The sequence below is a fragment of the Molossus molossus genome, unplaced genomic scaffold (genome assembly GCF_014108415.1).
Source record: "Molossus molossus isolate mMolMol1 unplaced genomic scaffold, mMolMol1.p scaffold_m16_p_8, whole genome shotgun sequence".
Lineage (NCBI taxonomy): Eukaryota > Metazoa > Chordata > Mammalia > Chiroptera > Molossidae > Molossus > Molossus molossus.
This window is the reverse complement of record NW_023425402.1, coordinates 44802086-44874174: the sequence shown is the minus strand read 5'-3', so window position 1 is coordinate 44874174 and position 72089 is coordinate 44802086. Positions and strand designations below refer to the sequence as shown.

Below are 72089 nucleotides of genomic sequence, written 5' to 3'. Positions count from 1 at the left end.
GATACCTCATTGTTGTTTTAATTTGCAACTCTCTGATGATTAGTGATGTTGAGCATTTCTTCATATGTCTCTTAGCCATTCGTATGTCCTGTTTGGAGAGGTGTCTATTTAGTTCCTCTGCCCATTTTTTAATTGGGTTCTTTGTCTTCCTTTTGTTGAGTTGTATGAGTACTCTACATTTTTTGGAAATTAACCCCTTTTCTGATGTATCATTGGCAATTATGCTCTCCCATTGAGTGGATTGACTTTCCATTTTGGTGGTTGTTTTTTTTTTTTTTTTTTTTTGCTGTGCAGAAGCTTTTGAGTTTGATGTAGTCCCATGTTTTCATTTTCTCCTTTGTTTCTGTTGTGTTAGGTGATGTATCAGTGAAAATTCTGCTGCATATGATGTCTGGAATTTTGTTGCCTACATTTTCTTCTAGGATTTTTATGGATTCATGAGTCCCATTTAAGTCTATTATCCATTGTGAGTTTATTCTTGTGTATTTTGTAAGTTGATGGTCTAGTCAACTTTTTGCATGTAGCTGTTCAATTTTTCCAAAACCAGGTATTAAAGAGGCTGTCTTTACTCCACTGTGTACTCTTGCCAGTTTTGTTAAATATTAATTGCGCATATTGTCTTGGGTCCATTTCTGGGTTCTCTATTCTGTTCCATTGATCTATCTGCCTGTTCTTGTGCCAGTACCAGGCTGTTTTGATTACAGTGGCTTTGTAGTATAACCTTAAATCTGGCAATGTGATCCCTCCTACTTTGTTATTCTTTTTCAACATTGCTGTGGCTATATGTACCCCCAAGTTCGTAGCAGCACTATTTACAATAGCTAAGATCTGGAAACAGCCCAAATGTCCATCAGTAGACGAATGGATAAAAAAATCAGTGGTACATATACACAATGGAGTACTGTGCAGCTGTAAGAAAGAAAGATCTCTTATCCTTTGAGATGACATGGAGGGACCTGGAAAGTATTATCCTTAGTGAAACAAGCCAAACAGAGAAAGACAAGTATCATATGATCTCACTTATTTGTGAAATATAATGAACATAACAGTCTGAGGAATGGGGTAGTCCCAGAGATGTGGAAGTGGAGTACAGACTGACAATCCCCAGAAAGGGGGGGAGATAAACCACAGAACTTATATGCATGTATGCATGAACAATGGACATGGACAACAAAGCTGGGGACAGGGCAGGGGAGAGGGGGAAACAGTGGGGGGGAGGAAGGAGAAACATCTGTAACAAAAATAAATTTATTAATTAAAAAAATAAAATAAACAAATAAGTATGTAAATATAGTTGATTTAAATGAAAAAAATAAATAAATAAACTAAAGGTCAGGATTCTTATTCCATTATTCTTAGAGAGAAGATTCTGATTTCTTCTGTTTCCTCAGCCCCTCACCCCACAACCTACAGTAAATATGAATGAAGAAGAATGAAAGACATTGGTGTTAGGAGCCATGTTAATACCATGGAAGAAACCAGTCTAAAGTTGACACCCACATGGGGCAGGACAAATCTGAGCAAACTGTAAAATATGAGCTCAGAGTCCTGGCTGGATTATGCCTGAAGTCTACCCTACCTCTGGACTTTTCTGTTTCTTCATCAATAAATTGCTCTAATCATTTCAGTTCTATTATTGGGTTAAAATTTTTTTGCAACCAACATAATCCTTAGCAAAACAATCTGTTCAGAATATGTAGTTAAAAATGAAGAATGCCAGAGCTGAATATCATTTATAAATTTTAACTCATCTGAGATAAGATAAATGTTCCTGTGCATTTTAAAAAACAAATTGAATGGATATGGAAATTATCTATGGACCTTCAAAAGTGAAAATTTCAAGAAGATTTTAAGTAGGTTCAGCTTTTTTAAAACCAAAAAGAAGTTCATCTCTAAGATAACAAGATTCTACCCAGTAGGAGACTTTATTGCTCAGCATTAGCTCATCAATCCCACTGAAAAATGAACACTTAGGTCCATCTCAGTAGTCTAATCACTGTACAAATTGGTGTTCTTATGAAGTGATTGATTTTCTGCCACCTTTGGGATAATATTCTGCAATAGCTATTCACAAACTAATGCCCTTGCATACAGTGCTTAGCTTTCTTATGAAGAGAATCACTCATTAGGTCAAGTAAGAATTACTAATTTCCTAAAAACTATGATTATATAAAAAATTTGGTCATGGATAGGCCCTTGATTGAAAATTCAAGAAAGATACAAATCACACAAGCAGATGATATTCTAGCTGACTATACCAGTAACATAGAAATGATTCTAATGAACTAAGGAAATCTAAGTTTAATCCAAATTCATCTTTTAGTTCATAACAGAACTGCAAACAATGGCTCTATGGGTGAATGTATTTCACATTTTGCTTTGGTGACCTGGCAAGTCATATGATATATTGGTGGGAGTTTTTAGGTCATTGTCTATCCAGAATATATCTACAGACTGTAAATAGTGCAACTATAATAAAAATGTAATTCACAACATCATACCCTCTTCCCTCTTATCCAGCAGTGAACTTGCTCTATGCACTACTGTTACCTCTGTATCTTGAAGCATAGAGACAGAGTAGAGACATCCTCTGAAGAAAAGTTGTTTAGCTATAATTCTTTATGCTATCTGAAAAATGGATTTTAAACTGCAAACCTAGGCAAGAACTTGTGTATTCTGATAATTCCCATAAGAATATATAAACCAGTTGATAACAAACATTTTTTTGTTGTTGTTGTTTTGTTTTTTATCCTCACCTGAGGATATTTTTCCATTTTTTGTACAGATAGAGTGGAGGGAGAGAGAGAGAGAAACATCGACGTGAAGGGACACATCGAGTGGCTGCCACCCGCACAACCAACCAGGGCCGGGGACAAACTGCAACCGAAGTACGTGCCCTTAGCGGGAACCGAACCCGGGTCTCTCCAGACCGCAGGCCGACGCTCTAACCGCTGAGCCAAACTGGCCAGGGCAGTTGATAACAAACATTTTAACCATGGTCTAAATGAATGCATCCAGTTTTAGGTACTGAAAATCATACATATTCAAAGACAATAGTCCCAAATACAATTGTTTTATCTGTTTGTAGGAAGTCAGCATTTCCATCTTATAAGATTTTTGTTTGTTTCCATTATTATATAGATTTGAAATTGACTAAGTCTAAAACCCTTTGGGCCTCAGTTTTTATATCTGTAAAATGGACTGTTTAGAATGATGATCACTAAGATTACTTTCAGTTTAAAATAACAAAGGTAGTAACAATAATCAACAATGAAGTCGCCATCTTAATGATTCCACTAAACACAGTGGTAGAATGTATAATGAATGGTCTTCAGTCTTGCCATAACAATATTCAGCAGCTCTGTGATTGATAGGTTTAAATAGATTGGTCATCCAAACTTTTACATCTTTGGGATAGTTTAGGTGTTAACTCAGGACCAGCAAAATCCTCCATCCTTCTTTATAGAAAGGAACAGCAAAAGGATACTAATTACTCCTGGGACAGAAGGGAGTGACCAGGACAATCCAATAAGTAAATTAAACAGGCAGGTTACATTCTTAATAGATCAATTTTGCTAATGCTATAATTCTTTAGTTGGTGATAGCAGCTCTATCCAAGTGGTGGGGTTAAGGAAAAAGCAGAATAATAGAAACACATGTGTTGGGTCTAATTATAGTATTGGTCATTGCCACCAAATTGAAACCATCCAATGACTACTTTTTTTTTTTTTTTTTTACCAAGAATTAGATTTCAAAGCAATTAAGTAGAAGCTTGATTTTGAAGCAGTAATAAAATCAAAACCAATACAAATTTCTGAATGAATTGTTGCATTTCTTTAGCCACAAAAGCTTCAGTGCTCCACATTGTGGGGAAGGGAGGAAGGAAAGAATGCAGATTGTTTTCATTGCATTTGATTGTCATATAGGGTCCTGATTTGTTATCCAATAATCGTGTTCCTCTAAGATTGTACATATTTGCTATTTAATGATTGTCACCCTAAGAAAAGTCATCTTTCATTCTTACAGAAGAAACTTCAAGCATATAATGCATTTTACATTTTAAAAAAAATCTTTTAATATATCCAGTTTTCTAAAAGTAGAATGTAATTATTCACTCAACAAGTATTTATTGAGCACCAGCCTGTGCCAAGTATAGTGCTAGGCATTGGTATACAGGACAACAATGCAGGCCAGGTTCCAATACTCATGGTGTTTACAGTCTAATAGGAAAGACAAACAAACCAGCAATTCCACTACAATGTGACAAGTGTCATTATAGGTAATGTGTGAGAACATAAAGAAGGCACCTCCATCCCAAGCTTAAGTTAGAGAGGCTTCCCTAAAAAAGTGACGTTTTAGCTGAGTACTCTGACTATTTGGGATTTGAGTTCAAGTAATTTATTCAGAGTAGCGGACAACTCATACAAACACATAACAAAGACAGTGAGTTCCTACTATGTGCCAGGCATTGTTCTATGTGCTTTATATGCCTTATTTTATTAATTCTCACAGGAGGTCTTCAAGTTAAATACCATTATTATTATAAGGCTAAAGCTTAAAGTGATTAAGTAGGTTTTCTAATGTTATGTGACTAATAAGTAGCAACACCAGGATTCCAATACTGGTTGGTTTGAATTTAAAGCCTATGATATTTCCAATGCCTAGCCATATAAAAGAAAACTTTTAGCTAAAATATGGGGAAAAAAATAAAGAGTAATCATTTAAAGTAGTATAATTGTTACCATTGGAAAACATTACACTAACTTACCATTAAAGATGGTGGGCTGACCACACACAATTGTGTCCTCTCTCTTCAGAGACTATATTAAAATGTCACTTATAGTGATGAAAAGAATGGTGGAGTTGCCATCATTCATGAACCAGGAATTCCAAAGAATTTTTTGGAGAACAAAAGAAGAAAGAGTAACAGTTGCTAATGAAATTGGGCAGAGGAAGCAGAAACCTTATTGAATGTAGAAGAAAATAAGTAGGGAGGAGCAGATTTGCCTCCCAGAAACTTGGGAGAGGCTCAAGAGTAGAGTGGGAGTGAGACCCAGAACTGGAAATAATGGGGTTGACTGAAAGTATGTATTTGAAACAATTGGACAAATCTTTCTGCAATGGAGATCCCAGGCAATCAGGAATTAAATTCCCAAGCAGAGGGCTGAATGTCTGTTCTTTGGAGGAGCTGAATGACTCCTGAGACAAAACATTCTATCATCCTCTAATGAAGAGTGCGGCTGTCTGCTCTACTTAAAGCAGCGCCTGCTGTTAACAAGCCAGATCAGGTTTTAGTGACTCACTTTTAAATATGAGGAATCAACCAAAACTCAGACATCTGAGAAAAACCTCCAACATAAACAGTGGGAAAAATAAGCAAACAAGAGGGAAAAAGACAGAAATAAAAAGACCTAGAAAAAAATAGAGGAATAAATAGAAGAGAAAAGAAGTTTAAAGAAAGAAAAAGAAAACAATCCAATTAGCATCCTTTGAAATATAAAAGAATGTTATTTCATCCATAAAACAAAATTAGGACACATAAAAAAGGAACAATTGGAAACAAGAAAGAGTTCTTGGGAATTAAAAATGAGATTAGCAAAGTATTAAGTTCAATAGGCAACTTGAAAGATAATGTCAAGGAGATGTCCCATAATACAGAACAAAATGGCAAAGAGATAGAATAAGAAAGAAAAGCTAAAAGATTAAAGATCAATCTGTGAGGTCCAAAGAGGAAGAAATAAACCAAGAGTAAACATACAAAAATTTCCCATAGTCAAGGACAACATGAGTGTCCAGATTTAAAGGGCCCACTGATTTTTCAGCTCTTCGAATGGGCAAATGCCTACACCAAAGAACATAATTGTCAATTTCAGAAATTCTTGAAGGAAGAGATGATTCAAATGTCCCTAGAGAGAAAGCACAAAACATTTTCAAAGAAGTAAAAATCCAAATAGCAGTGGATTTCCCAACAGCATTACTAGGTGCTCAAGTTTTTGAGAGAAAATCAGTTTTTACCTTAAAATTCTATACTCAACCACTGATGTAGAATTTTTATTTTAAATGCAGTCATGCAAGGACTCAAAACCTAATTTCCCACATACCCTTTCTTAGGAACTTATTAGAGGATGTGTCCAACAAAATAAGGCCATAAACTAAGAAAAAGAAAAGAATAGAGGAAAAAACAAATCCAAAAAGTGAACCCCTAAGAAGACAGTTTTGCAACAGGCCAAGAACACAGCCAGTCCAATTTAAAGCAGGAGGAAAGGGGACTCTGGTAACAAAAAATGAGGGGCTTGCTATAATGCCTCACTTGAAAGTTCCATATGAAAATGGACAAATATACAGGAGAAGTAAACAATACTCAAGAAACAAAGCTGTATTAGAAAATAAATGTAATCAAAGTGTACTTCTTAGCCTTCCAATAAATAATGCATATATACATTATCAATTTAATTTAAAAGCTATGATATGATTGTTTTGGGAGAATGGTAGTAGGAGAGGTGCGCATGCCTGTGTAAGAGATGCACCCTTATCTGACATAACTAAGTTAATAGATGATGTCTAAGATTGATTGATCAAGAAGCAGCCAAATAGCATATTACTTGGAGATTTGGGAATAACTCCCAGAAGAGACAAATAAACGAGTTATAAGTAGTTGCCCGTAGGAAGCTGAGCTGGGAGGTAAGGAAGGTGTGAAACCTAAGAATAATATTTTGTCATTATAAGGATTTAAAGGCTATTTGATTTTTTTAGCTATATGTATGTTGCACAAATTGAAAGTTTATAAAAGGAAAAAAATATATGTCGAATCATCTGTCAAGAAATCAACATGTTTCTGTTTAAATGCATTAAGTGTCCTTGGTCCTAACACTCAGAATAAGAATCAAAGACAAATACACATTATCAATAAACAATTTAAATTCCTTGACAGCTATTCCATTCTTGTGAGTTCAAGTATCTATTGTTTACTTTCTGACTCAGATATTGATAAATAGGAATTACATTGAGTAATTCAATTTATAACATGTCACATAATAAAAAATAAAATATACCTAGTTGTATGCAAATATGTTGAGGACTATTTACCAAACTAGTAATCCTGTGCAGCTTGTTCAAACTTAATATTATATAAATTTTATAAGAAGTAAGTCTCATGAAAATTGGAAGTCCCTTGCCTTTTTATTCTGTGTTGACTCTTGGAGATTTTTAAATATGTTTTATATGACATTTTCTCCTCAGACTCGTCTTTTGTTTAAACAAAGAAAAAATAAATAAAACAGAATAATTTTTTCTAGATAGGAAACAAGCTAGAGGTATATTCCTATCATCTACTTTTGTGGGAAATACTGCATTCTGGTTTTGATGAAAATAGAATAAAGCACACAATTATTATTTGATATGAATTAAAATAATACTCTGCCATCTGTGTTTGTTCCACCATCATTCACCTTACCTTAAAATACAAAGAATGCCTTTGGCAAACAGCCTCTGCCTATCGGTTCTGTTCTTTCCTTGAAGAGTATGTTCATTAACGATAAAAATGATATACTCTTCTTACTAGACCTGTGGCCATTTCTCTCCATCTTCCTGGAGCTGCTTGCCTTGTCAGGGCATAATCGTAGCTGAGAGCTCAGGCACTAGGGTCTAACTTGGGTTTGAATGTTAGCCCAGGTACTTACCAGGTATGTGAGTTTGAAAAGTTACTTACTCCCTCTAAGTTTCATTTTTCTCCCTTCAAAATAAGGTTAATTATAGCACTAAACCAATAGTTGTGGAAAAGATTAAAGAGATATTTCAAATAAAGTCCTTAATAAGGTGCCTTGGGCATGGTAAGTTGCTCAATAAATGACAGTTATTATTGTTGTCACAAATTTTCAAACATGGTTGAAAAATGGGACTAGAGATCAGAAATACTCAATTATTCCCAAGGTTCCTTCCAGCTGTGGCATTCTATAGGGTATGATTAGATCCTCAATATCTATGATTTGCAAGACAATTTGATACCTTTTAGTAATACAGAATATAAAACAGTTACTAAGAAGTTATCATGAATATTTATGTGTGAAGAAACACACTAGATAAAGGAAAAAAATCTGACTAGGAAGATGACTTTAGGAAGCCACATTATTGCTTATTCTTGAAGGAGCAAGCAATGCGATATAGGACTTAAAGCAAAGAAGATAGAACAAGTCAATGAATCATTATTATTGACATCACATTTGCCTAAGAAAATTCAAGGTTTCACAGAGATGCCTCCTTTGTATTTTAGAAACAGATTAAAATGTTGCAAATTTAATTCAGTTCAACAATATTGATTATGTTTGACCATTTAGTTTCGAGGTAAGTGTGCTGCTGTTATTAATTTTTCTGTTGTAGTTTGGTTAGGATCCAAAGACATCCTTCATTAGCTTCTTTATTAGTGCATTTAAATACCCCCTTGGCTTCATTAAGCCTCAAATGGCTTTATTTTCCATTCAGCTGTATTTGTGTTCAACAGATTTGCCAAGGTTCCCTATAAATCTTCCTCCAGCAGATGCTGAAATACATTTGGCATGGGGTGATTCAGGTTTTGCATAATGGTCCATGCTTCTGGAGTTTGGAAAAACTATGATGTTTGTAGCGACCAGATCTCTGTAGCCCTATGTATAACCACGTTGACTCGGCCAATAAGGGGCAGGAGAATAGTTCCAGGTAGACTCTGTCAAATGTTCTCCTGTGCTGCCCACCACTGCACATTTACGACTGTGTTTTGAAGGTAATATTGGTAGTGAAATATCATGAGTTAAGGAGACTCTAGGATTTTCTTAACCCCTTCCTTCTATTGGCACTGTAAATCCCCCAAACACTGCCCTAGAATTGTCTTGGCACTAACCTTGTCTGATACCATCAAATTGACCTTAATATATGCGATTTAAGTAGATAATTTCAATTTCTTTCTCTAAAACCAGGCAAATTAGAGGGAGAACAGCACTGTCAAATAGATCTTCCTGCAGTGATGCAAATGTTTTGCATCTATGGTAGCCACTAGCTACATGTGAATACTGAGCATTGAAAATGTAGAAAATGTAACTCAGGAAGTGAATTTTAAAATTTTATTCCACTTAAGTTAATTTAAAAGCCCTAAAAAGTCATTGTTCACATGCATGCTTATATAATGAATATTATTATACAAAGATATTTGGTCCCTAGGGAGAGAGATTTAGACTTTCTGCCTGGTCCTAGGGACTATTCACTGATATTGTGGGTAGAATTAGGGAAAGAGCCTCCAGTTTTCTTTCTTTCTTTTGTTTTGGGTTGATTTACCTAATGAGTTTGAGACAGTTCAACAGGTGTTCCGGGAAAGGCTTGGGGAAATCTCCAGGTGGTTGTATGCCATGGCTTTGCACCATATTCATCTATTCTTGTGTGTTTAGAACTCAGCTCAATTTTCTTCTGAGTACAATAATAATAATAACATAGTCTGACACATGTGAGATTTCTTTAATTTTACTTAAAACTTGGGAGAAAAGTTCTATTTTAACTCAACCATAAAACATTTCATACAGTACAAGAGAGCTATTGGGGGGAGGGTGTCTCTTGCTCATTGATGTATCCCTGGTGCCTAGAACAGTATCTGGCAAATGGTAGACATCCCATAAGTATTTGTTGAGTAAATGAGCAAATTAAAGGCAGTGTCTTCTTTTAAAGCAGTGCTGGTTTCTGGTATCTTGGTGATGCTTTGATGTTTCTGTTTGGCAAGGAAGAAGAAAACAACTAGACAGTCGTGAGCTTGGCTACACTACTGAAATCGGGCTGCTTCTCTGTGTCTCAGTTCAGCCCAAGCTCTTTCTCAGGCATCTGAAGTCTGCTTGTAGTTTGCTCAAAAATGTGTGTCCTTCTTATATGCAGAGGAGTTTTTATCTCAACTGGCATCTTTTCTTTTTGTTTTCTGACTAGGAGCCAAACCATGTTAAAGACTGGAAGAAATTAGCAACTGTTTAACATCTGGAGACAAAAGAGTTCATAACTGGGGGAAATATAAAAGTTAGTTCTGGGGTCACTCTTTCTTCTTTACCTTCCCTGTTCATTGCCAGGGGTGCTATGGTTAGTTAATAAGTGGAATTTGTCTAGGTGGAACTGACACGTTACATGATTTCCCCTGTGTACAGCTCCGCAACAGGGGGGTAAGGCTGATCATTTTCCATTTAGCTTAGGAGAATGTTCCATTTGTCATTTGCAGTACTTTCGGTGGCTTTCCCCTGGAAGTTCATTCTGCAGATGAGCAAAAAGAAGCGTGACAGACTTGAGACGACTGTCAGCCAGAATTACCCAAACTGTATCCTCTGGGGACTGAACATAGCTCATGTCTGCAAGGAATAAAACCCTGGGATGATGGGACCTGTTGAGAGTTCCATGAACCACATGAGAGGATTGAGTCAAGTAACAGTTGGAGGGGAAGAGCCTTCGTTCTGAGGTTAAGTCTGAACCAATAGATTCTTTCAGTCAGAATGTGAATAAAGAGCTGTTTCTGTTTTGCAACAGGACTTAGGAAGGTAAGTGGACAACAGAGAGAAAATAATCTTAAACGGCTAGTTTTCAAGCACAGTAACTATGCAGTTCTAAGAATTGCAACCAATTATTGTTCCATTAGCTATAGAAAGATAAAACCTTCAAGATTTGACTAATTTGAATGCCTTTAGGAGATTATAGTTGCCGAAATACTGCAGAAAGCACCAGCTGAGATTTTGCTTGCTATAGAAATAGGTATGGGGTAGGGGCATTCAAAATGATGAGAAGCAGTTTAAAGTCTCTATTTTTCTCTGTGATTCATGTCTGATGTTTGGTTGACAAGTTCATTCCAGCCCACAGTGGGCTTGGCCTTATTACAATCCAGTGCTTAGGCTTTATTTTTTTTTATAGAAACCCAAAATCTTAATTTTTTTTTTATCCTCACCTGAGGACACTTTTTTTTTTTTTTTGCATTTATCTTCAGATAGAGCGAGAAGGAGAGAAGGGAAAGAGAGAGTGAGAAACATCGATGTGAGAGAGACACAACTGGCTGCCACCCACATGACCCCAACCGGGGCCGGGGACAAACTACAACAAAGGTACGTGCCCTTAGCAGGAACCGAACCTGGGACTCTGCTCTACAGGCGACGCTCTAACTCCTCAGTCAAACTGGCCAGAGCAAAAATCTTCATTTTAACATTTTTATTATATTTGTTTCTAAAAATAATAACTGCATAACAACACACATTTAATAAAGCATACAATTCCTAAGTGTATTGGTCAGTACATTTTACACATGAATTATATTTTACATATTCCAGAAAATTTCTTCATCCCCCTCCCAGTCATTACCCCACAAAGAAAAACCACTATTTTTACTTCCTTTGTGAAAGATTAATTTTGCTTCTTTCTGAATCTGTATTTTAACGTTTTTTTTTAAACCAAGAGATTCTTATATACACTGAAGTTTGAGAAACTGACTTGAGGTTTTGAACATAAAACAAAATAGAAATCTCTGATCCAGGTCCTTCAAATAAAACAAAGCACAAAACCCATGTGTTTAGATTAATCTATAGTGTGGTGATCACAAATCAATATTTTCAATTTCATCATGAAAAAGCACTGCAAGGAAATAAAATACAACTTTGTGCCTGGACTAATATTGATGCCAAATATTAGAGTTTCACCTGAAGCCAGACACCTACAAATTCCTGTTATCATAAATAGACTATGACGCTTCCTAGACTTGGAGTGCACCTTCATTTGCATGGGCAGGAAATTTAGATTCAGGTAATATTTTTCCCCTGTCAGCTGTGGTATATTTTCCTTACCCGTTCTAAATCTGTCATTCTTAGTCTCATGGATAAACTTCATGGTTTACGGAACTATGATTTTTAATGTTGATGCAGTTTTACTAGGTCGTAGGAGCTGGTATGCCTTTCAATGGCTCCAAATAAAGCTGTGACTATTAAGATAGGAACTCTTCATATTCACATTATATGGTTTGTAAAATTTTATTCAAGGTTAAATTGAAAAAATAGTATTTTGTTACTCTTTGGCCATTTTTCCCCAACTTTTTAGCAAGATCTTATGATTCTCCCAGAACATTATCAATAGTCCCTTTTGACTTTCTGGACCAACTTTTGATGACCTGCTTGCCTCATCATCTGCTCGTCTCTTGTCAGTTAGTAGTGACTACTCAATGCATTTAAATCTTCCCTGGAACTTCTGGAAGCATCACTCAAAATGTATTTTTTCTAATTAATGGACATTTGAACAAGGCTATGTGAAGTTTCTTTCATCTCCCATTGGGGGTGGCAATGGACCCAGTCACTCCTGGGAAAGTCTGAGGGGTCATGATGTTTGATAATGTTTGTCAATGTCTGTTAGTGATGATCCAGATATTTTCATTATGGATAGTCCCCATTACCATATTCTACAAAGAAGGTACAGCTTCCATCGCCATCAATGGCTAGAGTTAGGAAGATTCATCAAATCACAGGAAAGTTCACTCTCACACTGACTGAGTCCCACACAGTCCTTGTGATACATGCAAATGTAAGTCAGGCCATGGAATCTGTGCTGTCATAATGACAGATATCAAACTTTTTGTACCAACAATTTCCATTTTATTCTTACCGATTAAATCCTGTATATGAATTATGACTTATAAGAAAGAAAATTAGTAATATTAAACCCGTTATTCCTTTTTTAAATTTATTTATTTATTTATTTTAGAGAGAGAGGAAGGGAGAGAGAGATAGAAACATTAATGTGAGAGAAAAACATTGATCAGTTGCCTCCTGCACACCCCCCCACCTTAAGGATCAAACCCACAACCCCAGCATGTGCCTTTACCAGGAATCAAACCGGAACCTCTCAGTCCATGGGACAATGCTCAATCCACTGAGCCACACCAGCTGGGCTGTACAGATATTTCTATTCACTTGTGAAAACCATTATTTACATTATGATGCACAAAGTAAACCTGTTTTGCTGTTAATTACACCAGCTTTTTGTACAATAGCGCTGGGCTAAAATGAGTCAAGTTAGCATCAACAACTTTTCTAAAAACTAAAATTGATTTTATATTTTTAAGTTTAAAAAAATACAGGTGCATTATAAAAATATAGATGATACAGACAAGTAGAAAGAAGGGAAAGGCACTAGTATTCGCCTGCCCTTGGACAACAACCATTGCCATTGTCATGCATTTCCTTCCAGACTTTTCCTGCCTGCAATTTTGACATGGTTTTGATCACTTGGTAGTCTACTTATTTCATTTGCCATTATATCATACTATTTCATGTTACTGAAACATTCATAAACACAATTTTTAACAATTACATATTTTATTGTGAATATAACATATTTTAACATCGATTGTCTAATGTTGAGCAATTAGCCTGTTTCAAATTTGTATTTTTATAATTAAAACTATTATGAATATCTTTGTTCATAAGACCTTTTTATTTCTGATTATTTACTTAGAGTGGATACTTTGAAGAATTAATACAGGTCAAAGGGAATTATCATTTGTAAGGATACATCCCCCCCACCACCACCACCCAGAATTACACCAAATAACATCTGTGAGCAGTGCATCCTTTCTGTTTGTTTTATTTACTCAACCCTTAAAACCTAACCTTAGCAAGCTCCTGTTGAGAATCCTTATACATGAAATTAGTTATACCCTCCTTAATATTCAGGCTCATCTAACAGAGAAACTACATGGGAATAAAAGGGAAGAAAAATGGAACAAAGAAAAAGAAAAGAAAAAAACTAGATGGAAAGGAAGAATGGAAGGGAGGGAGGAAGGGAGGGAGGGAGGGAGGGAGGGAGGGAGGGAGGAAAAGGGAAGGGAAGGGAAAGGAAGGGAAGGAAAGAAAGGAGAGGAAGGAGGAAATGCAGACAGAAAGACAGGCATGCAGGAAGGCAGGACTGTTATGATGGTAGGGAAATCTGCAGTTTCCCCAGTCTAAGGGGACTGACCAGGGACTGATATATGCATAAAACAAGTTCCAAATCCTCCTTCCTAGATAGCACTCTTTAAAACCCGAAGCTTATGAAAATAGAAATAGATTTTAAATTAGCCCTCTTTCCCTTTTTGTCAGGGTACATGAGTTTTCACACACATCATCTCATTTGAATCTTCAGTCAATTATTGTGAAATAGATATTATTACCCCAAATTTACAAATAAATTAAAAAGCTCAGAGAGGTTGAGCATCTTCTTCTGTGTCAGCTAGTAAATGGTAGGGCTAGGTCTCAGGTTTTGTGACTCTAATTTTACTCTGCTCCAAGTTTGCAATGGCTTCTTGATTTCTATTGACTTACAGGATTTCTCAGGCTGGCGTTGCCCTGGCATGCTTGGATTTTTGCCTGGGCTTTGCTTCTTTAGCCTGGGCTTCTTGCCGAGTTCCTTTAAACTGCTACTGCCCACATCTCAATCTGTCAATTTGCCAATTTGGTATTATTGAATAGTGTGCTTATTTAAGAAAACTTCCATTTGATGTATGTTAGACAATAAGGAGACTTTATTAGTCTATCTAGTGGAGCTGTTTCCCCTTCAAAGTAGCCACCAACTTCCTGTTTGTTTAAAGGTTTGACCTGTCCCTCTGCCAGTAGTCTCTTGTGAACCCACATCACCAGGCTAGGTACAGGAGAGCAGTTGTTCTTCCTGTAAATTCCCCACACTGATCCAGGTGCTATAGCATTGTGGATAGAACTGCTAACTGTTCATCAACCTCATGTCTCATCTCTCTGGACACACAGAGTATATGTCCCATGTGACTGAGCTGTGGCCATTGGAACGTGAGTGAGAGTTCTACGTGCCACTTCCAGGCCTGGAAAAGTCTCATGTGTGCCAACAATCCTTCACACTCATTTTCCTTTCACTGGCTTGAAGCAGACCCTTGAAGCTACATGCTGAAGATGGTAACATCACACAGAAGGAACCTGGGTTCCTGAATCATTGCTTGAGAGAAAGCCAGCTACTGGTGAGGAAAACCCAGTTAGGATTTTACATAAGCAAGAAATAAATGTCTTTCTTGTTTGTTCCATTATACATTTGGGGGCTTATATGTTTCACCAGCTCACCTACTGTAACTAGTATAGCTGTGAACATTTCTGCCTGATGTTTAATTGCTAATGAATGCATACCTCTTTGGCAGTGTGGTTTGACTCTATAGCAGAATTAAAGCATTCATTTTTAAGTGGGAATTTTCAGAATTTGTGTGTGAGATTGTGCATGTTTGGGTATGTATATCAAATACTTTTTAGGATCCAGGACCCTTAGAGTTTCTGCAGACTTTGAATCTATAAAATAAAGTCTGTATCACTGCTTTGCTTTTTTAAAAATATGTTTTTATTGATGTTTTGGAGAGAGAGGAAGGGAGATAGAAACATCGATGTGAAAGAGAAACGTCGATCGGCTGCCTCCTGCATGCCCCCTACTGGAGAATGAGCCCGCAACCCAGGTATGTGCCCTGACTGGGAATCGAACTGGGACCTGTCAGTCCAACGGATGATGCTCAATCCACTGAGCCATACTGGTCGGGCTGTTTTGCTTTTTAAAATGCCATAGTTGTATTGAATTTAACAGAATATTACCCCAAGGTTGGAAGGCAGCAGATCCTTGTGAGAGTAGAGTCTCCTAATTCAGACCACAGACGCATTCCCATGGCGATGCCAGCAGTCTCCAAGGAAACCCATGTGGCCACCATTAGGTAGGACTGCTAAGGCAGAAGGGCCCTGCTCCCTCTTCCCCTTTTCACTGCCAGCAGCGGAGTGTCGCGAACCTGACCAGTCATTCTTCAGGCTGCTGGAGATGTGATGAAGGATTAATTAAGAGGCCTTGTTGACTTGTGTGATGTGTACAGGACTTATGAGGGTGTGAGAAGCATAAAAGGAAAATTTCTTCCAGTGTTTAAATCAAGCAGAGTATAAGATTCAGGGTTCTAACAGAAATAAGGAAGTCAGAAGGAAGAAGAGTTTACTTTGCGAGGAAGACAATGTGTCCTCGTTGGTGGTGCTGATCTTCAGGCCAGCAGCCACTCTTGTTTAGTGCTGCAGTAAGTGTTGTCTTTTCTCCTCTCCTTAGGCCCATCTATTCTGTTATCTGTCTTTCAGCCAAATCCTCTCATCTCTGCCTTTGACATGTGTTTTAACATATCACTGAGTGATCCTGCATGCATTTCTAATTATGAACATCTTTTGGAGGTGCCTTGCCAGAAGCTGAAAAAAAAAAAAAAGGCAAAGGGAAATCCAGTTATCATTTATTCATATTTTATTTAATTCCATCCCTTTTTTTTTTTTTTAAGTAATAAAAAGCTCTAAACAAATATCTGCCTGGTTCTTGGGCTGAGCCATAGTCTATGTGATGTCATCTATATTGTTTGGGCCATCATATATGTTTGTATTTATTAGTTTCACCAGTTAATCTGCCTACTAAGAGCAACCATGAACATTTTTGCATGGCAACACTGCTGGTTAAAGAACACCTAACAGATCAAAGTTAACTGTCAAGAGAGTCACCAAAGTAATCCCGCCATCAATTTAGTTGTGAGAAGAAACAAACCCTCATGGCTCAGACCAAGTAAAAATTTTATTTTAGAAGTAATTTTAGTTTCTTAAGTTACAGCTCTCTAAGTATTTCTGAGACATCCCCATTCTGAGCTTACCTCTAGCAATGTTTGCCTTTGATCCTCTTCAGTTTCCCCATTCCCCGGGTCACATCCTGACCTCCCTTACCTGACACAGCTTAAACAGCCCTTCATCACAGCCCTCATCCTTCCAAAAATTGTATTCCATTGCTCCAGATACATCGTATCTTTGAGCTTACTGAAGTTTCCAATGCTCTGACCACCTTTATTTCCTTGCAGGTTTTCATCTATGGCACAACCTTGTCCAAATTCCTTCCTATCCAGCCTAGATTTTATGGCACATCATTTTAACAAATCTCTTATCAGAATCAATTCCCCTGCTCCAATCCTTATAATTAAATACCTTTCTCAAACCTATCATTTGCCCTCTAGGTTCCAATGCCCAGACTCCTGACAACTAATATAGACATCACACTAAAAATAAACCGCTGCTCATCTCAGCTACGCTCCTGAGGCCCTTACGCCACCCTTTGATTAGGTGTCTTTTCCATTTTCTTCAGTGGTAGTCCCTCACATCCATCATTCTCTCTAGACATAATATCCCATCCCTAATCTCTTCTCCCTCAAAAGATATTTCCTTCCAGTTCATGGCGGGGGTGGGAGGGTGAGGATGGGGGTATGTCTATTAGGAAAGATCCTTTTCACGTTCCTTTCCCTACAGAGATACACTTATCTATAATTGTGCCATCTTTCCCTTACGTCCTGGAGGAAGAAACTTCTGTCCCCTGGTCCCTCCTTCTGTTCTTTAGATCCTATCTGCTCTCAATTACTCAAGGCCTTTATACTATCAATTATTTCTTCTCTTTCCTGCATCATTAACTTCTCAATCGGATCTTTCAGTATCATGTAAGTATGTTGAAGATTCTTCCATCTTAATAAAGAGCTTACCCTTGACCTATATAGTCTCCTTTTCTTCTCAGTCACCCTTCTTGTAAGAGTTGTTTGTGCTTCCTGTCTCTACACCCTCCTTCGCATTCTTAGTCTTTTGTAACTTTCTGCTACTGCAACTACAGTAATAAAATTACTCTTGCTAAGATTATTTCAGTGACCGCTGAGTTGATACATTTAAAGTCCAGTTTTTCATTCTCTTATTTGATATTCCTGCAGTATTTGATGGTCCTAACTAACTTCAAGTGATTTCTCTTGGATTCTAAAATAACATTCTCCTTTGTTTCTCTTCTCACTCTAACCAGCCCTTCTCATTCTGCTTCCTGGACTCTTCTTCCTATACATATTAAAAAAAAAAAATTAAAAAACAAAACAATAACAATTCTATGTTTGATCATCTTCTATTCTTCCTCTTTAGATACTTACTGAGTCACTCTGATCTGCATTCTTCTGCCCACTGCTCCTGCTCAGGTGATTCCAATATAATGCTGAGTTTGGGAACCACTAACCTACTCCTCAACATGACTCCAAGCTCCTTCACGACCTGGCCCCTAGGCACCTCTCCAGTTTCCTCTGATCTCTCACCTCTGTATGCACTAAGCTTCAGCAAAAAAGGTGCACATAAATAACTATTATTACTGAGCACTTACCATGTATACTATAATGATTTGGTTAAGAGCTCAAACTCGGAACAGAAAGCCTAAGGTCAAATCCCAGATCTTAGTAGCTATGAAACCATGAGCTGATTAAAAATATCCCTTTGTGCCTCAGCTTCCTCATTTGTAAAATGGATATTATAATAGTAATAACTACCTCATAGTATTGTATCTGTAAAGTGATTAGAACTATGGTTGGCATGTAGTAAATTATTCAACAAATGTTAATAACTCATGGTCACTGTATAGGGTAGTTTGCAAACAATGGCTTATCCCAGTATTGAATGACATGAGACCACCTCCCCAAGGTAGAAGTTGAAAACTTGCGTTTCCCAGCCTCCTTCAAAGAGAGGCGTGCAATAAAGACATTGTGCAAGACTTTGATTCCAAAGAGAGCCATGTGAGGACTCAGGCATCATGTGGAATACATTTTTTTTTAGAGAGGAAGAGAGAGCGAGAGAAAGAGAGAAATATCGATGTGAGAGAGCTACATTGAAAAGCCACCTCCTGCACGCCCCCTACTGGGGATTGAGCCTGCAACCCCGGGCATTTGCCCAGACCCGGAATCGAACCAGGACCTCTCAGTCCATGGGGCAATGCTCAATCCACTGAGCCACACAGGCTGGGCTGGAATACATTTTTTGATGAGAATTGACAGTGAAAGGCACTTGGATTTAAACAGTAAAGACGGTTTTGATGTTTAATGTACAGTGTCAGCAGTGCCCAGCACTGTGCCTATGCCCAAAGGCGGCAATAGGGTCTTTGCTGGAGCAGCCCCTTCTGTACAGTGTGGGTGTTTTACCTGGCCAGGTGCCGTGAAAGCCCAGCTCCACACCCCTCTCAGAGATTCTGTGAACTATACAGAATACCCTTTAATGGCTTACTTTCCTACTTAAACTAAATATAATGGAATCTATTCTTGACAACTAATAACCCTGGCTGTTACTCTACTATTGAGAAATAGATTCGTTAATATATATTCATTTTTAAATGGTTTCTGTTGCCTCTAATATTAAATGCTACAACAGAAAATTGCCTGTTGGTTCTGACCTTCTCTGCTTTGTATCACTAGGGGCTGGGACTCTGACATCTCTATTTCCAGACTCCCTTGCCACGCGGCTACAGCCTGGTCCTGTCAATGGGAGTCAGTGGCAAGAGATATAAGGCGGCAGGAAAGGATAAGCCACTTTTCCTTTTCTGTTTTGAAGAATCCTGGGCAAGGATTAAGCAGCAGTAAGTGCATGTGGGCTCTGGGCTTCCTGCTCTAGAAGCATGATTTCGGGGGTGGCAGGAACCATTTGAACTCTGGCAGCCTTTGTTCTGGTTCTACAGGAAGCTTAGATGGGGCAAGTGACTACAGTCTCCTAGGCATCAGGCTTTTTGCAGGGTAGTGTGTTGTGGTCCCAAGGGCCCTGCCGCCCCATTGAGTGCTCTGGCAATTCTAGCTTTGTGAGTGTGGGCTCTGGGTAATGGCATCTTTCCCTTTATTCCCATACCCAACATGGAAGTGACTTGATGTAGTCATTAATCTCTGGGTAACTGCACCACCTACTCTTTTTTCTTTTTTGATCTCCAGTCTTTCTAACACCTTTTAAACAATTCCCTATATTAAGTTCCCTCTGTTTAAAATACCTAGAGGACTTGGTTTCCATGACTGACACAAGAACAAAAGAATATAATTTTTTTTCTGAATTCTTGGAAACTTGATTATTTGTGATTATACTTCTGCAAGGGAAAAGTGTTGTTGTTTTTTAGTTGTTAAACATAAGTCTGTGCAGCTGAAAGCTTTTCTGAAAGGGGTCATTGGGCTACATACTAGTGAGGACAGGAGCAGGTCCTGGGGCCCAGAGCCTAAACCACTAGCAGCAGGGCCAGAGGAAAAGACAATACATCCACTGTCCTGGAGCTGACGGGGCTCTTTTGTACATTGTTTGGGGAAGAAAGATATAAGTTGTTTTGAAACAGCTTACATTGGCTATAGTTTGTAAAGGAGATGGGAGACGCTGAAGAGGGCCTCGTTCTGGGACAGGTGCAGAGTCCATAGGAAGAGGTGTTTGCTCTTTTTGGATTGGTTGTGGGCAACAGTCTGGAAATTTCATGTGAAAGCAAGTGAGGTGGCACATGGTGGCTGGCTCTTCCGTTAATCATGGAAATAGATACATGGACATTAATTTCAAGTTTCAGCTTACATTCGGGAATGTAAGAAGTCTTTTGTTGGTTTTGGCCTGCAATGAACTGATTGACCTCTCTTTTCTCTTCCTCTCACCTTCCAGCCTACTGTAAAATAATGTAGAACATCTCAGAATTTTCTCCCTGTTCAAGTGGTCCTTGAATAATCATTAATTGAATCGAAGTGTTAATCCTATACCATGTATATAACTCGTATATAATTTTTATGATGTGATTTATAAAGTTTATAAAGGCTTTGATTTCATCAGATAATGAGGGTTGAAAACAGACTTCCTGGGCTTACAACTTGGCTTTGGCACTCACCTGCTGTGTGAACGTGAGCAAATCAATTTCTCTCTGGCTGTTTCCTCATCTATAAAACAGAAGTAACTTAGTGCCCAGCTGCATGATTGCCCTGACAACTACCCTGGCAGTACATGTAAAGTGCTTAGGACAGTGCCTCTCTCATTGCAATCACTTAATAAATGGCAGGGGTGTTATTATTGTTTTAACTATTGTTATTATGAAGCAAAAAAAAAAAGGTTAAAATTTTAAAATAATCCAAATGATGAATGAATTACCTTAAATTTAAAGTAAAATCTTTAAAGAGAACAATTCTATTAGCCTTGTATACTTATTCACATTCATCCCTACCTTAGAGTGGTCTAAACACTTTGAAACTCTAATATGATTAAGAGAATAACAGGAATAAAAAATATATCTGAATTAGCCCCGCCGGTGTGGCTCAGCAGTTGAGCGTTGACCCATGAACCAAGTGGTCGCCAGTTCGATTCCCAGTCAGGGCACATGCCCAAGTTGTGGGCCCGATCCCCAGTGGGGGGCATGCAGGAGGTGGACGATCAATGTTCTCTCTCATCGATGTTTCTGTCTCTCTCTCCCTCTCTAAAAGTAAATGAAGAAAAAAGTTTTTAAAAAATATCTGAATTAAGCATTCAGTGCCCTCTCAAAAATCCATATAAGGAATGTGAAAAAAGAGCAAAAACATATCTCAAAATTATTATTCTTGTTAGTCTTTCCTAATTTATTTTATTTTTGGCATGAAGACAAATGCCTATTTCCTCTTGTTCAATAAGAGAACATCAACTACAACAAATATACTCACCATGCATGTGCCTTGTACGGCACTTGGGACAGCACCGCTAACAAGAGGTCTTCTCTGTTCTCCTGAAGCTCAGCGTCTCCTTTTCAAAAAGGGGATCCAATGCTCTTCTGTAAAGTGTTGGTGCTGTCTATGTTCATCTTGTAACATTGTAAATTAAATTAAAATTGGCATTTTAAAGTTCACATTTTAGTAACAAATATTAAATTTTGCAATCAGGGATAAAATTGGATCTCTGGGCAAAAGTAGGTTATAGTTGTGAGTACACACAACACTGAGTTTATTTTTGCATTCTTATTTATTTATTAGTGTATTCTTTATTTTTATTTGTAACTGAGTGCACTGTGCCATTGTGACATCCTTTTGAGTTAATAAAGCTATTTATATAATAATCATAACCTGCATGTCTTTTTCCATACAGACAACTATAAACCTACTTTTGCCCACCTCTGTATGTTTTCCTTTGTTTTTTAAAATATATCAAATGCCTACTCCATGATGGACAGTGTGAGATTTTAGTCCTGATAGTGATTATCTTTTTCAGACACATTTTTTTTATGTAAAACTAGAAAATAGAATGCTATTGTTATTTTAGATCTTATTGAAAACTTTTAACTAGTGGCTTTTTGTTTTTGCCAGAATTTAAATGCATTGCTTTCAGACTTTGAACCTATAGAGCATAAAAAAGTCCTAAATAATTTATACTAACATTTTTTCAAGGTAAAACATATAGAGTTTTTCAAGAAGAAAGTATATTTCACATGTTTTAATAAACTTAGCTATGTTTTTTTACAAAACTGGAACAAACAAAATATTGATAAATTCATCTCTAGGAACCAGTTAGAAATGTGATTAATAAAAGTTCCCTATGTCTAATATGTCTACCATAATATTACATATAACATTTGATAAACCAATATATCATTAATAATCACAACTATGTAATGTTACAAATGTTCAGGTGGGCTTTATTAAATTAATAAATATTTATCTAATCCTCATAATTATCTGGTAAGAAAAGCTGTATTTCCTTCTTTTTTATACAGTTGGCTGAAAGGGGGTATTTAAACATGACGTATAATTACAGCTAATGTTTACTGATTGTTCACTTGATAAAACACTTTACTTATTTCAATTCACTTTAATACGAATCATTGGGTTGAGTACTATTATCCCCATTTCAACATTGAGAAAACTGAGACACAGAGAGTTAAGTAATTCATTCAAGGTTCACAGACACAATACGTAGAGTAGGGGCTCCTCCCTGGTGCCATCTGGTTCAAGGGCCTGTTCTTGGCCCTAATATCATACTCTCATGTACCAGACTCCTTCCCCCAGACAATTTGATGCTGTCTCTTCTTACTTGCTAAAATGCAAGAGTTTTCTCTTCCATATTTTTAATCCCAAGAAAAAGGTTAAAAAATATGACTTGCTTTTCTGTCTCATCAAGTAATATTGGTTCTGGTGGTCTGGACATTGATTTAGATGCCTTGTTTTATCTCTAGGTTCTTTGGAAGCACCTATCATTATAAAGCCTATGCATGCAGAAAAATATATGAGACATGCTTAAAAAGAGAGAGATAAACTTTCCTCTGTTCTCTATTACATTTTAATAGTGTGAAGAATGCAGGAGACAGGAAATAGAGCAAAGAAGGGAATTGTGGAAAGAAACTTCTTTGATGTTTTTTGGCTGAATCACCAGACAATAGCTCAGATGTTGGCTACCCTGGTTTAGATTTCTGAATTTTGGACCAAAAACACAGAGAAGTGATGTAACACTGAAGTACAATGGAATAAACCCGGCAGTATACATCTAATCCATGCATTGCCACAGATTCATAGTAGAGGACTTTGCTAAATGTTAAAGTGTTTTCATTCAGTTTCTTGTACTTCCAATAATAACTGTCCATGGATAAGATACACAGTGAGTCTGCCTTATAATGAATTCCACAGTGTGGAACAATTAGAACACTGTTAGAGCAAGAATCTGTTTTGTGTACATATTAGATACACCTGTATAAATCATTAGTGAAACAAAAAGGCCATGTATAAAGATGCTAGAAACACATCAAGACAAAATCTGTTCTCAGGTCTTCACATTCGTTCAGGCATAGTACCTCCTTTCTCTAGTTTATGTACTTGTAAATATTTAACTTAGCAGTTTTTGTTTTACTGGGTCCTGTTTTTCTCTGCCTTGGGAGTGTAAGGGAGGCCTGCTCAGCTCCATATTCAGGCTTTGCCCACATGGGAGATCTCAGAGATGGTAGGCGATGGCCAGTTGTCACTCTCACTTTTCATTGTTTGTCAGGCTTCAAGTCAGCAGGCAGAGAGATAGGTGAGACAAATGACAAGGCTCAGTCTCTCTAACCCCTTCTGAGACTGTCCCTGCTGGTGGTGATGTGTGAAAACGCTGCGGTGCCCTGGGGAAAGGCAGGGAGCTTCCCACTTAGAAACAACTCTGCGCATCACCCCAAGGCTGTTCTTCTCCCTGCGGCTGCCATGAAGGGCAGGGACAAAAACAACAAAGAAGTATCTGTTTAAATTTGATGTTTGTTCCCCACGTCACTTTTGGTGATACCATTTATAAAAAGAAAATTAATTATGATGGAAGTTCAGTAATTTAGAGAGCAAACAGATCATAAAAGAAGAGCAGTAATTTACATTATTAAAACACCTTTACCATTCAGAATTTCAAGCACTTTTCAGTCCTGAAATAAGTGTAGTTCCGATTGCCCAAAGAGATTTCTAGTTTGGTGGTTCCAGACTTTTTGATCTTATTCATGCTACATAAAATGTACAGTACCTCGTATTTTTAAAAATAAAAAGTAGTCCAACATTATCTGTGACTACTATAATATTTATACAGAAAATTTTTCACAAACATATTGCTTCAAAAACAACTACAAAAAAGTCAATTTTTATTAATGATGTACTTACAATGAGATTTCTTAAAAGATTGATCTTTGACTTCTAAATCCATTTGCATTGTTCTTACAAGGTATCTTAATCATAATTAGAATCCTTTATTGTTATTTAATATCTTTATTTTCTTAGGGCATTTGGACTAGGCCTTTTTGAGTAATACTATGTGATGAAATCACATTACATTAATCTTCGAAACGATTTCAAAGAATCTATCAGTGGTGATGGAGATTAGCTTGTTTTATGTTGATTTCTTTTTGTTCTTGTTGATGTCCAACTATAAATAATATACAATTTAAAAAAAGTGAGTTATTGATCCTGCATGAATAATTCACCTTAGACATTGTTTTATTGAACATCTGCATCTTCTGTCTCATCTCTGTATTGAGCCATTGGTCCTCACAGTACTGAGCTGTCAAAAGTAATTAATTATAATTTCTGTAGTATTACACTCTCTACCCATCATTACATTATACTGTTCGATACAATAACTACTATACTCTGATATATTTCTTTCCATTCTTCCCGTCTTATTTTACCTAAAATTTTTAATTACTAAAAATGTAAAACTAGTATCTTTACTTCTGAAATCAGATCTATGCAGTCATAATTATTCACTAATTATACATTGCTATTTTTGAAATCTGTACCCATATTCACCACTAAAAAAATAGTGCTTTAAAAGGCACACGTTGCTCTGGCCGGTTTCCCAGTGGTTAGAGCTTTGGCCCATAGACTGAAGAATCATGGGTTCAATTCCTGGTCAAGGGCACATGCCTGGGTTGCGGGTTTGATTGGGGCCATGTAGGAGACAACCAATCAATGTGTCTCTCACATCGATGTTTCTCTCTCTCTTTCCCTTGCTCCCTTTCATCATATCTAAAAAAATCAATGGAAAAATATCCTCAGATGAGGATTTAAAAAAAAATATAACAGGCACACATTTATTGCTTTATCTCACAGAGTCTGACCTCATAACCTTTGGTGATCTTCCACAGTTTATGTGGAAGTCTAAAATGCAAGAGATATTAATATAAACAACAATGATAATCCAGAGAATCACTGAACCTAAGCTCTAATTCAGAGTTTGCTACCTAATAGCATTGTAACTTTTGAAAAATTCTGTTTTTGCATCTGTAAAACTGAAACAGGACAACAAATGGGTCCAGCTGCCTGTCACTACTTGTGCCAATTAAGCAGACACAAGGTTGAATCGTATATGAGCATTTATTCCAATATTGCCAGCAGTATGGGGGAGCAGGGGGTCATCTGTCACAAGTCTGCTCTCCACTCCCTCAAGCTGGTTGCTTATATTGGGTATTACATGGGGAAGCAGGCAAAGGGAATAACAGTGGGTAAAACAGTTACAGATTACAGGCATGGGGAAGTAACAAGGGCTGGGGGATTCGGGCGGTCTCCAGTGCACCACTTCCAAGACTCCAAGGTCCTTAGTCTTTCCATGATGAGTAGGGCAGCTCTCAGGTAAGGAGAATGGACAACATTCCCAAGGTGAACTCCCAGGGTGTACAGCTCCCAGCCAGGTCAGATGGGCTTTCTTTAATCAGAACAAGGCAATCAAGATTAACAGAGCAAAGGATGTTTAACATTTCTTATAACTATGGCTAGTACCCTACTATGATTAGTTCTGTTATATTCTATTATTCTCTCCTGCCACTTTCAAAACTGGAATAATACTTCTTGACTCATTGAGTTGTTTTGAGGGTTATATGGATTATGATTTATTAAGTGTCCAACACCACTCATGACCTCAAATAGGTGGTCAGTACATATTCATTTTCTTTACCTCTTCTTAGCTCCCATTTCCTCATCAGCCAAGCAGCAATAACACCTTTATAGTCCACTGGTGTACTGGAACTGGCTCATACACACTGATGAAAGCCATTTGTTAAATATTTAGGAACCCTGCAAGCCTGTTATTAAATACAGCCAATAATGAAAATTATATTATATAAATGTACAATCAAGTAAACTCTATTAAAAAACAAAGGCAATAAATATTCAAAACTCATCACTTGTAAGTATCTTACTATTATCCATGGTCTCGAGGTCATTAATCTTGAGATATTGTATCTGTGTGGTAGAAGTATATAAATGACACCACATTCAGTGAAGTCGTCTGTTGGAAGCTTAAAATTGGTTATGGTGGAAGTATTTACACCATAGAAATTGTCAAATGCTTTAAATCAGGGTTATTTTTCCCCAAGAGAGCTAACTGCTAAACATTTATTAGCACTATACATACCTAACTGCTTTTGAAATGGAAAAGCACTCCACACATATAATTAATTTTAGAATTTTCTTCTAAGTTTAAAGTTTTAACATTCCTATAATTTCACATTGAAAACATTGTATAGTGATCAGGGAACTATCATTAGTTAATAGTATGCTGACTATGTAGTTTGGGGGGGTGCTGAAAAGTATATATGAAAAATGATTGGATCCTTGGATCCAAATAGATATTAACCCTATGACCATAATCATTTGGTAGGCATGTATTTCAGGAAGTAAGCCCTGCAATGGCCCTAAATAGCACCAAGTCTCTCATTCTAATTCTACTCTGTACTTCAGTGGCTCCATTTTTAGAACAGACGTGCCAATACTTACATGTCTATTTTTACAGTGTCACGATGCAGATTTATAGGGTGCCTTGTTGATAAGGTGGTCAGTGAACTTTATAAATGATTCCAAGTAGCTACTGCCTTAAAACCCAATTTCATTGACACAGGTGCTCAAATGAAATCCAAAGTTTTTACCCATGAGAAAGGTATGTTTTAATAATTTGAGACCATGAATAGCCACACACACACACACACACACACACACACACACACACTCATGTTAATCAAAAGTTCCAAGAAAAGAAAAAAACTGAATTTGGACTTTTAAATACATACTAGTGGCTGGTATTTCTATATGTTTTTTGATTATTATTTAGAGTAATTTTTTCTTGTTAGGGCTGTTAAAAAAAAGTTCTTAAATCCCATAAACCTCTTACTTTGAAGCAGCTGTTTACACCTAAGCCCTTTTTCGTTTCGAAGTAAAATAAGTGGAATCTGCTGCATAGGCAATCTCAGCATGCCAGCTTGGGGGGGGGAGACAAATTTTAATGTTTGGGGGAATACTATAAATTAGCCACTTTGCCAATAAAATCTGGAAAATATAAAGAATAAAGAAAAAGTTAATATTTAAATAATATTTCCAGCAATAGTTTTGTTTTATTACTCAGTTTCTTTATCCAAGAGACTGGTTCCTATTATAAATCATTTTATTACAGAGGAAGTTATTCTAATTTAATTATGTAATCTGAAAAGAAATTATGAGAAAATCATATTTGATTAATAAATTTTATTCCTAACTTTTATATTTTGCTTTAAAATTACTAAATAATTTTCCTATGCACATTTCTTTATTTGTACATAGCATTCCCTTTCACATTGTAATTATGAGATTCAGTTTGGTCTTTATTTCTTTACTGATCATGAATAAATTAATATAATTTTTCTGATTATTTCTTGCACTCATAAAAACTAGGAATAACAGAACCTAAGAAGCAGTCCTGAGAATTTTTTATCAAGCAAAAACTGAATTTTACAAATGTTTCTATTGAAAATGATATAGCGCTTCTCTGCACACTAATGTACGGTATGGTAAACTACTGTACTCCTAACATACATGACTTCAAATGCCAACAAGAGAGCAGTCCTTATTGAGATCACTAACTTTTCACTGAAACATTTAACTTAGAAATAAATGAACATCCACAACCCTAAAAAGTGAGATTGAACATATTATCTACATGAGACTGTGGAAAGAATCCAAATTATAAGGCATGTTGAGGTAAATTAAGGACAATTTGGGCAGGCCTCAACTCTCACTTTGTTTCAACGAAGAACATTTGGAAAATGGTGCAAGATATTTAGAACGCCTCAGCTCCACCCTACTTGTCACTGGCTACAAAGAATGAGGGTGTTAACCCATTAGAAAATAAGGCAGTCAGTCATTCTCCATGTTCCTGCCACCACAACATATGTGTGTGTGTACATGCATGCGCATGCGCACACACACACACACACACACACACACACACACACACCATATACCAAAGAGGATAGGAGTTGGAGGGATGCCCTATCACTTGTCCTGGGGAGACAATTCTACAGTACATCTTACATGTTCCTCCAAAGGTCCTCAATGGAATAAAGTCCCAGTTGTCCACAGTTGAAATGAGATAAAAAACACGACCTTTACTGACTTTCTCTTCTTTCTCTGCTCCACTCCAGCTCCCCTAGTTCATTGCTGCAATGAACTACACTGGAGTCCTATCACAGGCTGATTTCAGAGAAACCCAAACTAAGACAAATTTCCTACATCCCCCACAGCTCAAATATCATCTCCTCAGCACAGCCTTACCTGACTGCTCCCCTCTGATTTAGATACCTATTTGATTATAATATTTTAATTTATAATTAACTAGAATCTTTTTTCCACCATTAGATTGCAGCTCCCCACCCCCCCCCCCAGTGATAAGTCAGGACACTTTCCTATTGCCTTTGCAGCCCAGTTCTTGGTACATAATAGGCTCTCCATGAATACATGTTAAATAGGTGACTGAATGAATAAAGACAAAATAAAAGGTGGTAAAAGAAGAAGAAAAAATAGACTTCTCTTGCTGACATAAAAAAGATTGTATGTGCCTGATTATCCCAAAATACAGCTCCCCATAAACCAAACTATATTTCCTAATTTGGGCTTGCATACTCATTCCATTAAAATAGCCCTGAAAAGATCTTCCAGGTCTTAATTCCTGAATAAAATGTAAAGGACTTGGTAAAATGAAGGTTTCTGAGATGTTTTTCAGCAGTATGAAGAAAATAAACCTACCTTCTCAGCTAAATCCTAAAACAAATCATTTGGAAGTTCCTCTTGATAAAGAATCCTCAGGGGAAAAAAGTCACAAGCTTACACTGGAAGGTCATTCATAACTACAATAGGAGTAGTAGCAAAACCAGGGACGGTGGAGTATACCCTAGGCCAACACTGAATGAACCCTGTGCTGTGCCAGGTGGGACATGCAGAGACACACCAGGGCCCTGCAGCAAGCGCTAGAGAAGAAGGGGCTGACCAATGGGATGCAGAGCTGTGGCGTCATGGCTAGTAACTGGTGGTGTGGTGGAGAGATGGAGATTAATTGTCAAATAGCACTTTCAAAGACACTAGAAAAGCTTTATCTCTTTACTTTGGGGCAAAGGAGGAGGAGGAAATCCAGTCTTGCCTAGAATAATCAAGCTAACTAGGTATGCAAGAATGACAGCTGACTTTTTGTTTTACTGATATGGAAACTCTTTTCAAGGCGGGGGTATACTGTATTTTTTTTTTATTATTCTTTACTTTTATTGAATTTATTGGGGTGACACTGGTTAACAAATTACACAAGTTTCAGGTGCACAATCCCACAACATATCACCTGTATACTATATTGTGTCCATTACCATTATCTTCCTTATGCCCCTCTCTCCCCCCACCCAGTAATCACCATACTTTGTCCGTGTTCATGAGTTTTTTCTCTTTCTGTTCCTCAATCTCTCTACCACCACCCCAGCCCCCCATGGAAACTTAAATTAGGAAAAAAGAAGGCATTTGGTACAAGTATAAATCTTCTAAATTAATACTTTATAAACTGCAATTTGTGACCAATTAATGAAACATGAAATGAATGTATGCCTCTTACCCAGTATATTTAAAAAATAAAATAGACTGGAATAGATTTGAGTAGAAAAATAGAGGGGTTATGTCAGCAGGATGGTGGAATTGAGTTTTTCTCCATCTTCCTCTCAAAGAACACAGATTTTGACAATTGCCCACAGTAGAGATTATTATCATAGAAGTCGGGGAGTCCAACAGGGAAGTTCCAGTACACCATTGAAGCCCAAAAGTTCAAGATTGGATGCACTGAAGAGGCTAAGAGGAGCAGTTTCACATTTACCCTCAACATTCTGTGTGCCTCACCACCCTGTCCCACCTCACCCCATGGCCGGCTCCCTATGCACTTCCAAAGGTGGCAGATGTGGGCCTCTGCAGATGGCGTGCTTTGCAGGTGAGCACATGCAGAATGCCAGCCCGACACTGTGGGACTGGGGAGAGCACAAAAACTTGAGGATTCAGCACTGCCCTAGGGAAAACACTTGGGAGGTTGTTAACAACTGGCCTGGCTTTGCAGGATAAAGAGAAAGCATACACTCCTAAGAATTTAAGAGGGAATAGGAAGTGTGGAGCAGGTGTAGCCACAGAGAAAGGACTTAGAAAACCTCAGAAGCTCTAGCAAGATTGACAGAAGGTGTTTCTCTCCTGAAGCCAGTCACTAAACACTGGAGGGCATGACTGCTTCTTCAAATATGAAGATAGCAATTCAAGAATTAAAAAAACATGAAGAATTTAAGGAAGCAGAATGCCACCAAAGAAACACAATAATAATTTTCTAGTCACTGAACCCAAAGGAATGGAGATCTGCAATTTTCCCAATGAAGAATTCAAAATAGTTGTTTTCCGGAAGCTCAGAAAACTAAGGAAACAGAGAAAGACAATTCAACAAAATCAGAAAATCAATACATAATCAAAAGGAGACATTTAACAGAGAGACTGAAATCATTAAAAAGAACAGAGCAAAAGTTCTGGAGCTGAAGAACTGAGCCCAGGCCAGTGTCCTTCCGTCAGAGTGGACCTCAGTTCCTGGCTGAGCGCTCAGTCCTAAAACACCAGTTTTCTGGGTAGGAAAATATATCTGTGTATATTTACATGTAATTTTATTCTACACATTACTCATATAAAGGGTTTGTAATATACAGTTTATAGGCAATAATAAAATAGATAGTCTTCCCTATAATAAATTCCAATTGATTCTTACTGAATACTCTTAGTTGATTTTTGCTCAATTCTTAGATCCATAACCAACCTGTGGTAGCAATTCAACCATAATTGGACTAATGGGGTTACATCCACTCTTTTTTTATAGTTGTAGTAAAACATATAATATGCATCATCTTAATAATTTTTAGTGTATAGTTAAATAGTGTTAAGCATATTCACATTGTTGTGCAACAGCTCTCCAAACTTTTTCATCCTACAAAGCTGAAACTCTATGCCAACCAATGCTACAGCATAAACTTGAGGACATGATGCTAAGTGAAATAAGTCCGTCACAAAATAACAAATGCTATAGATTTTTGTGCTACTCATAACATAAGAGCTATAAATAACCTACTTTTAAGTTTAATTTGCATTTTAACATTTTCCTCATTAGTTTTTTTCTCTTTATTGATTTTAGAGAGAGGAAGGGAGAGGGAGAGAGAGATAGAAACATCGATGAGAGAGAACACTGGCTGGCTGCCTCCTGCATGCCCCCCACTGGGGATCAGGACACATTCCCAGGCATGTGTCATGACTGGGAATCGAACTGGCGACCTCTTGGTGCATGGGTCAATGCTCAACCACTGAGCCACACCAGCCAGACTCCTCATCACTTTTCTAAGTCTAAATGAGGGGTGGGTCAACTTTTTCTATAATGGGCCAGACAGTAAATATTTTAAGCTTTGTGGGCCATATGCTCCTTCAAAACTATTCAACTCTGCCATTGCAGTGCGAAGCAGCCATAGACAATACTGTGCATAAGTGGATGGGTATGGCTGTGCTCTAATAAAACTGTGTTTATAAAAACAGATGATGGACAAGGCCTAGTTTTATGAACCCTGGTCTAGACATTCAACAAAACAATAAATCATTAGCATTGCTGCTTGCCAGTTTTCCTTGTGGCAATACTCTCACCACTGTCTATTTCAGGTTACTAATTTAAAGTTATTGAAAATGAATTAGAAAGACTGACAAACCTCAGAAGAGGGGGTCAGGAGGTGGGCGAAGAGATAAATGACAGAACTTATATGCATGTATGCGTAACCATGGACATAGACAACAATGCTGGGGATGGTGTTGGGGGGGCATCCGGAAGAGGTGTCAGTGGGGGAAAAAGGAGAAACATCTATAACAAAAAATAAATAAAAAATTATTTTAAAATATAAAAATTTAAAAAAGAAAGTGAATTAGAAAGAGATGTACAGAAGCAAGCCATATATAGCATTCCCACCACACAGATACAATAGATATAAATAACCTCAACGTCACAGATAATATAGTAAAATAATTAAGACATGGTGAATATGAAGTGTCTATTACCTGTTTTTAATATAAGTTATTTAATTTTTAGTAACTTAGTTTTTATTGATGGCTGTAATTGAAAACTAGCGCGCATGCACGCACACACACACACACACACACACACAATTCCAGAAAATTTAATAAAGGGTTCTCACAAGCCAATGTGAGCCAGCTCAAACATCTAGTGGCTGACTCCAGATTCCAGGCACTGCCAGTCACCTCGGAGAACTGAAAACCAGTCCAACCCCTTCTCCTTGCTCCCTTTCAGACTTTAAGAAAATATTCTCTTCTGAAAGAGGTCAGAAACCTCATTTCTAGGTGTGAATCCTACTCTTCCATAAGTGTGTGTATATATATATATATATATATATATATACCCTCCTCTTCCAGTAATTATTTAGGCAGTCTGGCCTTATGTAATCAAATTTCTGACCAAACCTGCACTGTCTTGGAACTTACAGAACCAAATAATTGCTCATGTGTTTGTTTTGTGAGTCATATTTGGTCTAATAGAATTCACGTACTCTATAGAAGTTTCTAAAATTACAGCATTGCCCAATCTGGGAACCAATAACTTTGAGTAGAAAGTAAGATGGATATAAGATAGTGTATGTAAGCAGATTCAGGTTATCCATTAACTCAGCCCCAGCAGACACAATGTAATCTTGGACAACTGATTTCACTTATTTAAGTCTCAAATTTCTCCTTTCTACGAACTAAGGTTGGTAATAGCGCTTGGCGCTCTTAATGTTTTTGAGGGCTTATATTGTTCAAGTGACTTAAGAACACTGGCTAATGGGGTGCCAGAAGTGTAGGTCATCATTTATCATCTGGGCATGAATGTGAGGCATTAAAGACTGTAATTCCATGAACCTGACATAAACACTTAAATATTTGACAAATGTGCTTAGATTGTTAGGACAAACTGAAACGACTAGCTGGAATTAGCTTTTTAATTTTTGTCTTCGTTTCCTACAGCATGTTCTCTCTTTCTCCCTACGCGATAACTATAATTGAGAGATGATGGCTTAATCTCTTCAGATGTTTTTTCTGTGTGTATCCTTTGAATCTGGAATAGACAGTCTATGGCACCAATGTCTTTCCTGTCTCTGCCCTTCCTTTCTTGTTCTGTACTTCCCACTCTCTTTTTCTTCCATGTTTCCTTTTTTCTTGCTTGCCAGAGTTCACGTATACCTAAACATTTCAGCCTGGTGTGACCTTTAAATCAGTTTGAGGCATAAAGTTACCTAACAGTGTATATGATTTTCCTTTAAGTAGGAGGCAGCCTAGATTTGGTTAATCATTGAATCTATATTTATCGGGTTATTCATTATATTATAATCATCCTTTTTCTGTTTCAGGGTTATTTCCAAGTTCTATCTCCCACTTTGCTCCAGGTACATATACCAAAAGATGACCCTCCTAACCTATATATGTCCCTTTAATAAAAGGACATAGAAGGGACACAAGGTGTGGGTACTGGAGTACATTCTGCTAAAGCATAGCCTTTGCGTTATAACCGTTCTGTGTGCTGTAGAGCCCAGCTCTGTTCATGCTTGAGTGCCTTCGTTAGAGAATGCCATGCTACCGCAGGTCCTCCCAGAGCTGATCCAGCTCCCCATTTTGAAGACCCAGTGTGAAATCGGTATGCTTAACAGCCGAGGTCTGATTATTCTTTACCAGCCTTCTCTGCAAAGGCAAATGTTCAAAACCGCATCAAGTTGGGAAATACATTTCTCATTTTTAGTGAAATACCATATTTATACTGAAAAGCTATTATTGATGAGCATTTTGTGGAGGAGGGTAGTTGTGAAAGGGTTATCTAACCCAAGGTTTCCTTTGTCCTTTGTGTGTGTATGAATCTGAAAGAGAAAAAAAAAACAAAACAAAACAAAAATGCTTGCTTTTATATCTGCTAAGATTAGCTACACGTAATTGTGGTTTGCTTTGCTGAAATTCCTAATGATGCAAACAAAAATCACAAAGCACAGAGTTTTAGGTTTCAGAGGTGACTCACAAAGTCTAGCAATCCATCTTGGAAGTCTTAGCGGGCCTATTTTGGGCTGTTCTCCACACATGGCAAGGCTGAAGAATCCCAGGTGTTCCTGCTGCGAAGCGTGAGAGCACCGAGGATTGCCCTGAGAAGCAAGAACACACTCATTAAAGCAGGTTTCTGGTGGGAGGTGAATCCGACTGGCAGTTCTGTGTTTCTCCTTGTGGTGACCCCTTTCCTTATGAGACAGGGTGTCTTATGTCCAAATGTGTGTGGGTTTAATGAGTTGCAGTTCACTGGGGACCCAAAGAGGGCAAAGAAGTGCCTAGCTGGTGAACCAAGAATAGCATGTTGTTTATTTTGTGGATACTACATTGTTTAAACTACGCAAAAGTTTTTCTTTTGTGAGATCTTTCTATGCCTTGAAAGTCTGAAATGGCATATCTGAATTTAGGAAACCTAGAGCTATGACAAAAATGCACATCATGTTGCCTGATTAATTATTCTCTTCACATAAAATCACTAAACTCTTTGAAATGATTTTTAAGATCATTTTACAAGATCAGCAGACATTCATCTATCTCAAATAAAACTAGAGAAACTCTTTTCATAGGTCTACAGATGTTGGAAGGTTAATCAGGTGAATAACAAACTAGGGAATTAGGCCACCATGTGGATTGCTTTAATCTGTCAGGTATTTATTAACAGCAAGAATACTTTGCCTTGCAGGGCACATTTCAGTGAAATGGCAAATAAATGTGTGTCTTGGTGAAATAAAAAGTGAGAAATTATATATAACAAAATTGTGAATAGAAAAATGGCAATTCATATATGGCCAGAGAATATAATTTTATATGAATTATAAAGGATGTGATGTAGTATAAGAAAATGCATGACAACTATAGCAGTGTCAAAACCCTCAAGAAACACCAAGAGTGTATCACAAGCTAAACTAAGCACTAACTTGGCAGTAAGTGTCATGAAAAATGATTCTTTCTTTTGCCATGATACTTTGAAAGACTTTCCCATCACTCAAAAGTGTGCGTGTGGTTTTTTTCTGCCAGTATTCTAGAAATAAACTTGAATGCAGTTAAATAGTAGAAAATCTTTTCTACTATTATTAGCATAAAAATCAACTGCAAAGGGAACTCTGTGCTTTCCAAATCAATGTATTAAATGTCCTCTTTATAGAATCAATTACATACAACTGCTTCATGATATAAACTTGCTTTTTCCTGTTCATATGAAAGACTAAATCTTTGAAACTTTAATATAAATATTTAACTTCCTATCATGCTAAGGATTTTGTACTCTGGTCAATTCACTGAAGTTTTCTTTGCTTTAGTTTACTAACTGAAAACTTAGAATTAAAATACAATTCTGGCTTCTTATCATACTATATAAGAATAAGTTAAGCCCTGGCCAATGTGGTTCAGTTGGTTGGAACTTCATCCCATACAGCAAAAGCTGGTGGGTTTAATTCCCAGGTAGGGTACATACCCAGGTTGCAGGTTTGATCCAGTATAAATATGCTTTTAAATTTTTTAATTATTACAAAAAAAAAACCTGCACAATTTTCCAAATAGATGAAATGAAAGAACATAATCTAAATCATCACTGAGCGTCTCAGGTTGTCAGAGGAAGAAACAGTACAACAGTGGTCATACTTTGACCACTTCCTGGGTACCAAGCATTTTACATACACTATTTCATTTGACTGTCAAGACACTTTGCAGTAAATACTTCTATAAAATCTACTTTATAAATAGGAAAACTAAGACTCTTAGAAGCCATGTACCTTGCCTAAATTCATCCAAGTAGGAAGTGAGAGAGACCAAGATTTGAAACTAGTCCTGTTTGATTCCACAGCCCTAGTCCTTGATTGCACCCCTCCGTGGCTGCTCTCCAAATTCAGGTTCTCTCTTCATACAACCTAAGACCTTGCAATACTCCATAAAGTCCTATCTCAAAATATCAATGGAAAGCTATAGTAGTTGAAGTCAACACCTAATTTCTGAGATCTTATTCCATTCCACACTTCACACTGAAATGCATGCCCTTCTGTCATCCAAAAGAAAATAAAAAGGAAAATCTGTCCAAATGAGCGAGTAGGTGGGAGATACGGAAACATTGTCTTGTGTTTTGTTGATTGTATGGGTTTGGTAAGCAAATGCATCTTCTGCCCTGGCCGGTTTGGCTCAGCGGTTAGAGCGTCGACCTGTGGTCCAGAGAGACCCGGGTTCGGTTCCCGCTAAGGGCACGCACCTCAGTTACAGTTTGTCCCCGGCCCTGGTTGGGTCCTGCAGGTGGCAGCCACTTGATGTGTCCCTTTCACATGGATGTTTTTTCCTCTCTCTCTCCCTCCCACTCTATCGGAACAAAATATCGAAAAATGTCCTCGAGTCAGGATTAAAAAAAGAAGAAGAAAATGCATTTTCTTTGGAAATGACCAAATGTTTCCCATGCAATCCCTGAAAGCTTCAAACAGAACCTTTAGGCAAATATTCATTTACTGCCTCAAGAAAAAAAAAATGTAACCACGTATTATTTGGAAGTTTCTTTCATCTTTGGAGTTATAATAGATACTTTTCACCTCTTCCACACAGGCAAATGTTATGATGGCCCAGGAAAATGACATATTTGATGCATAAGTGTTATCAATAATCAGTGTGGAATAAGTAAAATAAATAAGCTACTCACTGACCTCATAGGTACTTAGTACATTTTTTATCTGACTAAATATTTTAATTTTGGCACTTTTCCATAACAATTGTTTTAAAATAAAATATATAAGAGAGAAAGACAAATTTCATATGATCTCACTTATTTGTGGAATATAATGAACATAACAGTTTGAGGAATGGGGTAGTCCCAGAGACGCGGAGGCAGGGTACAGACTGACAATCCCCTAAGGAGTGGGGAGGTGGGGGAGGGATGAACCACAGAACTTATACACATGTATGCATGAACAGTGGACATGGACAACAATCTGGGGAAGGGGCAGGGAGGGGAGAGCGAAGGGGGAATCAGTGGGGAAAAAAAGGAGAATCATCTGTAACAAAAATTAATCAATAAAAAATAAATTTAAAAAAAAAAGAAAAAAAAATTTTAAAAAAAAAGGTTAATTTTAGAAAAGTATACTCTAAATATAGGGGAGAATTATAGATAGTGGTTATCTTTTAATATTGATTTCTTAAAGGAAGAATGTATATTTGTGTTAATTGAACATAGGAAAAAGGAAATTTTTAAAACTTGTAAGAACTGTAAGTTGCTATGGCTTTCAGCTAGGAAAACAATTTTTCAAAATATATTTAAATATTTGAGCCTCTTGAAACAGGCTAGCTCAGTTTTGTTTTTCTGAAATATATATTTTTTCTTAATGATACATATAAACAATAGGTGTCACAGTAAGTTCAGCTTACTTTTGAAAATCTTAGGAGAGTACAAAAATGGAGAGCTACTTAAACACCAGGGAAGAAACCCAATTATTCAGAAACAACTACCTTATGTAAAAGCTTCATCTAAATGAGGATTTTTGTGTAATGTAAATGAACTCCTTTTACTAAAAGTGGACATTTACCATTGTTACTAACACTTTATCCCCAGGAGGTACAGTTTTCCCAATGCTAAATCATAACACAAAAATGCACTTTTCTTAGGGAAAGAAACAAAAACTGATGTATTCAATTTGTATTTATTTTATAATTCTGCAAAGACACTGGAACATAAAGAAAAGTACACCACCATATAAAGTTTCACTCTACATACAACTTCACAAGGAATTATTTTCCAGCCTGCCAGATGTTTTCCTCTGATATATCAAGGAAATATCAAGGATATCGAGCAGTATTGTCTCCTGCTGCCTTGTCTATAAGCATCTTATTCATTGTAATATATATATATATGAAGTTTGTACTTAGAATATTCTAACTGAAAAGCTGCTCTAAAAGATACATTGTTTTTCCATTAAACTAATGTTACTCCATTTCACCTCACCCTGTAACTGACAAAGAAATTAAAAAGATGCGCTCATTTGCTTTCATGAGAAAATAAATATCACTTAAAATTAATTTGCTAATGCTAAATTAGTCCTATAATTTTCCAGTCCTTTTTTAGTAACTCCTGAAAAGTTACCCAGGAGAAAGAGAAGTGTTGAGAGACTGGAAGCACAAGTGGGAGCCACCCAGGCAGGAAATCTCACTGTCACAGTGCCGCTTGGTCGTCCAGGGCAGGAGAGTTAAGAAGTGGAAACATGTACATACGTACATGTACACATGCACAGGCACACATGTACAAACACACATACACAGACTATATCATCAAGCAGATTCCCCTAGTGTTATTTGGAATTTCTTTAGTGGATACCATGCCACACCAAAATGTGGCTAAATCAGATGTGTTCAAAAAGACACAAAAAGAAAGGCCGATGTATTTCCTGAAGGAACTCCAGTGTCTGAAGTGTGTTGCATTTCTAGTATCAAATCGATGAAAGTTCTCTTGCTCACTCCTACCAAGAGTATATGTCCCCTACTCCTTCTCAAAATGAGGCAGATCATAATCCCAAGCCTTCACTTTTGTTTTACACAGTACCTATTGTTTTTCGACTAACTGCTTTAGAGTTGCCTGAGCAGGATGCCATAATATGGGCTATTATTAGTGGCTTTAAAAGCTCAGAAAATCAGCACACAGAGAACAGGTCAGTCAGTATTTTACTCAACGCAATCTTGATCTCTTGATCAACACAATAAATATTGCAAGAAGTATTGATGTTAAATTAAAACTAGGGTAACACCCGTAGCTTCTTAATAAAAGAAGTGAAAACTTGTGACAAAATATACTCAATTCCCCTAATTGCTTTTCTTTGACTCTGGCTCACTCGAGGAGGTTTTGATGCTATCTTAATTATCCCTGCTCATTTATGCATTTTAATTAATGTCTTAAGTTTTGTGCTTTTATCCTGAGGCCATTTTATAAAGGAAACTATTTTTAACAAATAAAAATGTTACCTCAGCAGCTCTTCAGTTTAGCCAGTACAAGGTGTCATCAAGCACCTGGCACGGTTCCGCGTGCCCTGTGGCATGCTGAGCATGTTTGTCAAGACATGTAGTCAGGACCAACATCTCAATGGACGTAGGTGATGAAATTTTCTGGCAGAGACCATCCCTTTCGTGTCTGTTTGGCAATGGTCACCAAAAGCTTGCTCAGGACTTCCCATTATAGAAAGCCACAGAATAATAAAGGGGAGGAGGAGAGGAGGGCTCTATTCCAGCCCAGAGGCCAGAATGAAAGTGAGCTTCAGTGAGGTGCTTTTTGAATAATGCCTGGCACGCAGTAGACATTAGATGTTCAATTTAGGTTAAATCAGTTTGCCACGGGGAGAAGGGAAGGACGGGAGGTGGAGAGCTGGGGTTTAATGTGCTGTGTACTAAAGTATTATTAAATGCTTTGTTAGTTAATGAACAGTCCATGTGTATCTGATACCGTGTGTCTTAGATCATATTTCTAAGTTGTACAGCCTAACTGCATTTCTGATCCTTCTTTCTTGCAAACTTATTCCTGAATACATGTACTTTGTAATTAGGAAGTTTTTCCTACCATACAAACTGAGATCCTCGTATTCATGAGGAAACAATGAAAACTTGAGAATTTCAAGTGAAATAAAAATCCCTTTAGGCCAGTCACTGGCTTAGCAGTCTGACATTTTTGTAGCTTATAATAAAAGTATCACTTCCAGTTAAGAATTGTGGTACTCATCGCTGACCTCAGACTTGATCTTTAAAGAACATCAAATATGACAAATGAACTTGGACAGAAATATATTCAATGTTTGCTGACATCCACAGGTAACAGAGAAAATTGCCAGTTCTAAAATATATGTATATTAATTTGCATCTGGCTCTTCCCCACAGGAGCTGCCTGGAGGGTAGTTCCCTATAAGGAAGGGAGCCCTGCAGGATGGGCCCTGCACCCATGCCTGGAACCCTGGGCCATCTCTCTGGAGCCTACACAGAGGGCCAGAGGAGTCTGCTGGTAAGTTGTTAAAATGCTCTGTTTGTAACCAGTGAGATAAATATTTACTTCCTTTAACCTTTACTCGTGTGAGATGATTTTACTCCAGGGGTGGAAAAAAATCTGCTTTGCAGAAAAAGGAATTTTCTGTTGAATGCCCAGAGTTCAACATTAGAAAATAAAACAAAACCACAATCTCTATATAATGAACATCTCATCTGTTATTAATTATAGGATTAGTTCTGCTTAAAGTTCTTTTCCCGCTTCAGGAGTGTTTATGAAAGGCAGTAACTAGCCTGAGTGTCTGCAAAATGGTATCAAACACAAATCCAGCATGTGAAGAGACACGAGCTGGTATGAAACTCCAGACAGAGAATTAATAACTTGTTAAGAGTAATTAATGAAAATCACTGCATTTAAATACGTTCAAAGACTTGGAAAAGACTCATTCCAAGTTTCCTTACAAACACAAATCCAAAATATGAAGTTGTATTTGATGTTGGATGTCTGCAGCCTAGACTCTAGTTTAAACTTGTGTAAGAACAATAGGGCTATGGAGTTATTAAGCGCACGAAAGGAAAATATTTTAGAAAATGCGACCGAGTTAAAATCTCATATATTTTTTCAGTTTGAATAGTTTGGTATTGAATGATGGATTTTCCTGATCACAGCATTTCATGACTGATTTACATACAATTAAATTGATTGATCAGTTTTCAGAATACATTTTCTGGTTTGGTAACAGGAACAATTCTTTTTTCTGTTCCCCTAAAACCTTGATATTCAAAGTAGTCAGTGAACCAGCAGTACTGGCATTGAGATTGTTAGAAATGCAGCCTCTCAGGCTCCACCCCAGAGGTTCTGAGTCAGAAACTGCATTTTAACAGGCACTCTGGATGATTTATGTGTACACTACAGTGTGAGAAGCACTGATCTAAAACACAGCTACAGTGTCCTTTATATTTCTTATAAAGGACTTGTGGGTTTTAACATTTCAGAGTTAATTATTAATTTTAAGCCCAAATGTTTTTTAAAATTCTAAATTTTAAACTTTTAATATTTAAATCAATTCAGTATAATGAGTATAACAGGATTTTAATGTGATTCTAATTTTTTTTTAATCCTCACCCGAGGACATTTTTCCATTTTTTGTTCAGATAGAGTGGGAGGGAGAAAGAGACAGAAACATCGACGTGAAAGGGACACATGGAGTGGTTGCCACCTGCACAACCCAACCAGGGCCGGGGACAAACTGCAACCGAGGTACGCGCCCTTAGCGGGAACCGAACCCGGGTCTCTCTGGACCGCAGGCTGACGCTCTAACCGCTGAGCCACACTGGCCGGGGCTAAATTTATTTATTTATGGCTTATATATTTATTTATTTTTATTTTTTGGTTACAGATGTTTCTCCTTTTTTACTCCATTGACACCCTCCTCCCCATCCCCCCCGCCCCCCTGCGCCCGTCCCCGGCTTTGTTGTCTGTGTCCATTTTTTAAAAAAATCCTCTCCATACATTGGATGTTTATTATAATAGTCCTAGACAACGTATAATAAGCAAATCACAAGTTACAGAATAAAAGAATAACTCTTGATGCCAAGTATAACAGAAATAGTTTTATTGTCTGATATAATATTTTAAAACGGGCAGAGTTTGTTATTTTGCCCTCATTTGTCAAATACTTTCAGAATTGAGGATAACAGAATTATGCTGTAAATCCTCTGGCAAAATTGTAATAAGTTTTGTTGAGAACAAGAGTAACCTCTGCTGGAATGTGAAACTGAGAGTTTGCTATGTTTTTATAGAGGAAAAGCAACTGCTCTGTACTCTAACCTAACCTCCCTTCACTTCTCAAAGAAAAACTCCTAATGAATAATATGCTTCTATCCTGAAGAACACATTTAAACAATAATTCAGAGCTATGATATTTTAATCTGATATAATCATGAAATCAGATTTATTTGGCTCACTTATATGTGCCAATTATATATTTCAACTTAAATTTAAATACTTTAATGCATCATCTTCAAGTTTTTTAAAAAAATTAGCTTGCGGAAAAAAACGTAAAAGACTATAATAGTGTTCAGAGGATAAAAGAATAATGCTGATTTATTTCTTGTTCTCAATCTTATAAATTTCCCAAATGTTAATGACATTTTTATTATTTTTTAATGAAATTTTTTATTTTAAAAAGAACAATATTTTCAGGGGTCATTTCTATAGTTTGTTAAAAAGTACAACAACAACAACAAAAGCTTCAACTCATGGTAAAACTACAAAATAATTATGTATTAGAATAAAATGAAAATCTCTGAAAGGGGTCCTTCTCATCTGCAAACTACCCATATTATCAAGTATTTTAACTTTAGAGGTGCTTAAATAAGTCAGTTAATCAGAGGGAAACTACCTCATATAGTTAAAGTTATTAAGCACATGTGCAAAGTTTAACCAGCAGTGGTATAAAATGCATAAGAGGCCCTGGCCAGTTTGGCTCAGCGGTTAGAGCGTCGGCCTGCGGTACAGAGAGACCCGGGTTCGGTTCCCGCTAAGGGCACGTACCTCGGTTGCAGTTTGTCCCCGGCCCTGGTTGGTCGTGCGGGTGGCAACCACTCGATGTGTCCCTTCATATTGATGTTTCTCTCTCTCTCTCTTCCTCTCTCTCCCTCCCACTCTGTCTGAACAAAAAAATGCAAAAATGTCCTCGGGTGAGGATAAAAAAAATAATAATAAAATAAAATGCATACGAGTCTGTCCCTCTTTTTGACTTTGTAAATTATATGTTCCTGATGACAGGATGGGAAAATTCAAAAGGGGAGAATTATAACTGCTTGTAGTGATACTCATATATGTGAAGATCTTGTTCAAAAAAGTGAGCACAGTTTTTATTATAGCTCTCCCTACTCAAAAACCTTCTACTGCTCATCATTTGAATAAATTCTAAACTCTGAAGTACAGCTACAAAGTCTTCCATGATCTGTGCACACTATTTTACCAGTTTCCTCTCACTACTTGCCATCCTCTCTTTGCTCCAACCCATATATTTCCCTCATATAATCTGAGGTTTCCCATTCCACACTTTATATACACTGTTTCTGTTGATGAGGATATTCTCTGTACAACACCACTTCACTCCACCACAGCCCCATCCTGCCTAGGAAAATCCTACTGTCAGTTAGGATGCATATAGCTTCCTATAACAGAATACTGAACCATGCCTCAAACAATACCAACATTTATTACCTTACATAGCAAAAAGTTCTGGAATAGAAGGAGCCATGTGCTTTCTTTCTGTTTTTACTCACTTTACTATTATTTTTTTTAACTTAAAAAAAAACAAAACACATTTTTTTTTCTTTATTGATTTAGAGAAAGAGGAAGGGAGAGAGAAAAAGAGACAGAAACATCGATGAGAGAGAACATCGATTGGCTGCCTCCTGCATGCCCCCCACTGGGGATTGGGCCCACAACCTGGGCTTGTGCCCTAACCTGGAATCAAACCAGTGACCTCCTGGTGCATGGGCCAATGCTCAGCCACTGACCACACTGGCTGGGCTTGAGCCATGTGCTTTCTATCATTTGCAATATTCAACACGTTGGCCATTGTCTTCAGGCTTATATCCTTATAGATACAAAAGAGCTGCCACTGCTCCAGGCATCCCATCCTCCCACATCAATATCAAAAGGAAAGGGGAGGGGAGTTTTTCTCATATCCCCTTTTTTAACAGAATAAAAACTTATTCCAGCATGCTCTCTGCTAAGGTGCTAACTGAAAGCAACCATCCACACCCATTCTCTAGCTTCAAAGAGGGCAGGAAATGTAAGCATCTAACATTTTCAGGCTCTAACATGGAAGGTGGGCTATACTATCTAGGAGAAGGATGGGGGGTGGGGAGGACTGTTAAGTAAGCAACCAAGAGTTTCTTTTAGTCCTTTAGTCCTCTAGTCCTCTAGCCTTCCAAAGCCCAGCTCCAACGACACAGACTCCATGAATCTTTTTCTGAGTCATCCAGTAAAAGTAATCTCTCCGTCAGTTTTGAACACACTGTGTACCTTTTATATGCACATTTTTGCTTTATATTATAGTTATCTGTATGCTTGCCTAATTATAACCATAGGAATGCACAGACTATCTTATTCATCTTCTGTTCTTCATATCCTCTGGCACAGCTCTTAACCCTTAGAAAGTCTTAAATAAATATTTCCTGAACTGAAAAACCTCACTAATTTGAACCAATTAGATGATTTATTTTAGTTACAGGAAGAAAAAGACACAACCCAAAAGGAAATGCTAAGCTTTCACTATACTCACAGTAAATACAAATCCTGCCTTTCAACAAGCAAACTGTAGGGATAAGAATCAGAAACAAAATTTAAAATATAGTGAGGCTGAGCTTACCCCTCTATTGACCTGTGTCCCCCACCAAATAGCATCCTGGCAAATGTCATCTTTTCTCAAAACTGGTCCACTTGCTACTGGTAAGGCTCCCAAGGGCTTTTCCTAAAGGGATCCCAAGCCAATTTAGACGAAAGGATTAGGGCTGCCTACTAGGGACGAAGAAACAATGACTTCGAAGCATCCTGAATTGCTGAGGATTTCACAGAGCAAGGCTACTATACCACTTCTGGACTTTAAATCTGCAGACTTTTAAGAGAGAGGAATAAATTTACCTCTACTGAGTTATCTGCCACTCACAGCCGCACCTAATCCTAATTTGTGCACTTGGTCTTCCCGGGAGATGTGAGTACTTCCAAAGTTTTTGGAGCTGGTGAGGAAGTCCAGAAGCCATTGCCAGTAGGAAAGTCCTCTTGAGCCAAGCTTCAATCCAGCTTGGAACCTGACTTAACTTGAAGATTGGCCAAAATAGGTTTCATCTAGACAAGTAACACTGACTCTCTTCACTCAGTTCTGTTGGCAAAAGGCTGGCTGCACATTGAGTTTCTCAAGCAAAACAAAGGACAGTAACAAATTGTCAAATAGTCTAAACATCAACAATGCTGATTATGTTTAATTAAATGGCATTTTTTCTACTTCAGAATTGACAAGATTGAGTCAGGTCTTCCCAAAGCCAAAGCCACTTACCTCCAACCAAGGGGTAGATGAGATACATGGAAAACTCTGAGTTAATGGTTTTCTGTTTTTATTTATATTTCTACATCTTTTACCAAAGATCCTCAGACTAACACTATGGCGACCTGCACAAGCAAAACAGTTAAGTGTAGGGGAAGAAAAATCAAGTCAATCTAAATAAGTATTTCGTGTTTTATTCAAAGGTGAAATTCATTGAAAAAAATATTTCTTGGGACTGAGCGGAGATTTTGTGGTATGGCCATAAAGTCGGTTAAAATAAGAAGCAGCTGGTTTGCACATAAAGATGCAGGTTATTCGAAAAGCATCCGTACTGCAGTACATGTCAGGGACAGTTTACATAGGTGGCAGAGGAACCCCTAAAGCAGGGTCTTGGTAAAGACACCGGGATTAACACCCTGGCTGACATAAGAGAAAGGCAGGAGCGCTCCTTCTCCACCCAGAGGGCAACTGTCCAGCCAAGATTAAGCTGAAAAGACACAAGACACTATTATAAACTCTAACAGGAAGAACTTCACAACCATCTGATTCATATGATAAATGCAAGCCTCAGATCAGATAATTCTGGCTAAAACATTCAAGGCTTGAAATGCCTGATTTATCTACATTGGTCTCATACCAACGTTCAAAACTAAATGTCATTTTGTGGAAAGCATTTCCCCAAAATGGATATGGCTAACAGCATAAAATTGATCCTTTAAAGTCACAAAAGAAATCTATGAACCCATTTAGATATTGAAAGCAAAATAGTGTTACTACATTTTTAAAGAAAGTGCTTCCTTTTTAAGCTATTGTGATTTTTTATTTTAATGCAGAGGGCCAGAAGCATCTCTTTCATTGATTTTTAAAATCTTTTCTTTTTTATTATGTGTGTGTGTGTGTGTGTGTGTGTATATTATTGTTAAAGGTATTACAGATGTTCCCCCTTTTTTTCCCATTGACCCCCTCCTGCCCACTCCTACCCCCCTCCTGCCTTCCCCACACTATTGTCTGTATCCATATTGTGATTTTTTTATTTTAGATTTGGAAATTGAATTCTCACGGTACTCTTTTACACCACAATGTCTTTTTCAGGGCTTTATATTATTTTATTATCACTTCTTCACATTCATTAAATACCACTGAAATGCAGTGATTCTATGTTTACAGTTTAACATCAACTAATGAAAAATTAAAGACTTTGAAATTGAAATTAAATTATTTGGGTCACTTACCTATAATTCCATACCATATCATATTTGTTAAAAAGAAGTCTGCTACACATATTCTTATCTTCTCTAAGAATATACACCATTGTGATTATCATGATACATGTGAGAAGCAATAAGCACAGTGGTTAATATGTGGATTCTGGAGCTAGATTCAACTTCTAAGATCCATGGTTCAAATCCTAGCTACTACTTACTAGTTGTGTAAACTTGGACAGGTTATTTAACCTCCAAAGTGCTTCAGTTTCCTCATCTATGAAATAGTCCCTACCACATTGTCCCATTAAGAGGAAAAATTATTTAATATTAACAAATCACTTACACTGATACCTGGAACATATGAATATGACATAAGGAATTATGGAATAAATCACTTATTAAATAAAAAGCACTTCCTTAGGTAATATGAAATATCTCTGCAGTATGTAATATAAAGCTTATTAAAAACAACCCTACCTATATAGGATCAACTTACTGTAAGGAGTATTAGAACATAATACCACCCAACACTTAACTTCACTAGCCAGTTTAAATTAATAAGATTTTAGGCTTGTTCAAGCATTTTCTCTGGTAAATCCATTAGAACGTCTAACAAAGGATGGAAGAGAAAAAGAAGGGCTAGAGTAGGAAATGCTCTGGCTGTTAGATATAGCCAATCCACTTCATTCATTCATTCAGAGGTCAAAACCAACTGGCCCTAAGGACTGACTTGCTAAATAGTGGCAGCACCTTTAGAATTGACCAGGGAAACATTTCTTTTTTCATTTGTGAGTTTAAAACCACTAGAAAGGACCATCTTACTTTAACTACTGAAATAGTCACTTGCCTCCTGTCTCTCCCTTCATCACTTCCAGATTAGCCTTCCAAGGTCACTATCTTTGGGCTAAAAAACTGTGGGTATCTGCCTCCCAGATATCCAACATATAAATCAAAGTCACGCATGTTTGCCCATACTAATGCCAAAATAAAAAGCCTCATCAAGACACTTCTTATTCCCTTTGGAGTTCCAGACATTATTGATGGTAACAGAGGCATGCATTTCACTTCTCAAAATACACACCACAGACTCTTGACATTCAATGGAACTTTCACTGCCGTTTATGGGCACATTCTGTAAGCCTCATGGAGAGCTGACTTAAACATGTTCAGAATCAATTCAGTGAGACATAGTATATATTTCAGCCATCAATCAAATATCAGTGGTGAATTATAATTGAGTCTGACTCCATTTGCGATGTCTGAGTACTGACAGCTTTCAAGCCCCAATCTCCCCACCTCCCATTTTTGCCCCACATTTAGGCAAGTTCATAAGGCCCATGAGCTTCATCCCTTGGTACCTGCTTGGTAGTTAAAGCCAGAAAAACCCAAACCTCATTCTTTCCCCATCCTCTAATCACAATGAAAAACAAAGCCAAGCCCTACTTTCCCAGAAAATCCCACTATGGGAGTAATAAAACTTTTCATACTCTCTGGATGCATGTGTAGTGTCATGGGACTTGGGGACCTCCAAGGGACAACTGCATCTATGCACATCACTTCCCTGCTCATAGAACTTCAATAGCTCCCCACTGTCCACTGAATTGAATAGAAACCATTTATCACAGCTACAGATTTATCTTTCTAGTCCTCTCTCCACTATTCTCCTTTATAAACATGATGCTTCAAATGTTACTGTTCCCAGAACACACTTGGGTCTTTAATGGCCTCCATTCTTTTTGCTTATGCAGTTCCCTCTGCTCTGAGTTTTCTCTTCCACCCACCATCATTATTTGCCTCTTTTTCAATATCATCTTAAAAGCTAACTCCTCTTAGTGGAAATACTTTTAGTTTTTTCCCACTGAATATGATGTTGGCTGTAGGTTTATCATATATAGTCTTTATTACGTTGAGGTATGATCCTTCTATCCCACTTTGCTGAGAGTTTTTAGCAAAAATGGGTACTGGATTTTGTCATGTGATTTTTCAGCATCTATTAATATGATCATATGATTTTTATCTTTTATTTTGTTTAAGTGGTGTATCGCATTTATTGATTTGCGAATATTGTACAAGCCTTGCATCCCTGTGATAAATCCCACCTGGTCATGGTGTATAATTTTAAAAAATATATTGTTGGATCCAATTTGCTAACATTTTGTTGAATATTTTGGAATCAATGCTCATCAGGGATATTGGTCTGTAATCTTTTTTCTTTGTAATATCTTTATCTGGTTTGGGATTAGGATTATCCTGGCTTCATAAAAAGAGCTTAGAAGTCTTCCTTCCTCTTGAATTTTCTGGAATACTTTGAGAATAGGTGTTATTTCTTCTTTGAATGTTTGGTAAAATTCCCATGTGAAGCTGTCTGGACCAGGGCTTTTGTTTGCTGGGAGTTTATTGATTACTGCCTGTATTTCCTTGATTGTTATAGGCCTGATCAGATTTTCTAACTCTTCCCAGTTGAGTTTTGGAAGACTGTATGAATCTCGGAATTTGTCCATTTAACCTAGGTTGCTGAATCTGTTAGCATTTAAAGCATTTCCATTAAGAACAGGAACAAGACAGGAATGTCTGCTTTTGCCACTCTTATTCAACATAGTACTGGAAGCCACAGTCACAACAATTAGACAAGAAGAAAAAATAAAAGTCATCCAAATTGGAAAGAAGGAAGTAAAAATGTCATTTTTCGCAGATGACATGATATTGCACATAGAGAATCCTAATGACTCCACCAAAAACAAAATAAAACAAAAAAAAACCTACTAGATTAAAAAATGAATTTGGCAAAGTCGCAGGATACAAAATCAACATCCAGAAATCATTGATATCTTTATACACCAATAATGAACACACAGAAAGAGAAACTAAAAAAACAATCTATTATCATTGCAACAAAAAAAAGTAAAATACCTAAGAATAAACTTAAGGAGTTAAAAGACCTGTTCTCAGAAAACTACAGGACATTGAATTAAGAAATACAGAAAAATATAAAAAAGTGGAAGCATATACCATGTTTAGGGATTGGAAGGATCAGCATCATTAAAGTGAACATACTACCCAAAGCAATCTATAGGTTCAATGCAATCCCCATCAAAATACCAATGACATATTTCACCAATCTAGAACAAATACTCCAAAGTTGCTATAGAAGCAAAAAAGATCCTGAATAGCCATAACAATCTTGAAGAAGAAGAACACAACTGGAAGGATCACAATTCTAGATTTCAGGTTATACTACAAAGCCACTGTAATAAAAACAGCCTGGTACTGGCACAAAAACAGGCATATAGATCAATGGAACAGAACAGATAACCCAGAAATTGACTTAAGACATTATGCTCAATTAATATTTGACAAAAGAGGCAAGCGCATACAATGGAGTAAAAACTGTCTCTTCAATAAATGGTGCTGGAAAAACTGGACAGCTACATGCAAAAAACTGAAACTAGACCACCAACTTATATCATAAACAAGAATAAACTTGAAATGGATAAAAGACTTAAATGTCACTCATGAAACCATAAAAATCCTAAAAGAAAACGTAGGCAGCAAAATCTCAGACATCACAGTAGCAGAATTTTCACTGATACAATGCCTAAGGCAAGAGAAACAAAGGAAAAATTAATATATGGGAGTACATCAAACTAAAAAGCTTCTGCACAGTAAAAGAAATCAGCATCAAAATGAAAAGGGAACCCACTCTCTGGGAAATCGTATCTGCCAATGATACAAGGGATTAATTTCCAAAATATATAGAGTACTCATACAACTCAACAAAAGGAAGGCAAACAATCCAGTTAAAAGGTCAGCAGAGAACTTGAATAGACACTTCTCCAAACAGGACATACAAATGGCCAAGAGACATGAAAAAATGCTCAACGTCACTAGTCATGAGAGTTGCAAATTAAAACAACAATGAGGTATCACCTCACATCTGCCAGTATGGCTGCCATCAACAAATCATCAAATAACAAGTGCTGGCAAGGATGTGGAGAAAAGGGGACTCCAGTACACTGCTGGTGGGAATGCAGACTGGTGCAGCCACTATGGAATACAATATGGTGTTTCCTCAAAAAATTAAAAATTGAACTGCCATTTGACCCAGTGATTGGACATCTAGGAATATATCCTAAGAAGCCTGAAACACCGATCAGAAAGAATATATGCACCCTTGTGTTCATAGCAGCACTATTTACAACAGCTAAGCTCTATAAACAGCCCAAGTGTCCATCAATAGATGAATGGATAAAAAAGCTGTGGTTCAGCCCTGGCCAGTTTGGCTCAGCAGTTAGAGCATCAGCCTGTGGTCCAGAGAGACCCAGGTTTGGTTCCCGCTAAGGTCACGTACCTCAGTTGCAGTTTGTCCCCGGCCCTGGCTGGGTCGTGCGGGAGGCAGCCACTCGATGTGTCCCTTTCATGTCGATGTTTCTCTCTCTCTCTCTCTCTCTCTCTCTCTCTCTCTCTCTCTCTCTCTCCCTCTCCCTCTCTCTCTCTCTCCTTCCCACTCTCCCAGTCTATCTGAACAAAAAATGGAAAAATGTCCTCAGGTGAGGATTAAAGAAAAAAAAGCTGTGGTACATATACACAATGAAATACTATACAACTATAAGAAATAAAGATCTCTTACCCTATGAGAAATATGGAGGGACCTGGAAAGTATTATGCTAAGTGAAATAAGCCAATCAGAGAAACAAATATCACATGATCTCACCTATTTGAGGAATATAATGAACAAAATAAGCTGATGGACAGAAAAGATCCAGAGACATGGAAGTAGGAAACAGACTGACTAACCTCAGAGGGAAGGGGAGCAGGAAGAGATAAACCAAAGGCCTTATGTGCATATATGCATAACCAATGGACACAGACAACTGTACTGTGAAGGTGGGAGGAGGGGAAGAGTGGAGAGGAGGGTATCAAGGAGGGAAGAGGGAGAACATCTGTAATTAAAAAGTAATTAAGTATTAAAACAAACAAACAAACAAACAAAAAACTAACTCCTCTGTAAGCTCCTTTTCTGAATCTCTCAACCAGACAAGTCCTCTCTGCTTTGAACCTGTATCATACTATTTGAATCTCTGGTAGTGTTTTATCATGTTCTTCCTTATTACTTATTACTCTTAAAGCACAGATGTTGAGAGCATGGAAACTAAAAACAGACCAAAATAAAATCCAATCTGGGGATTGGATTCTTACTACCTAGTTGTCTTTAGGCAGATCATCTGTCCTTTCTGTCTCAAATTCCTCTTCGAATAAGAGGAAATAAGACCTTACATGTGAAGGGATTTGCCTAGTGCCCAATTTATACTAAGCACACAATAAAATCTTAGCTATCAATATTACTTATTCTCTCTATTGGATCAGGAACAATTTCATGTCAGAAACTCATTTTTTTAATCCATCCTCCCAATCTCCTTTCCATCTGGCAACTATCAAAATGTTGTCTGTATCTGTGAGCCTCGAAACTCATTTTTAATCTGATTAAAAACCAGTGTCTTGTATATAGAAAGCATTTAATAAATACCTATTGAATGAATCAAACAAGTGGTTTATAGGACTTCAATGAAATTTTAAAGCAAATTAACAGTAAGATTAGCACAATTAAATGATGGGCATGGAATCTAAATTAATTCTAAGTACACATAAGCAAATCATATAAAAAGAGTAGAATTCAGGCAAAGACATGAGTTGTGTCTTAAAAACTACTTGCAAACTTATAACTAGTTAATCTCTCTCTCCCTTTCCCTTTTTCTCCCTCCCCCCTAACTGGGATATGAGCTTAGCTATCCTCTAATTTTGTGAATTTAACAAAGAGTAGACATTTTGTGAATTAAAAACAGGACAAGTTAATTAGCAATTTAAAGTTTCTTTCTGTTCAAAATTCTGTCCACAAACCACTCAGTATACTGTAAAAAGTTTGATGTGAGACTCTTAAGCTATATAGTGAACTATGCTGATCTACATTTAATATTCCTACTTTAAATACACATCAAAGATATTTTTAGAAGTGACAAAAAGAGATTATACCCTCTGATGCAGTAATTCTCTTTCAAAGATCTACTTTGAGAGTAAAATGGGAGCTGGAGAAACAGGTAAGTACGACAATGCTCATTAGCAGTTAGTTAAAATTGTAAAACGTCTTCACGTGTAAACATGTGATTGCCTGCAGTACCTTGAAACAAGATAATAAAATAGATTTTTATGATAATGGAGAATGTTCACAGTGCTGTAAGAGAAAAGGCAAGATAAATATGATATAAACAGAAGGCAATTTATCTCAATATCAAGGCACTTTTTCCTTACTGTTAGGATTATTCATGGTGCCCCCGGCCGCCCCGTGTGTTTTTAATCTACAAGAAACATGAGTTAATTAAAAACTATGTCTTTTAAAAGTTTTATAGCCATGTGTATGCCATGATCTATAATAATAACCACAGAATGTGTCTAAGTGAAAGATAAAGTCTTCTTTGAAAACAATTTACTAACTGTATTATAAAACTAAGAGAAACTGCTTCATATAGAGTAATGTGTATTTCTACACTGACTCACCTAATATTTCAGTCTAATTCTCCTGTGTGCAAGTAGTCACCTTGAAATGTGAAGTATTACAGTTCTGTTTGGGGGAAGAAACAAAAAGTAGTAGAAATAGGACTGTGGAGGGAAAGGGGAGTAGGGAAATCTATAAACTTCCATTTTAAAATAAGCCCATCTTGATCGCATCCTCGGGTTCTATCAAACATATTAGATACTTACTTTTCACACCAAGTATTATAGCTGGTCTCAAGCTTTTGCTTCCTTCAAAACAATCATATCCTTACATTAACCAAGTGAAACTGAACCACAATCAACTCCTATTACCATAAAATGTCAGCTAAACATAAATTGCCTTTGTTTTTATAGACACGTACATACATGTTTGTGATACAGTAATCATGACCTGAATCTTAAACCTCATTTTCAAGCAGTAAAGCAAACCTAATTAATTTCCTATGTGATACACTAAAAGACACCCACAATAGGTTTTCTTCAAAGTTCAAATAAATGAAAACCTTCTGTGATCTGTGGCATACATACTAAAGTGTGAGGATGTGAGGGCTCTCCTCTTTGGTCCTGCACATGTAGATAGTACACTGGTACAGCAGCCACAGTGCTGTCAAGGTTTGGCTAATCTGTACGCTGGTTTTCCAGGGTAATAATGGATTTGCATTGATTTAGATTCCCTGCTTGGTCCCTGTATGGCTGGTTAGTGTGCACTTGGAGCGGCATGGGCCTAGAGCAGACCAGAGCATGCAAAGCTGGCTGTCTCACCAGGAGACTGAATGACTGACATGATGGCCATGAACTTAGCCTCATTTGTTTAGTATTCTCACCAGCTGAGCTAACTCATCTTTTGAGATAGAATTACACAAGCTAGCATAGCTTTCCAGAATTTTATTTTTCTTTTCAAAAGAATTACCACCATTAAATGCCCAAAGTATGTCCTATCATTATTATGGACTCAGAGCAGCTTTATAAAAATAAGATTACTATGACAAAATTATTTCAAACATATTTAAACACATCAGGACTCTGAAACACAGGAATTTTTACCCACTAGAAATGAAATTTAGAGCAAACTGAAACAGTGAATGTTTGAGTGCAAAACAAACACAATAAATTCACAGTAATTGTCATTTTTTATCTCAAAGGTCTAACTGAAGGTAGGTAATTAGTAATGCCATCATGTGGCAAAAGAGCACTAGAAGGGGAGTCTGGAACCCTGAGATCTAGTCCTGGCTGTCATTATATAATATTATGACATGTCACAGTGATCAGTTTCTTTTTGTAGAATGGGAATCTGGGCTTGACACATCTAAGAGTCCTTCCAATTTTGAAATATTAAGAACTCTTATTCTTGTCAAAATTATATAAATCATATATTAAATATGTTCTTAAATCTAGTTATTTTTAACCTGTGACAAAGACAGAGCTGCTAAAATATGTTAAGGTAAAACCAGCCTGTGTTTTTTAATCAAATGTTTCTAAGAATAAGAACAGAAAAATAACTGTATGAAACAGCCTCAAAGAGCTGTTCTTCTCCATCTAGAAGAAGGCAGTATCTCCTGGACAATACAGAACATGTTTTCTTAAACTACTTCAAATTATCTAGAAATATAATTTCCTCCCTTCCCTCTCCTTTGCTGTGAAAACTGGAATCTCATCTAATAATGTCTGTCTTCACTTTATGATGCTGCTCTCTGAAGGCTAGATGACTGAACAGATTTTGGAGCAGGAAGAAAGCAGGTACCAAACTGTTTTTAACCTTGTAAATCCTCATGGTGTCTCTTTTAGTATAGACTTTGGAGAAATATTTAAATGGAAAGCAGAAATGATATGAAAGATTCCCAACTATAGCTACAAAGCCTCTAAATGTCCTCGAGAATGTTAAGCCCCGTATTGGAACATTAGGCCAAAAGGGGCAGAGTAAAACAGAATCCCTAAGAAAATAGGCACAGTTCATTTGAATATTTTTCTTTTACATCCACTTTAATTAAAAAGACAGAAAACGAAGATATAAGTTATTTCTAATTAAATATGGAGGTGAGCATAATCCAGACTTGCTGCCAATCAAAATATTTTAAAAGAATTTGCCAATTGTGACTTGCTCACTTATTTCAATGCAGTTTTTCTCTACCTCTAAAAATAACATCTTGACTATTATTCATAGCATGAATTTATGTATCTCCAAATTTTATTAAATGTGCTTCAAAGTCTACTTATTTTATAAGGAAAATCTATCAGCTATAAGGTATAAATATGCCTTTTAGGTCACCATGATCACATGTGGCAGCAAAATAATGGTACATATGTGGCATGGGCAAAAGTAGTTTTATAGTTGTTCATATGGAAAAAGACATGCAGGTTATGGTTATTACAATAGCTTTAGTAACTCGAAAGAATGTCATAATGCAACTCTAAGCCTACTTTTGCCAACCTTGTATTAATGCTGCAAATCAAAGGGTTACACTGAAAAGGGGGAGTTATAATCCAGAATCAAATAGCTGTATTATCCTAAAATCATGCCACTTTAAAATAGAAATTTATTGGACATTTTGAAAACTTTTTAAATTGAAGGGTTTATCAAGTGTTTAAATTTTTAAGTACAAGCATCCTCCACTTTTTGAAAATTTGTTAGGCCACTTGGCTTTCAGGAAAGACCTACATTAGTACCTGTTCCTGCTAACCAAAAGAAATCAGAAAGGACTTTTGCTTTTAAATTATTGGTAATTGCTCCTTCTCTTTACACCATTCAGCCTAGGAAAAGTTTCATAGGCCCACACTACTTTCAGATAGCAGGGAAAACCTGTATTTTTCTAACTTTCTTTAAATGAAGGGTAAGTGAAAGGTGTTTTCTCTGAAACCTTAGTTAAGCTGAGTAATAAAGTATATTACCAAACAAAATAAATTTTAAAAAATAGATTACTGGTAGGTTTCTAGGATCAATAATGCATAATGGTACTAAAGAACAGTATTTACTCTGGCCAGTGTGGCTCAGTGGTTGAGCATCGACCTATGCACCAAGAGTTTGCTGGTTCAATTCCTGGCCAGGACACATGCCCAGGTTATGGGCCTGATCCCCAGTGGGGGGCATGCAGGAGCTGGCCAATTGATGTTCTCTCTCATCGATGTTTCTATCTCTCTCTCCCTCTCACTTCCTCTCTCTCTAAAATCAATAAAGGAAAAAAAATTTAAAGAACAGTGTTTAAACAATATACTTAAAGTGATACTTCCTTTTTTGGTTAAAGCTCAGGTCTTTATGACTTTATTTATACTCTTTTTATTATTATTACTATTGATTTTTAGAGAGAAAAAGAGATGGAGAAAGAAACATTGGTTGGCTGCCTCCTGCACACCCCCTACTGGGGGTGGAACCTGCAACCTGGGCATATGCCCTGACCAGGAACTGAACCAACAACCGTTTGGTGCGTGGGATGACACCCAACAAACTGAGCCGCACTGGACAGTGCTAAAGTGATACTTTTAATTTCATTTTTCCTATATCCCTTGTACTTATTGGATTCATATAGCAATTGTCTTCCAAGGAACTCAGAATGCATTATAAGATTATAGATTTAAGAGCATTATGACTACACAATAGCAATTGTTTTCAAACTAAAATTTTTTAACCTAAGAATGATGTATTGCCATATATTGGAATAGAAAGGAGTGACATGATAAAAAAGAGAGCTGTGGCAAATGGGGAAATCATATAAGGAAAGAATCAAGGGAATGAAAAAAAAAAAAGAGAAATCATAACTTCAAAAAAAGTCATCCACCTAACGGGTGAAAATTCGGCTTCACTTTACCACAGATTCTGCTTCAGTGAGTTGATGTAGAAAAAAACTAGACTAATGAATCTACTGCTTTCCTGGATCTAAGATAAAGCTCACTTTTTACCTGTTAGGTTATCACAAGATGAAGAAGAAATAATTCTTTTGAATAGACTCTATAAATATTACAATTTGTTTTCTACAAATCAGCCGACTTACCATTAAAAGTCCATCAGCAATTTAGTCCTTAGATGTGTGCTCTTATTACATGTTTTTACTATTTTTGGCAGGCTAGTGTCTTCATCATTCTTTGGAAATAATGGCAGCCAGCCAGTTTATGAATTCCTAATGAAAACCTAAAATGTTTAATGGAATATTAAGTACCATATATTTTACCTTTTCTGGGTTAATTATAGAATCTGAAGTATAACCATAAATAATGAATACTATAATATTCATAAAATAAACCTTATGAAAATTCATGTAGCAAAACATCACATTCTAACTATTTAGTCTAATCTACAGAAGGAATGGATTCCTCATTTTGAAAACTTTTAATTTAACTCAAAAAAGGAATAGGCAGAGATTTCTAGAACCTAAAATACTATCTAACCCTGTGCCATTTATAAAAATATGGAAATGGGAATGCTATTTCAAATATAAAACACTGCAGATCATAAGAAAAGAAAGGAGACTCTAAGACTTACTGATGAAATTTCATTACACTTTAAGTTAAGCAATAATGACTAAATTAAATTTAAGTCACTTTACAGAACAGCTTGGAAATTAACGGAATTTACTTTTAAGCTTAATTGGCAAATAATAAACTGAAAAAAAGAAAATCTTGTCTATTATTGAGAATATAACTGATTAACCGATTGCTTTACACCTAAATGTGATTTATTCTTCACAAAGACTTATATACCAACATAGAGCTTAGCTAAAATAAAAATTTTATTTTTAATAAAATTCTTAAATTCTTAAATACTGGGCTGAACATAAGAATTTATGATTATTAGTTGAGATACCTATTTATGCATATAGACATTTATCTCTTGCTATTTCCTCAAATCCATATCCTATAACAAATTTTTAAACATATTTAATATTCTCAAGAAAATCTAAGTTCCAATTTACATTATGATCTTGGGAAAATTTTTACAATTTATATTTTAAAATATTTGATTTTTGAATATTCTATCTTTAAGACACTTCATTTTTATACATTTATTTGCATTGCATTTGTTTCATACTCTAAACACCCACAGAACAGTTACATACGGAGAGTTTTATTAAGTAACTCTGTTTTATCCTAAAAACTTATTTAGTCTAGAAAAAGCCCCAAACTGTGAACTGTGTATTATACATAATTTTTCCTTCTCACCAACTTTATAATGCTCTCACAAAATTGTTTCTTAAATAGCATTAATTTTGGGACCATAAGTCTAGTCACATGAATATTCAAATTCTCTATTTAAATCCCAAAAGGATCCACCATCACAAAATTATCTCCAAAGTCTACTTATGTAAGATATTGCTCCAATTTCATTCTCAGCTATAATACCTTAATTATCGTTGGAACCAAGACCATTCAGTATCATTGTCCCTAATCCTTTTTTCAAATAGCAAACTTGAACACAACTGTAATTCTTTTAAGAATCTTTATTGAATTTTTTAAACAATTTAGCCTGTTGGATCTCGATGCAGTTTATAAAACAACTTCCATATAGTTTACTATAAACTGCAATCAGAAAAGTAATTTACTTTGTCAAAGAAGTTATCTGAAGGTGCAAGTTATTTTTTGTAATAGGCAGAACAGTAAAATATAAGCATGCTCTCGGATGCAGGTGCTCCTGTGTACTATGGAGTTACTTTGAAGAGCTTGCTAAGGTCTGCAGGCAGTTTATGGAATGCAATAATTTTCTTCACAATTTAGGTACAGTACATGAGAATAAAACTGATACTTATGAATAGAGTATTTTTCTCAAAAAAGTTGAGGCAGCTTTTGTTGAATGCTATCTGTGTCAGTACATTGGTTACACATTGAACTGTACTAAGAGAAACAGACAGCCAGGAGTCCATGTTCATGCTGAAACTTGAAAAATCCCTCCATTCGTGTTGAGTTCCAAGAAAGGGAAGAGGATAGAAGTCTATGCAATTGTTCATCATCTGACATTACCGGACCATACCAAGACACTTTACATGACAAGGGAGAATATTCCCTTCACTGCTTTCAGTCAAGGTCAGTGGTGTCTACAGTGGAGGGTGGAGGTGGAGCAAGCCTAGGACAGGATAAAGCTTAATTAAGTCTACATCTCATGCATAGTTGTCCTTATTCTGTCCTCATACGTTTCTCAGACATCCGAATTAGAACTGAGGTTTGTTAACCTGGGGTCCGCATTGATTTCATATCTGTAATGATACCCTTCCATGTGATCCCTGCAGGCATCTCTGATGTTATGCATCCACTTTTTTATCCCCTTACGATTCAAATACAAAACCAGTAGGAAAATGGCACCTATCAGGGCTAAAACAATACCTAGAAAGACATAAGAAGTCTGCAGGGATGGAGGGAGGATAGGGTCACAGTTCAGGTCGGAGCCGTTGAGTTCCAGGAGAACCAGATTCCTCATTTTTTCCGGGAATGCACAGGTAAGCCTGGCTTTGTCTTGCACAATCTCTGTCTCCTTGAGCCAGTTCACCATGTCCGCCATGTGGCAATCGCATACCCAGGGATTGTTGTCCAGGAAAACTCTGACTTGGGGCAGGCCTTGCAACTCTGCCAGGGTGCTGTTGTGAAGGACCTTGAGGGCGTTGTCCTCCAGGTGGAGGCTTTCTAGGTGTGTCAGGTTGCGGAAGGACACATAAGTCAGGCTAACCAGCGAGTTGTTGCGCAGGTCCAGGTGCCTGAGGCCCGGCAGGTGGGCCAGTACGTCGCGGGGCAGGTAGAGAAAGTGGTTGCTGGTCAGCTCCAGGCGGCGGAGCCCGCGCAGCGCCTGGCCAGCTCGCAGGGCAGCCGCCACTATACCCTCGAAGCTCCGGTTCTGCAGCATATCATCGTCAGGGGGCAGGATGTGGTTCAGGATCAGTTCCACCAGGGGGCTGGGGGCCGAGACACTGGCGTTGCTCCCGGAGAAAGCGAATCGGCTGAGATTGGCCAGCGGGTTGTGGCTGAGGTCGAGCTGGCGCAGGCTGGGCAGACGCTCGAAGGCTCCGGCTTCCACCCTGTTCAGGAGGCTGCCGCTGAGGTTGAGCGCGGCCAGCTCGGCCAGCGGCGGTCCGCGAGCGAAGGCACCGGCCGGGAGCACTACCAGCTGATTGCCCGTGAGGAAGAGGTTGCGCACGTAAGGGGGCAGGTCCGCCGGCACCTCGGTCAAGTTGCGATTAACGCACTTGACGGTGCGCGCCGCTTCTGAGCACTCGCACGGCGCGGGGCATTGGCCTGGCAGAGGAGGCTGGGCAGACACCGCGGAGGCCAGGAACGACGTTGAGGAGGTGGAGGAGGTCGCCGAGGAGGTGAGTGAAGACGAGGAGACCCAGCCCAGAAGGACCAGAGCCAGCCGCGCAAGCCGCAGCCGCGCGTCCCCGGCGGCGGGGCCTCGGGAGCACCCCCCAGGCATCACGGCACGGGTCTCCCCGGAGCTGGCCTGGCGCCCGCTCCGAAGACTCGGAAGCTGGGCCCGGAGGGCGCGGATCGGCAGGAAGCTTCTGGAGAAAACTTTCCTCTCGTGGGAGCGGAGGAGGGACGCCGCAACCGGAACTTAGCTAACACCCCCTTTCCAGCGGGCGTCCCCTCCCGTGGCGATTCCCCCGCCCCTTCCCTCTAGGAAAGTACGCACGGCGGGTCGGGACGCTTAACTCTCGCTCCTCTTCCTGCTGCCGCCCCTGGGTGGCACCTCTCGCCTCTTTTGTTGGTGCCTCGCGCTGGATCCGCTGCAGGACCTGGGACAGGCGGGAGAGAAGCGTTGAGGAGCCGCACCCGCCGCAGCTTTCCGAGTGCAAGAACTGGCCTATCAAAGCCAAGTAGTGCCCACTCTGTCCCCAGGACCAACCTCCCAACGCCCCTAAGGGCCTCCCCCCCGTCCCACGCACATCCTTACCCGGGAGAGGGGCGCGCATCCCGAGACAGGAGCGCAAAGTCTTCCTTCCGCCCTGGCCCAAGCTATATATATCGTTCCAGCCTCCCGCCCTCCTTTCGCGATCAGACTTGTCCCAGGCTCGTAACTTCTGGCTTAAAACCCTGCGCCTTCCCGACCAAACTTCTTTCTCCCACCACCTCTGCGGGTGACCTGCTTTCCGGGTCTCCACCCCTACCCTGACCTTTCCTTCTGGTCCAGGTTAGGATGAGAAGGAAGTTTCAGTTTGCAAGTCTTTGGATCTCTTTTAGTCCCTCCACGGATAAGCAGGAAGTGGAGGGGCTGTACTGCAGCACCCCAACCCGTGTCTCCACCAGCCCCTCGAATCCTTGAGGGGGTTCAAGTCTTCTCCCAATGGGGAGGGGATGGGAGAGGCCGCGAACAAAGCAGCGGTGAAGCCCGGGACCTACGCTACTCTCCCGCCTGAAGATGGGGAGGAGCGCCGGCGCCGCCTCCGGGTTCTCGCCTGCGCGGCTGGCTCCCAACAGCTTACCTCCACGCTCGCCAGCTCTGGAGACAACTCTGAGTCCCACCAGAGTCTCGGCGACTTTCTGGCTCCGCGCTGCGAGTGCCGACTCTCCTCGCAGCCTAGCCCCTGGCCCAACCTCCGCAGCTGGGCAAAACCAACCTGGTGGGCGGGGGAGGGCCAGGCTGGTGGAGGGACTTCTCTTGCACCGCGGCCAACCTATGTAGCCCTCCGCAGCGAGATTTAAGAAAGGGAACTGGGGGGGATCTGGGCTGCGCGCCTCCTCCTGGTCGAAATTAACGAGGAATGTGCGGGAAAAGGTGAGGGAATCCCTCTCTACCCCCTGCGCGGCATCCTTTGGTGGTTCCTTATTTTGCATACTGTATTTACCTTGGACAGGAACAAAACCGCTAGTGAATCTCGTGGAATTCACCCAGATTCTAGCATCTAGGGCAGTAACGAGATAGATTCAGGCGTGACAGAGCAGCACGAAGCAGCAACATAAAGAAATGAGCTGAAAATGCACAGGGGCCGCAGCAAAACGCCCAGCAAGCTGCAAGGGAGATTCAGAAAAATCTTTCTATCAAAGTGATACCTTAGATTCCAACTTTAGATTTAGGTGTAATGAATGCGTCCCCACTGGCCGGCCCCCACCTGTCTTGAACAGTTATGGAACTTGTAAAGAGAGAGAGAGACAACTTTAAGATGGGTTGGGGGGAAGATGAGTGGAGAGGAGATTCATTCTTGATTCATTAGCCTTTTCTCCTCCCTAAATTAAAAGCAGAGGGAAGAAAACGGCAGCCAAAGCATCCTAGAAACAAAAGGCAAATAGCAAGGACGTGAGTCACCCGGAAAGCAGACCCGTTCCCCCTCTCCCTCCCCTCCCCCGCCCCACCAGATGTGGTTACAGTGTGTCAGTGCCAGTCTACCAGTCACTAAAGATAGGAAAGTTCAAGGGGTGGGGGTGTGGGTGGGGGGAGACCGCCAAGGGAGATCAGAAGCTGGACCTAATGTCTATTGACCTTAGGGGTCTTCTGGGGGAGGGGGCCAGAGGATGTTGTTGAGGTAAGGGACAGATTGAATGATTACTTACTGGGAAGATCTGTTACACTGGAGACTTTTGGGATCCTGAAAGTTCTATCCTTGCTCTCTCAATAACTGTATACCCTTTGTCACAATCAAATAATCTCCCTGGAAGGGTGAGAGGGTACTGGTTAGTTATTTCAGGTTTCTTCATTTTGGAGAGGAAAGTGGGAATTAGAGAAAGCAATTGGGAAAATTAAGGTCTGGTAATAAAATGATCAAATAAGGAATGCTGAAGTCTGTGCCTAAGACTGACACGTTTACTGTGAAGACAGGAGCAAGTCCCTTCCTGATTACTTTTGCCGCAAGAGATAGCCTGCAGAGCCATTAGCAAAAAAACGGCCTCGACATGACCTGGAGGGGTTGAAGATTGCAGATATTTCACCAAAAAGTAGTTCTGTTAATTTGCATCTTCATCAGTTTATTGAAATCCCTTTTTCTTATTTTTAAAAGTGTTTTGCAACCTGAATATAAAACACTGAAAAAAGAGTCTCAAAAGCTATATGCAGCTGTGGTGGTGGTTACATAAATTGATACATGGATTAACATTCATAGATCTGTGTACACCAAAAAAAAGTCACATTTACTCTATGATAAATTTTAATTACTCTTGGTGGAGAGCAGGGGACTGTAGTAATGCTCTGGCATGATATTCATTCTGGTTCTGATCTAAAGAGCAATTGCTCTGTTAAGAATGAAAGGCACTTTACAATTAAGAAAGATTACATATATATTCTCATCTGATCCTCAGGTCAACTAGGCAATATAGATATAATTAGTATTATTGCCTTGTTACTTACTGGTGGTGTTATGCTGTTCTACAAATGAAAACTCTGGGGTTCTGAGCATTGACTGTTTTTCACCTGCCAAACCCTGTACTGGTGACTTTACAGAAATTATTTCATTTACTCTGCACATCAGTACTCAGGCACTCTCATTCCAGTTTTACAGATCAGAAAATTGAGGCAAAAATAAATAATATTCTGTAATTCCCCCTTATCTGCTGGGGATACATTCCAAGACCTCAGGTAAATGCCTGAAACCACAGATAATACCTAACCCTTTCATACTGTTTTTTTTTTTTCCTGATACATACATTCCTATAATAAAGTTTAGTTTATAACTTAGTCACAGTAAGAGATTAACAATAATAAAAATGGAACGGTTTTAAAATCCTGTAATAAAAGTTATGTGAATGTGGTCTCTCAAAATATCTTTATGTACTGTGCTTATTGTACTGTATTCTTTTCACTTAAAAGAAGCACTTGATGGCTTCTCTTTGGCATATCTGAAATGCAGCATCAGTACTCTTGCATTGTAGGGCTATTATGAAATAAAATAAGAGTGGCCTGAACACAATCAATATCCTTACAGTTGATCTGATAACCAAGATGGCTACTAAGTGACTAAGGGGCAGGAGCACACAGAGCATGGATACAGTGGACAAAACGATGGTATTTGGCCAGGGCAGGATGGTGCGAGATTTTATCATTCTGAACAGGCGCACAATTTAAAACTTATGAATTATTTGTTCCTGGAATTTTCTATTTAGTATTTTCCGACCTGGGTTGCCATGAGTAACTGAAACCTTGGAAAGCGAAACTGCAGATAAGGTGGGACTACAGTAACTTTTTCCAATGAATGGTGGAGATGGGGACCAGGCTCAGATTTGCCTGCCTTTCATATATGTCCCACATTCCACATCTAGGCAAGGCAAAGGAGTTTGTGCAAGCCCTACTCTGCTACTCCAAAGCCTTATCCCTGGTCCTTTCCCCTCTTTTCTTCCTCTACCTCCCTGCAGCTGGTGGTTGATTAGGTAGGGCTGCTGAATCAGGACCCAAAACTGGGTCACATCTAACTCCACCACTTACTATGTGACTTCTGTATACTTCTGTTTCTGTAAAATAGGAACACTAATAAAGCTTTAGGGTGTTTCCATGAGAATTAAGATGATGTATGTAACACACTTAGCAAAATTGTCTGTTATTATTGTGCTCGCCTTATTTTCTTTCTGACCATGTATTGTGCACCCACTATATCTCTGTAGTAATTTAGTAATTACTAAATTTCTGTAATAAGTAATTACTAAATTTCTGTAATAGTAGTACAAGGATGAATAGTTTATGGTTTCCACAAATACAATTGTGAGATTTAGCAAATAAAAATTCAGAATAGCCAGGTAAATCTGAATTTCAGTTAAACAATAAATAATGTTTTAGTATAAATATGTCCTGTGCAATATTTGGGATGTACTTATATGAAAATAATGCATTGTTTATTTGAAATTCTAATTAAACTGGGCATACTTTATTAAATATGGCAATAAAGGATTTCATCACCTGCTGGAAGAAACAAGAGCCTTTGATGCAGAACATTGAGTGCAGTTTGATGTGTGTATCTTTCCAATCTCCTCTCTCTGTATATATTTTACTTCCATTTCTGCTATTTTATATATGAATGAGATCATAGTATTATTCATAGTTTTTCTTATTTTAAAACAACTATATATTGTTTTATGTCCATATATATAGGTATGTTTTCTTCTTTTTTAAAGACTGCGAATATTCCATACTGTGGATTGTTATACCACATTGTTCCACTGCAATACTGAAAGACATTTAGACCAGTAAGTACTTTTTGAAGAAGTTTCCTTCAAGTAAGAAAAGGTTACTAGGATTTAGTGCTATTTTGATTGTCATAAGCATTTAATTATCCTAAATTATCATATTTGCCTTACTCTTGACAGCTTGAAATTTTTTTCATTCATGATGCTATTTACGTGCTCTAAAGCAGAACACGATTTCTGAGCACAGTTTTCCTAATTTATTCTTTCATTCCAAAATGAAAAGAAAGAAGGATCTGAATGTCCAGATGGAGAAGAACCAATTTAGTATATTTCAATAGGTCACTTTGTAGCCTCCAGGAAAATGTCTCTGCACTATCATTTATTTAGCAATTTCTTCTATAGGAACCATTTTTCTTCTAATGATCCAAAGGAAATTCATTAATAAATTATTGAAATTTTGCTGCTGAGTCTTGGGAAGGCAAAGAATAATGTAGTATATTTTTTAAAGATAAGTGATTAGGGCTACTCTCATGGTAACTAGCAGAGAGAAGCCATGTGGTCCAGCATAGACAATAAACATTATTTAAGACTAATTAATTTAGGTCTCTGATTTAAATCAGCAAAGGAATTGATGAAGGTGAACACTCTGAAATCTGAAAAGTATCTAAAACAAAATCAAGTATTGATGAACATCAAGCACATATATCATAAAACCATGAACCAACACTTAAAACCAAAAGAATCAACTTGAGGGTTCATTCACAGAAGGAAAAAAAATAGTTACATATTTGTTATTTTATACACAAATTCATGGAGAAATAATTTTTTAAAATTGCTAATGATTAAAAAGAAAGTGGCATGAGTTGGTTTCAACCACTTTAGAAAGAAATAGGCTTCTTGTCTGAGATATATAACCTAAATTAAGTAAAATATATACTAGGGAATAGGTCAAAAACATTTCTTTCATGCGTCAGTACAATGGGAGTTGGAGCTAGTAAAAATACTATACAAAGATGTGTTGAAATTTATTGGAAATTAAATAAATATTAAAGAACAAAGCTAAAAGGCTATACCATATTGAAGAGATTAAAGTGGATGGAAATAAGTGATTCTTCAAGGTTGAGAAAATCTTAAAAGATAAATAAAAACAATTATATAGTAATTGGCAGAATGTTCCAAATAGCTAAAATCACAGGATCATTCAACTTTAAGTGTTCAACTTTTTTTTTTTTTTTTATCCTCACCCGAGGACATTTTTCCATTTTTTGTTCAGACAGAGTGGGAGGGAGAGAGAGGAAGAGAGAGAGAGAGAGAAACATCGATGTGAAGGGACACATCGAGTGGCTGCCACCTGCACGACCAACCAGGGCCGGGGACAAACTGCAACCGAGGTACGTGCCCTTAGCGGGAACCGAACCCGGGTCTCTCTGTACCGCAGGCCCACGCTCTAACCGCTGAGCCAAATCAGCCAGGGCTAAGTGTTCAACTTTTTAAGATTTTACCAATTGCTCTTCATCCATTTGACATTCTCAGGATACAAAAGGACATAGGAAAATAATTCCTGCCATCAGAGAAGTCAGGCTAGTGATAGAGGCAGACCATCTAACAGTCACAAAACATGTGGTACGTGCAAGGGTCAAAGGGGGAGTGGGGAAATTGTCTGAAGAAGGCATCATTGGGGAAGTAATGCTTGGCTGCATTTTGAATTATTATTAAGAATTTGCCAGATACAAGATTGGCAAGTTGGTGAAAAGACTCAGAAACCTTGTTCAGTTCTGCACACTAAGTGGGGAAGAGCATAGCACACACTGGAAGGAGTGGAACAAGGACACATTTGAAGTATGGTAGGACTATTTACTGCCCTCCATGCTAAAAACTTTGACTTTGTCCTAGAGTGCCTGGGAGCCTCTGAAGACATTCAGCCTGAGAATGACATAATCAGATGGGCATATTAGAAAGATCACCTTTGCTATCTGTTTTCGAGGTGAATTATAGGCAGAGAAGACTAAAGACAGGGAAAAAAACTTGGGAGGTCTAAGTGACAGATTTTGAAGAACCAAACTAAGGCAGCTGTAAAAGATTGGCAAGGTGGGAACAGATTATTATATAGACCAGTGCTTCTCAACAGGGTGATACTGCCCCTAGTGGGCATTTTGATATTTGTGGAGGCATTTTTCTGTTTGTCACAATGACTGGGGAGAGCTACTGGCATTTAGTGTTCAGCAGCCAGGGATATTAACATGCTGTAATTAGGGGGATAATATCATACAATGAAAAATTCTGCCTCCCACATGACTCAAACATCCATCTAGATATTCTGGTAGATGAAAAACTTGATTATAATCATCTCAACCTATATGCAACTTCATTTTACATTCAAACTACAAGTACTTATAGTATGGTTTGAATATACATTGAACTTTCCAGAAATGCAGCTACCTTGTTCGTTGAAGGGAGAATATATATTGTTTTGTTTGGTTCTTTGCCAAAATTTTATCTCTGACAGCTATAAAAAACATACTATTTGAATCAGTAATACAACCCAACTATATCGGTTTGCATTTGTAGTTATCGTATATATAGTGATCCTTATTTCAAAATATCTGATATAAAGAAAATTTATTTTTAATATTTACTTGAATATTGGTGTAGTTTTTCTTAAATTCTAGCCAGTTTATAAGTAGGTGAAATATATCACCACTCCATTGGGTCTTCTACTACAGTTATGCTGAAACATTTATATGTTATACTCGTATTACTTAATATTTAATTATTCTATTTCTATTTATCCTTTATATTACAATTAATATAGTACATATTTTAAACTTTATGTGTGAAGGTATGTTTTATATAAAGAGGGGCCTTTATAAAATATTTGTTTTAAAAAGGAAACACTGATTTTTAAAAGGTCAAAAACCACCTATTCAGATATTTAAGAGTTAGAAAGTTTGATGATTTATTCAGTGTGGAGGTGAGAATACAAACATTTATACTTCTAAACCTTGTAACGTAACATTATGCATAACTTCTATATTTTAAATTATGCCCAAGAATAATTTTAATAATTCTAGATTGAAGAGTCAAATTTGACTGTAAGGAAGCTGAAAAATACATAAAGTAAAAAATAGAACAGTAAACTTATTTGTTTAAAGAAGAACGTGGCTTATTTTGTTGAAAGACTATCTTTTCAAAGGAAATAGTGATAAATATTTACATTAACAACTTTACCAATACCTTTTTTTTCCTAATATACATTGATCAACTGTGATGGTGACATTGAAGATTTTCCATTTCTCTAGTTTTTACCCAAACTGGGTTCTAAACCAAAACTGAAATTCAGCCAAAAATGGGAGCAGTTGCAATTGTAGCCACCATCCAAATTTAATTCATTTCAATTATATTTAATACAGTTCAATAAATGTTTATTAATGTGTCTCTCTTGTAGTATTCACTTTGTCTTCAAAACAGAGGCATCTCCAAAGCCAGAAATTTTTCTTGAAAAAATGTCTAATCTGATTTCCAGTGAAGATGGCAGCAGAGATAAACACAGTACTCTCATCCTCCCACAACCACATAAAAATATAACTATACTACAGAATAACTATCATTCAGAACCACCTGAAATCTAGCTTAATTGAAGTCCCATAACTAGGAATTTATTTATTTTTAATTATTTATTTATTTTTTTGTTATAGATATTTCACCTTTTTTACCCCATTGGCACCCCCCTCCCCACCCCACCCCAGCCCCGTCCCCGGCTTAGTTGTCCATGTTCATTGGTCATGCATACATGCATATAAGTTCTGTGGTTTATCTCTTCCCACCTCCCCCACCCCCTCTTCTGAGGGATGTCAGTCTGTGCCCTACTTCCATGTTTCTGGGTCTACTGTATTCCTCAGACTGTTATGTTCATTGTATTCCACAAATAAGTGAGATCATGTGGTATTTGTCTTTTTCTGCTTGGCTTATTTCACTTAGGATAATACTTTCCAGTTCCTTCCATGTCGTCTCAAAGGATAAAAGATCTTTCTTTCTTACAGCTGCATAGTACTCCATTGTGTATATGTACCACAGCTTTTTTATCCATTCGTCTACTGATGGACACTTGGGCTGTTTCCAGATCTTAGCTATTGTAAATAGTGCTGCTATGAACATGGGGGTACATATATTCTTCCTGATTGGTGTTTCAGGCTTCTTAGGGCATATTCCTAGAAGTGGGATCACTGGGTCAAATGGAAGTTCAATTTTTAATTTTTTGAGGTAACACCATATTGTTTTCCATAGTGGCTGCACCAGTCTGCATTCCCACCAGCAGTGTATTAGAGTCCCCTTTTCTCCACACCCTCGCCAACACTTGTTGTTTGAGGAATTTAAAGAAGAAACCACATTGAGCCTGGTAGAAGCAGCAGAGACACAGAATGGGCTGGATCCACATCCATACATTGTGGATAAAAATCAGGAGGGTATCTTGGCTGCAGAGGTCCCTCCTGAAGACCAAAAGGTCCCAGCCCCACACCAAACCAAACTCCCCTATCATCCCAGGGTTCTAGTACCAAGAAGACAAGTCTCCATAACTTCTGGCTGTAAAAATCAGCAGGGATTGTGACTGAGTGAAAAGGAAAGCTTCTGGAGTCAGGCAGTTCTTCTTACATGCATAGACTTACTCGCTCAGGAACACACTCCTTCTGAGCTCCAGCACTGAGGCAACAACTTGAACAACAGGGACATACAGGGAGGAACTGAGGTGTCTGGCACAAGAGTGAGAGCTGGGGGAGGGGGAGGGCAACTTTCTGTTAGGCAAAAATACGAGCAGAGGCCATTTTTCTTTTTCTGAGATCCCACCTCCCCACTTCCACAGAGCCAGCAGGTGGGCATCATATCTGATATTTCCATCAACCTGGCTCACATTGTTCACTCTACCCTGGTGATTCCCTGAAACCCTACCTCACCCAACTTGTGGTCGCACCCTAGCTGTTTCCAGTGGATTTTCCATAGAAATGGCTTGTCTTAGCTCATGCTTCAGAATTTCCTAAAATCTCTCAAACAAGCAGCATCTGGCTTCAGCATGCCCTTTACCTCTCACAGAGTAGCCCCAGGCACTAAGAGCAGCCAGCCTTGGTTCCCAGCTTAGCCTCCCCTGGGTGCCTCCAAGCAGAGCACAAGTAGCACCCATCTTCAGGTCACTTTGTAGCTCATGCTGGGTGGCTCCAGACAGGATATAGGCAGTGACTAACCTTGGCCTGAAACTCCCTGGAGGACCCCAGCGCCAATACACCCAGTGGACTGCTTCAGACCACATTGAAGCACCATCCAACTACCTCCATAAGCAACACACTCAAGGGGCAGAGTCAGCAGCACCAGAGCCCTGCTGAAAAAAAATCCTGCTTTGTGGGGTGGCCCTCTGCACAGCTGATCCTCCACAGTGGTCAGTAGTTGCAGTCAGTCCTTATAGTCCATCAGCCTGGGGGTAAATCCCACTCATTGGTGTGCCAACAGCAATCAAGGCTCAACTACAACAGGAGGGTATACACAGCACACCTTAAATACCCAGATTGAGTGATAGGGGAGGCTGTGCCACTGGACCATACAGAACACCTGCTACATAAGACCACTCTACCAAGCCTAGAAGATATAGCAGCTCTACCTAATACACAGAAATGAACACAGGAAGCTGCCTAAATGAGGAGACAAAGAAATATGCCCCAAATAAAAGAACAGAACAAAACTCCATAAAAAGAACTAAACAAAATGGGGATAAGCAATCTATAAGATGCAGAGTTTAAAACACTGGTCATAAGGATACCAGTGAACTTAGTGAGAACTTCAATAAAAATAGCATAAAAAGAACATGAACCCATAAAAAAAGAACCAGTCAGAAGTAAAGGATACACTAACTGAAATGAATAATTTACAGAGAATCAACAGTATTGTAAATGAAGCCAAGAATCAAATTGGTAATTTGGAATATAAGAAAGCAAAAAAACAAACAAACAAACAAAAAAACACCCTTTCAGAACAGCAAAACAAAAAAAGAGTACAAAAAAAAAAGAAGATAGTGTAATGAGCCTCTGGGAAAACTTCAAGTGTACCAACATTTGGATTATGGAAGTGCTGGAAAGAGAAGAGAGAGAGCAAGAAATTGAAAATTTATTTGAAAAGGTAATGAGAGAAACATTCCCAAACCTGGTGAAGGAAATAGACATATAAGTCCAGGAAGTGAAGAGAGTCTTAGAAAAGATGAACCCAAAGAGGCCCACACCAGGACACATCATAATTAAAATGCAAAAGTTTAAAGACAAAGAGAAAATCTGAAAATCAGCAAGAGAAAAACAGTTAGTTACCTATAAGGGAGCTCCCATAAGACTGTCAGCTGATTTCTCAACAGAAACGTTGTAGGCCAGAAGGGATTGGCAAGAAATATTTAATGTGATGAAAGCAAGGACCTACAACCAAATCAATCTTGCAAAGCTATCATTTAGCATCAAAGGATATATAAATAGTTCCCAGACAAGAGAAAGCTAAAGGAGTTCATCAGCACCAAACCAATATTACATGAAATGTTAAAGGGTCTTTTCTAAGAAGAAAAAGGGAAATAAAGATTAAAAATATGAACAATAAAAT

The 72089-nt window shown here is 37.9% G+C and overlaps 1 protein-coding gene across 1 annotated transcript; it reads right to left on the bottom strand.

Annotated features, from left to right (window-relative positions):
- Nucleotides 1–58894: 58894 nt before the first annotated feature.
- Nucleotides 58895–61960, bottom strand: TPBG (trophoblast glycoprotein). Its single transcript, XM_036248726.1, has 2 exons — nt 61847–61960; nt 58895–61159 (listed from the first exon to the last, which is right to left on the bottom strand). Exon 2 carries the CDS (start codon nt 60835–60837, stop codon nt 59572–59574), a length of 1266 nt encoding a protein of 421 aa, XP_036104619.1. The 5' UTR covers nt 60838–61159; nt 61847–61960; the 3' UTR covers nt 58895–59571.
- Between the last annotated feature and the right edge of the window lie 10129 nt (nt 61961–72089).

What these genes read in the sequence shown, in the direction of transcription:
- TPBG (XM_036248726.1), bottom strand. Translation starts at nt 60,837, where the DNA reads ATGCCTGGGGGGTGCTCCCGAGGCCCCGCCGCCGGGGACGCGCGGCTG.